Genomic DNA, 60,948 nt, shown 5'->3' on the forward strand with positions numbered 1-60,948 from the left:
AAGAAGAATTTTGTTAGGGTGAAGAACGGACGTGAGCAGCCTCGGGGGAGAGGAGCTCGGGGCTCCAGAGTGATGCTGGGGTCTAGGGAGCCTGTGCCGGGGAGGAGGGAGACAGGAGGGAGTTGAGTGGAGCAGCTGGACAAAGGGCTGAGGGATGTGGGCTGGAGCAGCGGAAGAGGATCCCAGATACCGAGAGACAGGGGGTCCCTGATTCGGGGAGTGCCCGGGGCTGCCTGATTCACAGCTGGGGCAGTGATAGGGACCAGGAGGCTAGGGTGTCTCCCTGATTTGTAGCTGGGACAAATTCTGGGATGCTGAGGCTCCCCAGGTGCACTGCACCTCTGTTTTCATTTTCCTGTCCCCAGGAAAGAACGGGGAGGGGGATGATTCTGACCAAGTGGATTCGGGACTCTCAGAACACAGCGGCCTGTGTGGGACTGAGCGATGCAGATTTGTGCAGGCCCCGACTTTGTCCTCAGAGCCCCGCTCACCTTGAGCACGTGGGCAGCAGGCACAGTGTGAGGAGGGGAGCCTGGCCCGCCCTGCCCGTGTGGGCGTCTCCGTCCTGTCTCAGGTCCCGTGCACTGCGCTGCAGCTCCTTCCCCATTCATCTGAACAACGATTTATTTTTCCAATTCTTGTCATGAAGGGTTGGTTAATTAATTAAATGAGGAGGTCCCTAAAATTTGAGAGAGGAAATAAATAGCAATGAATAGAGGTGCTAGAACCTTCCAGAACCCGTGTGCTTGCTGTGCTGAGTGTGCTGCAGGTGGGGCTGGGAGGGGCCGGGAGGCACTGAGTGAGGACAGTGCTGTGTCCTGGGTGCTGAGTCCATCCGGGCGCTGTGGTCGCTCCTCACCCGGGTCCCTGCCCCGTCCTTGTCTCCAGTGGAAGCTTGTGCACCAGGCCTGTGCTCACAGGGACTCAGCCACGGCCCCAGGAGGTCCTGTCCCTGGGACCCACAGCAGGGACGGCTTCCTGCACCCAGGCAGCCTGAGCTCAGGCTTGGGCCCAGCCACGGCCCCCATCTTTCCTGCGTTCATTTATTTTCATTTCTTTGGCTGCTCGCACTGCCCTTGTTCCTGTGAGGGCCCTGGTGACAGCAGGGTGAGGCTGTGGCTGCCTCAGGCTGCAGCTGACCTGGGCTCCATTGATAAAGCAGCAGCAGGAAGGGGGCGGAGCTCCACTGCAGGTGCTGTGTGCTGGGGGCCACGCCCATGACACCCGAGCTGCAGCCCTGAGGGAGGCAGAAGCTGCTGGCCCTGTGGAGCCTGCATTCCTGCAGGAGGAGGCAGCTGATGGGCTCTGGACAGAGCAATGGGAGAGCGCTCAGGGTAGGAGGTTAGTGTGGAGGGGAAGGAGTGCAGAGAGGGTGTGAGGGAGAGAGAAAGTGGCTGCCTTGCAGGGGTTGGGGGCAGGGAGAACCCCACTGAGACAGTGGCCTTGAAGACATTTGAGGGACATGAGGAGTCATCTGCAAAGCCAATAGGGCAAGTCCTTTACAGGCAGGGAACCTCCAGTGCAAATGTCCTGGGGCAGGAGTGTGTGTGTGTGTGTGTGCACGCGCGTGCATGTGTCTACACTACAAGAGCAAGGAGCAGGGGGTCGTGAAGGCTGGGTCAGGGGCACGACTGGCACGGAGGCCGTGTGCACACTGGCAGGGTGTTGTCCTTGCTCTAAGAGAGCTGGGAGCTGGGAGAGCTCTGAGCAGGAAGGGGTGTGGCTCAGCTGCTCCCTTACAGGACCCCGTGGCTGCTGGGGGAGGGTGGGGCCCAGAGGCCAGCAGGGCTGCAGGAGGACTTCAGGGCACCCGGCAGAGCCCAGACTGGGGAGGCGGCTACTGCGCTGGGGCGGGGTGGGAGGAGTGGGAGAGGAGCTTCCGGCTCCCTCTGAAGATGGACTCACGGCGCTGCCTCGTGGACTGCACCAGGGTCTGAGAGAGGGCGGTCAAGGAGCCGTGACCGCAGGAGGTGGGGGTTTCTCTGGAGGAGAGGGGGCGACAGTGGGCGGGGCATCTGAGGAGGGGGCGGCCCAGGCGTCTATGCAGGTGCCCGGAGCCCAGGTGTCTGCTGGGAGTGTGGCTGACACTGTGGGGCCGGCAGTTGGGCCGCGGGATGAAGTTAGGAGAAACGTCTGGGCTGGAGAAGTAGACGGGGAGGGGCACCGTGTGAATGGGGTTCGCAGCCCTGAGCAGAGAGGCAGTCACCGAGGGAGGGGGCTGCTGGGAAGAGGAAGGGCCCAGACCCGAGCCCTGGCCCTCAGCGTCGGTGATGGGAGCGAGCGCATGGCAGAGCCGGCCGCGGGTCTGGGGCCAAGTCCTGCACTGGGGGCCGGGACTTGCTGGGCAGGAGCTCCCGGGACACCACGAGGATCAGACAGTCTGGGGCGAGCAGGTTTGCCTGTGTGCAGGGTGTCCTGCCGCTGTGGTCCCCAGGCCACACTTTCAGCAAGACCTAGACCAGGCCCCTCAGGCCCTGCCTTGGGCTCCCGTTGGGGCTTAGTAACTCAGCAGTTTGGGGGGGCGGGGCACAGTGGGAGGCGGAGCCTCTGGCAGGCACTGTGTAGCTGTCCCTGTCCACAGTGTAGTTGTCCCCGCCCACAGTGCTCTCCCTGATTCTCCTGTTTCCGAAGTGGGAAGCAGCGCACACTCAACTCAGCCTCTCTCAGCTGTGACTGTTGCCTTTTAGCATTGTACCGACAGTGCTGTCAATCAAGTTGTCAGTGAGGTTCAGGTTGTAAAGCAGCAGGTGCAGGTCCCATGTGATTCTCATTCCATGAATAGTTTGGAGCAGAGAAGAATCTTCCCCTCCCCTTTGCCTCTCACCAGGACACACCCAGGTCTGTAAGATCCAGGGGATGCTTGTGTGCCCTGGCATTTGGTGTACATGGATATTTTGTGTTTCCTTGTTTGTTGAAACATGTGTAGGGGATGTAAACCCATCTGCTGGTTTCTATGTGGCCCCCACAAAGGATTTGACAAAAATCCCACCCTAATTTTTAGTTTAGAGGCGCCGCCCACAGTGTGGGGGGACCAGGAGTAGCTGGCAGCAAACTGATTTTAGGGGCTCAGGAGGGGAGAGGAGGCTTCTGTTGCTCAACTTTGCTCTTGGGCCATCTTCCACTGCTTCCTCAGGTGCATTAGCAGGGAGCAGGATTGGAAGTGAAGCAGCTAGGATTCAAACCAGCACCCAAATGGGATGCCGGCGCTGCAGGCTGGGGCTTTAACCCACAGCGCCACAGTGCCAGCCCCTCAATAAGCTTTTTAAAAAAATTTTAAAATTTTTTTTATTTGAAAGTCAGAGTTACACACAGAGAAAAGGAGAAGTACAGGCAGAAAGAGAGGTCTTTCATCCACTGGTTCACTCCCCAATTGGCCGCAATGGCCAGAGCTGGGCTGATCTGAAGCCAGAATCCGGGAGCCTCTTCTGGGTCTCCCACGTGGGTGCAGGGGCCCAAGGACTTAGACCATCTTCTACTGCTTTCTCAGGCCATAGCAGAGAGCTGGATCAGAAGTGGAGCAGCCGGGACTCGAACCAGCGCCCATATGAGATACCGGCACTGAAGGTGGCGGCTTTACCTGCTACACCACAGTGCTGGCCCCCTTCAGTAAGTTTTTAAGACTGCTCGATCCACTGAAAACTCAAAATGATGGATACAATATGAAACAGTTAAGAATCATGAATAAACAATGGCCGGCGCCATGGCTCACTAAGCTAATCCTCTGCCTTGCGGCGCTGGCACACCGGGTTCTAGTCCCGGTCGGGGCGCCGGATTCTGTCCCGGTTGCCCCTCTTCCAGGCCAGCTCTCTGCTGTGGCCCAGGAGTGCAGTGGAGGATGGCCCAGGTGCTTGGGCCCTGCACCCTATGGGAGACCAGAAGTACCTGGCTCCTGCCATCGGATCAGCGCGGTGCGCCAGCCGTGGCGGCCATTGGAGGGTGAACCAATGGCAAAGGAAGACCTTTCTCTCTGTCTCTCTCTCTCACTGTCCACTCTGCCTGTCAAAAACAAAAAAGGAATGATGAATAAACAAGAGAATAATCATTTAGGACAAACTATAATGGGTACAGGGATTAACACAGAAAAGTTGTTTTGAAGGTATTTGCCAAATTCAGAAAATCATAGCTCTGATTTTCTCAGGCTTTTAAAGTGTAGTAGATAAGATACGATGCCCAGAACTTATTCATGTGGTGCATCTAATAGGAGACACTCCTCCTGCTCCCTCAAAAACTGGGAAATTTTAAGAGTAAGTTTGGGGCTGGCGCTGTGGCGTAGTGGGTAAGGCTGCTGCCTGCAGTGCCGGAATCCCTTATGTGCGTTGGTTCTATTCCTTGCTATTCCATTTCTGATCCAGCTCTCTGCTATGGCCTGGGAAGGCAACAGAAGATGGCCCAAATCCTTGGACCCCTGCACCCGAGTGGGAGACCTGGAAGAAGTTCCTGGCTCCTGGCTTTGGATCTGCACAATTCTGGCCATTGTGCCCATTTGGGGAGTGAACCAACGAATGGAAGACTTCTCTCTATATCTCTCTCTCTCCTTTCATTCTCTCTCTGTTTAACTCTGACTTTCAAATAAATGAATAAGTCTTTAAAAAAAAATTAAGGGCCAGCGCTGTGGTGTAGTAGGTTAAGCCTCTACCTGCAGCACCAGCATCCCGTATGGGTGCTGGTTCCAGTCCCGGATGCCCCACTTCCAATCCAGCTCCCTCCCTGCTGATGCACCTGGGGAAGCAACATTAGATGACCCAAGAACTTGGGCCCCTGCACCCATGTGGGAAACCTGGAAGACGCTCCTGGCTCCTGGCTTTGGATCAGCTCAGCTCTGGCTCTTGTGGCTATTTGGGAAGTGAACCAGAAGATGGAAGACCTCTCTCTTTCTCTCTAACTCTGATTCTTAAATAAATAAATCTTTAAAATTCATTCATCTATACACTTAGGTGCATTTCTTGGTATGTATACTCCATTTTAATAAAATGTCTTCTTCAGGGATTTCGGCAGATCAGCATGGCTCTGTGTGTGTGTGTGTGTGTGTGTGCATTAGAGAGAGACTTATTTTAAAGAATTGTCTTCTGCAGTTATGGCCTAAAGTTGGCAAAAATGGGTTAGCAGATTCAAGACCAAGTAGAGAGGCAGGCACTGTGGTATTAAGCTGTCAGTGTGCTAAGCTACCCCTTGGATATGTGCACCCTGCATCAGAGAGCTGGTGGGAGTCCCAGCTCCCCTCTTCCAATGCATCATCCTGCCAATGCACCCGAGAAGGCAGCAGATGATGGCCAAGGACTTGGGTCCCTGCCAAACGAGTAGGAGAACTGGGTGGAGTTCCTGGCCTGGCTTCGGCCTGGCCTACCCCTGGTTGTTATGGCGTGTGAGGAGTGAACCAACAGATGGAAATTCTCTCTCTTCTGTCTCCTTCTCCCCTTTCTGCTGCCTCCCTGCCTCTTCCCCTCCCTCCCTGCCTCTTTCCCACCTCGCTCTGACACTCTTTCAAATAAATAAATGTTAAAGAAAAATAAAGACCCAAGGATAGCCACCACTGTAGCTCAAGTCTGAAGCCGGCTGGAGGCCAGGAACAGCCGAATCTCCACTTGAGGCCTGAGGGCCAGCCGCAGAATTCCCTCTCACTAGGGGTGTCAGTGTTTTCTTCTGTCAGCCCTTTCATCATGTAGAAGCGTGCCCACGCTGGGGAGGGCAGTCTGTTTTACTCAGTGTCAACACCCTCATGGAAATGTCTGCCCTAGCACCAAATGTCCGAACATACACTTCCCACCTTCCCAACACAGGGCTATTCAAAGGAGGTTTGCCTTTGACCCATTAAAACAAGGAACAACAATTTCTGTGAATTTGTACCAAATTGCCAGTTAGCCCTTCGATAGATGCTACCCAAATTTGCTTTTCTATTGTGTGCCAAAATAGCAAGTATTTGACCAACTGGAGAAGAGAGAGCCTGAAAAACAGCAAGAGAAAAAACAGTGTGCCTGGAAGGAATAATGATAGGATGAGAGCAGGTTTTGCGTTGCAGACAATGCAAAGAAGAGAGACAAGCAACACGTTTACACTCCTGAAAAGAAAACCCTGCCAAGGAGAACTCTACCCCAGAAACAACCTTTCCAAAATGAGGCGGCTTCAGAAGCAGCGCCTGGCCAGGTGGGGAAGACGTTCCCAGCCCCTGCTGAAAGGGGCGGTTCCGGCTCAGCTTCAGCTCCAGCCACCTGCTCCTGCACAGCCTGGGAGGCAGCAGGGCTGGCTCAGGACTTGGATCCCTGCCCCCACACCAGCCACCTGCATGGAGCTCCCAGCTCTCAGCCTTTGAGGAGCAACAAAATCAGAGCCAGCGCCAGATTCTGCTTGTGACTTCCGGCCAGCAGCAGGTGCTGCACGCTCCCCATCCCCACGTGCGCAGGGCTCCAGACCTGCAGCATCAGGCCAGCCCCTCCCTCCTAGCCCCAGCCTGTTCCTCTTCATGTCTCCCTCCTCATCCTTCTCTCCCCCGGACCGGCTCCTGAGGCTCTGTCATGCTCTTCAAAGGCCTTCTCCTCCCGCAGGGCAGCTGCTCCGAACCCATGGGGGACCAGGAAAGAAAAGGCCCAGCAGAGCAGCCCTGAAGGACCCCTGTGGCTCCCACCCTGGGTGGCAGCCCCTCCTCCACCCTGTGCCATGAAGTTCTTCACACAGGAACCAGCACTGTGGTGTAGCGGGCTTAGCCTTGCCTGCAGCACCGGCATCCCACGTGAGTGCCGATTTGTATCCCAGCTGCTCCTCTTCCAGTCCAGCTCTCTGCTGTGGCCTGAGAAAGCAGTAGAAGATGGCCCAAGTGCTTGGGACCCTGAACCCAAGTGGGAGACCCGGAAGAAGCTCCTGGCTCCTGGCTTCAGATTGGCCCAGCTCTGGCCGTTGTGGCCATTTGGAGAGTGAACCAGCAGATGGAAGACCTTTTTCTCTGTCTCTTATTCTCTGTCTAACTCTGCCTCTCAAATAAATAAATAAATCTTTTAAAAAATATCCTTCACACAGCATGTAAGCTATCTCCCAATTTGGCACCACATGCAAGAGTTGGTGGTAGGTGCACCTGTGCCTGCAGCCCACCACATGCACAGGGGCAAACGCTCCTCCACAAGATGAATTAGGAGGAGGCTGGGGTCCCCCTGAGACAGGGTCCACTGCCCTCTCCCACTCACAGGGAGGCTGAAAAGGTGTTCAGGACGGTCCCTCCCCTCCAGGGACCAGGTGAGCAAGTCAGAACCATTGTAGGAGTCAAATGCCATCAAAGGAATACCGCTATAGAAAAGCTCCATGGGGCTGGCACTGTGGCACAGTGGGTTATAGCCCTGGCCTGAAGCGCCAGCATCCCATATGGGTGCCGGTTCTAGTCCCGGCTGCTCCTCTTCCAATCCAGCTCTCTGCAATGGCCTGGGATAGCAATAGAGGATGGCCAAAGTCCTCGGGCCCCGACCCACGTGGGAGACCTAGAAGAAGCTCCTGGCTCCTAATCAGTGCAGCTCCAGCCATTGAGGCCATCTGGCGAGTAAACCAGCGATGGAAGACTTCTCTCTCTGTCTCTACCTCTCTCTGTAACTCTGTCTTTCAAATAAATAAAATAAATCTTTAAAGAAAAAAAAAAAGGAAAGCTCCATGTCATACGGGTAAGTCCGTGCTATGGTTCAAACAGAACCAACATCCAAGGGAAAACAAAAACAAAAAGCAAAGCCGTAGCTCAGGAGAGAGCATTGATGTTGCCGGGAGGCTGGGAGCGGGGAGGGTAGAGAGGACGTCTCTATTAGGGGCTGGCGCCCCCGGGTGGGTCCCTACATCTTGCAAAGACCCCCCCACCTTCAGCAGTGCCCAGTGAGGCTATTTTGGGGACAAACGTATGATCTCCGGGGACTCCAGAGATGGTCACCCTTCCTTGCTGACTATGTACGTGTTGCCTTTGTCTTTGAACTTCCGACAATGCCTTTGTTTTGACTCCAAGTGCAGGATGGGAAACTATTTCTGAAGCAGGAGACCAGGGCCTGGCCTGTGAGCCCTGGCTCCGCCTGGTGACTTCTCCCACAGGAGCAAAAGCCACCGGGAGCCAGCAACACCCAGGCCTGGAGGAACACTCGCTATCCCTGTCAGCCAGGGATTCAGGTGCTCCTGCTTGCCTGGCAAGGGGTCTGGCTTTTCCTGGGTCTTAACATTTAAAATTTGGATCTTCCTTGGTGTTGACTTCCCAGTAGTTACTGTGTATTTGTTACATTCAGCTTGCTGCAGTGAGCCTCCTGGGAAGGCAGCTAAGTAAACAGTGAGTGGCTGTGTGTAGCAGACCCAGAAGAAACTCTAGGCTCCTGGCTTTGGAAAGGACCACTTGGGGAGGGAACCAGTGGATGGAAGACCTTCCTCTCTCTCTCCCTCTGCCTCTGCCTCGGAAGCTCTGCCTTTCAAACAAATTTTTAAAAATCTTTAAAAAAAATAATAAAATTGGGGGCGGCATTGTGGCATAGCAGGTAAAGCCACCATGTGCAGTGCCAGTATCCCATATGGACGCTGGTTTGAGTCCCAGCTGCTCTACTTCTGATCCAACTTTCTGCTATGGCCTTGGAAAGCCATAGAAGATGGCCCAAGTCCTTGAGCCCCTGCACTCATGTGAGAGACCTGGAAGAAGCCCTGGTTCCTGGCTTTGGATTGGCTCAGCTCCAGCCATTGTGGCCATCTGGGGAGTGAACCATCGGATGGAAGATGTGTCTCTCTCTCTCTCTCTGCCTCTCTATAACTCTGCCCTTCAAATAAATAAATAAGCCTTCAAAAAAAATTGTTCGTGCTGGGGAAGTAAGTGCTTGGCTCCGCAGCTGAAGTCCCACTCTCCCGGTCACACCCATAGCCCTGGCCTTGGCTCCTCCACTTCTGACCAGCTGCCTGCCGAGGCACATCCTGGGAGGCAGCAGATGACAACTGCAGTACTTGGTCCCTGTTACCTATGGGAGAACCTGATGGAGTTCCTAGCTCCCGCTTCCGCCCCTCCCCAGCTCAGGCTCGCAGGCATTTGGGGAGTGAACAGGGAGTAGGAGGCGAGTCTGCAACACCATCGAAAGCTGCTCATTGATGGTGATAAGGCTTTCAAAATCAAGGTTTGAAATCGCTCACCGAGCATGACTAGCTCTGTAGTGCGGCACGGAAGCGCACGTGGAAAAACCAACTGCGGGGCCTCCGGGCAGCAGCGGAGCACAGCTCCAGGGGCGCCGCAGCGAGCTGTGGGATCTGCCGGTCACTGTCACTGTCAGCCATCATCTTTCCAGGGAGGCGACTGGGGGTCTCCATCCTTCTGCTTCTCTGCACTTTATCCTCTCTGTGCCTGGGCAGCCTCGACTTCCTTCCTTCCTTCCTTCCTTCCTTCCTTCCTTCCTTCCTTCCTTCCTTCCTTCCTTCCTTCCTCTTTTTAAAGATATTTTTAAATTTATTTGAAAGGCAGAGAGACAGAGAGAAAGGAGAGACAGAGGCAGAGACAGATAGAAGGAAAGGTCTTCCATCCGCGGATTGACTCTCCAAATGGCCACAATGGCTGGAGCTGCGCCGATCCAAAGCCAGGAGCTTCTTCCAGGTCTCCTACACGGTGAGGGGCCCAAGGACTTGGGCCATCTTCTACTGCTTTCCCAGGCCGTAGCAGAGAGCTGGATCAGAAGAGCAGCTGGGACTCGAACCGGCGCCCATGAGGGATGCCAGCACAGCAAGCAGCAGTGTTACCCGCTAAGCCACAGCGCCTGCCCTAGGCTTTGCTTTCTAATCGGGTAAAATTTCAATTATGAAGTTGTAAATATGAAGTTACATTTTCTGGAAAACAGGCTCACATCTCCTCTCCCAGCTGTGCAGGGCAGAGGCGCCTGTTGGTGGCTCCTTCCACAGGAAGACGAGGGCACCGCCTCCATCAGGCGGAGTGACAGGCGCCAGCCAGGCAGTGTGCCAGCAGCCAGCAAGGAGGACACCATCAGCCCGCACGCTGCCGGCTGTCGCACGACGCTGATGCCCGCGCACTGGACGGAGCAGGGCGAGCCCGCTGCCTTCCTCAGTCTGAGAGTCTGAGTGGCGGAGGTTCTGAGCGCCTGGGCTGGCTTCTCCGAAGACGCTGGCCTTGTACTGAAGGACGCTCAGCCTGCTGTGGAGCCCACCTGGGCCTGAGGCCGCGGCCCACCCTGGGAGGAGCACCCCGGTCAGCACCCCGGGACGCCAACACACCGTCCGGCTCCTGCTCACAGCCACGGCCGGGTAATCCTGGAGCCATCGGTAGCTTTTCTCCCGAAGCCCTGCCCCTGCACACACCCTGCCTTCCATTGCTCGTGAGCAGGCTCCTCTTCGCAAATGGAAACAGGACGTCGCTAGGCCTAAAGCCAGCCCTGCAGTCCCGACGGACGCCCCACGTGGATAATTCCTGCCTCCCACTGACGTTAGCTTGGGGGCTGCTCCTGAGCAGGTGAATCCCATGCATGGAGCGCTCTTGGGGTTTGGGCCTGGTGACCCAGAAGGCGGCCCTGAAACTCAGCGCTTCACCACGTGGGCATGGAAGGGCAGGGGCCGGAAGCTTCCCCAAGGGACGCCAGGGGGCCCTGAGGCCCAGCAAAGGGGGGTGCAAAATCTCTCCAACCCCTTGTGGCTTCAGCTTCTTTCTCCTCCTTCCCTGTCTGCTAGGTCATCCCGGGCAATCCTTTCATTTGGTGAACATGAGTCAAACATGGGGCTGAGATAAGAGGAACCAAAAGTTAAAAAAAAAAATTTGCTTATTTATTTGGAAGTCAGAGTTACCCTAAAAGAGAGGTCTTCCATCCACTGGTTCATTCCCCAAATGACCACAATGGCCAAGGCTGGAGCTAGGAGCTTCCTCCAGGTCTCCCAAATACTTGGACCATCTTCTACTGCTTTCCCAGGCTCGTTAGCAGGGAGCTGGACCAGAAGTGGAGCAGCCGGGTCTGGAACCACTGTCCATATGGGATGCCAGCATCTCAGGCAGTGGCTTTACCCACTACACCACAGCACTGGCCCCCAAACGAAACCTTTTATGCTCAAGGTTGATCAGTCCTGCTCAGGGCGAGCTCAATAAGGAAATTAAAACACAAGGGGCCAGCGCAATATACACACTAATTTGTGGATACATATGTTGCCTATCAGCTCAGAACAAGGAGTCACAGACACTTCCTAAAAGAGGCAGTGTTTGAGGTTGGAGCCCACAAGGCACCCAGGGTAAGAGGACCTTTCTCAGACTCCAGGACGTGGAGTCTGTCCCGGGGCCAGAATTCAGACCAAGAAGTCAATTTCTTACCGGTGAGAAAATGCATCTCGGCTCTGACTAATCAGAAACCACAGAAGCTCATTGTTGAGGTTTGAGAGAGTGAGAAGCTGGATTTGGAAAGCGAAATCGACTGGAGGGCTTGTTAAAATGCAGAGTTCCAGGGCGGTGTTGCGGGGCAGCCGGTAAAGCTGCCACTTGTGACGCTGGCATCCCATGGCCCAGCTCTGGAGTCCCGGCTGCTCCGCCTCCACCCCAGCTCCCTGCTGATGCACCAGGGAAATCCACAGAAGATGGCCCAAGTGCTTGGGGCCCTGCCACCTACGTGGGAGAGCAGGATGAAGTTCTGGGCTCCAGGCTTCAGCACAAACCAGCCAGGGCTGGTGTGGCTACTTGGGGGTTGAATTACGAGATGGAAGTTCTGTGTCTCCCTCACTCATGCCATTCAGCCTTTCAAATAAATCATTTTTTAGGGGCTGGTGCTGTGACGTAGCTGGTAAAGCCACTGCCTGAAGTGCCGGCATCCCATATGGGTGCTAGTTCGAGTCCGGCTGCTCCACGTCCACACTTCCAATCCAGCTCTCTGCTATGGCCTGGGAAAGCAGTAGAAGATGGCCCAAGTCTGTGGGCCCAGCGCCCATGTGGGAGACCCGGAAGAGGCTCCTGGCTTTGGATTGGTGCAGCTCCAGCCATAACGGCCAATTGGAGAGTGAACCAACAAATGGAAAACATCTCTCTCTCTCTCTTTCTCTCTCTCTCTTTCCCTCTCCTCTCTCTGTGTAACTCTGACTTTCAAATAAATAAATAAATTTTTAAAAACAGAACTAAATAATTTTGTTTAAAATATGTATTTATTTATTTGAAAGAGAGGCAGAGAAAGAGAGAGAGAGAGAGAGAGAGGTCTTCCATCCACTGGTTCACTCCCCAGATGACCACAACAGCCAGAGCTGAGCCAATCCAAAGCCAGGAGCCAGGAGCTTCTCCGGGTCTCCCACACGGGTGCAGGGGCCCAAGGACTTGAGCCATCTCCTACTGCTTTCCCAGCCATAGCAGAGAGCTGAATGGGAAGTGGAGCAGCTGGGACCCAAACCAGTGTCCATATGGGATGGGATGCTGGCACTGTAGGTGGAGGCTTTACCCACTACGTCACAGTGCTGGCCCCTCAGATAAATCATTTAAGAAAATTCAGGGTTGCTGATTAGGCAAGTCTAGGTTGGGCCTGAAAAATGCATTTCTAACAGGTTCCCAGGTGACACCAGTGCTGGTTGTCCTGGGACCACCCTTGGAAAACCAGTGCCCTAAGCCAATCTGTTTGGTTTCTAGTGTCAGAATCAGGCTGGGACAAAGGTGACCACACCCGGCCCCTCCTAGAGAGTTCTCCTCCCCAAGATTCCAGAGGCCCCATGAATGCAGAACATCTAGGGACGGCCCGGGGTGTGGGGTCAGAGGGTGACCCAGAGGTGAGGTACACAGCTCCTGGGGCTCCTGCAGCTCTCGTAAACCTCCAGGCCTTGCTCTGCTGACCCAGGCTGCCTGGGACTGTGGTTTGACCAGAAGGGATCTGAGCGTCCTTTATATCCAAACATGGGGTGACATGGCTTGACAGGTACAAGGTGACAGAGGGGCTGATCCTGAGGACAATGAAAAGTTGGCAACTAGAGCTTTCTAAATGTCAGCTCCTTGAGCCCACACAGCACTAGAGGGCGTGCTGAGCCTGCTGAAGCCACAGACGTCGCCTGGCCTCCTAGAATCTTGCAAGGTGGACTTTCCCACTTCCACCAAGATGTGCTCAAAATTTCCTTTGCCATGTAAATTGCACGTATCAATAAGTCATACCTTTATTTTACTTTTTTTAAAAGATGGATTTATTTATTTATTTGAAAGGCAGTGTTACAGAGAGAGAGACTCTTCCATCAGCTGGTTCACTCTCCAATGGCCATCAACGGCCAATGCTGGGCCAGACCCGGGCCAGACCCAAGCCAGGGGCCAGGAGCTTCACCTGGATCTCCCATGTGGGTGCAGGGCCCCAGACACTTGGGCCATCCTCCAGTGCTTTCCCAGTCGCATTAGCAGGGAGCTGGATCAGAAGTGGAGCAGTGCCCAGAGGAGATGCTGGCAGTGGCTTTACCCACTATGCAACAGCCAGCCCTGGCTCCCTTACTTTTTTTTTCATTCTTTTTCTTTTTTTTTTTTTTAAAGCAAAGTAACAGAGATCTTCTATCCACTGGTTCACTCTCCAAATGGCCTCAGTGTGTGTGGGTGTTTGTATGTGGGTGTAAATGGGGCTGTTCCAGGCCAAAGTCAAGGGCCCAGAGCTCCATCCGGGTCTCCCATGTGGGTGGCAGGGACAGGAGCACTGGACCATCCTCTGCTGCCTTCCCGGGTGCATTAGCAGGGAGCTGGATTAGAAGTGGAGCAGCTGGGACTTGAGCTGGTGCTCCAACACGGGATGCTGGAGTCACAGCAGTGGCTTACCCCACTCACCACAGCACCAGCCCCCACTTTACCTGTTAAACATAAAAACACACATGGAAACAAATCATACAGTTAAAAAGAAAATAGCATACTCACAATGGTAGCAAACATCCTTATTTATGGAGCAATATAATTTTTAGAAAATGCTGTTTTTCTTAATGAAGGTAAAACAATGATTTCCATCAGCCTTTCCTAGAGCTTTTTTTTTTTTTTTTTTTTTTTTTTTTTTGGCCAGGCAGAGTGGACAGTGAGAGAGAGAGACAGAGAGAAAGGTCTTCCTTTGCCGTTGGTTCACCCTCCAATGGCCGCCGCGGCCGGCGCACTGGGGCCAGCGCACCGCACTGATCCGAAGGCAGGAGCCAGGTACTTATCCTGGTCTCCCATGGGGTGCAGGGCCCAAGCACCTGGGCCATCCTCCACTACTCTCCCGGGGCACAGCAGAGAGCTGGCCTGGAAGAGGGGCAACCGGGACAGAATCCGGCGCCCTGACCGGGACTAGAACCCAGTGTGCCGGCGCCGCAAGGTGGAGGATTAGCCTAGTGAGCCAGGGTGCCGGCTCCTAGAGCTTTTTATTTTGAGTTTTTTGCATGTTTTTGTTGTGTCTCTCATGGAATTATTTTTTGTTTTGTGTTTTAATGGTTCAGAATTCAAAATTTCCTCTCTTCTTCCTATCCCATTCCTGATAGGCATCAATCACTGACATCAGTTTCCTGCTTATTCTTCCAAGGACACCTTTTTTCTAAAAAATTTTTAAAAAAGATTTATTTATGTTTTTGAGAATCTGAGTTACACAGAGAGAGGAGGGGGGAGAGAGAGAGAGAGAGAGAGAGAGAGAGAGAGAGAGAGGTCTTCCATCCACTGAGTCACTCCCTGGATGGCCACAACAACCGGAGCTGCGCCAATCCAAAGCCAGGAGACAGGAGCTTCTTCTGGGTCTCCCACACAAGTGCAGGGGTCCAAGGACTTGGGCCATCTTCTATTGCTTTCCCAGGCCATAGCAGAGAGCTGGATTGGAAGTGGAGCAGCTGGGTCTTGAACCAGTGCCCATATGGGATGCCGGTGCTTCAGGCCAGAGTGTTAACCCGCTGTGCCACAGCACCGGCCCCCCAAAGACATGTTATGCACAGGCAGGCAAGCAGAAAAGTCCAGGTGTACGTTCTTTCTTTCCCCCTTTCGCAGGTGCCTTCCTACACCTTGCTTTTCCCTTTAAGATTGTTTCACACAGACCATCCCAGGGAGCAACATCAAGAGCTTCCTACAGGAGCCAGTGCTGTGGTGTAGTGAGTTAAGTGTGTGGGTGTCAGTTGGAGTCCCGGCTGCTCCACTTCCAATGCAGCTCCCTGCTAATTCGCCTGGGAAAGCAGCAGGAGTGGCCCAAGTGCTTGGACCCCTGTACCCATGTGGGATACCTGGAACAGGCTCCTGGCTCCTGGCTTCCTGAATGAATTAATGATCCGATGGAAGACCTCTCTCTCTGTCTGTAACTCTGCCTCTCAAATACATAAATAAATTTTTAAAGAGACAGCTTCTTAAATCTCCCTTTCCTTTTGAATTTTCATGATACCCCACTGTATACATAAGCAACGCTTGTCCATCAATCAGTTCCCCATTAACAGACATTTCTCTTGGTTGCTTTTACAAACAATGCCACAACATACAGTTTTGAATACAGTCACCTCACAGGTATTGCAGGTGTGCAGGGATATTTTTGGACACATCCCTTGAAATCAGTGCTGCCCGCATGCATTTTTAATTTGAACAGAAATTGCCAAATTCCCCTTCCTGAAAACCCTACTAGTTTTCAACCCCCTCTGTAAGTTGAGAGAGAACCTGTTTTGGTAAAGTTGTTTCTGCAGCCATGGGAATTGCTGGGAGCCCTCGATACGGCAATGACATTTAAATCCTGGGAGTGGATGAGAGAAGAGTGAGGAGACAGGCAGAGCAGGCAGAGGTCGCCAGCATCCCAGTTTGCAACCTCAAGAGCCAGCAGCAGAGACCAAGAGGCAGCCTGTGTGGTAGGAAGAAGACTGGACATGTAGAAAGTTGGGGGATTATTAACGGCAGGAAGTGGGCAGCGACCCTGTCACCACTTCAGAGAACCACTGGCAGCATGCGGAAAAATACCATAAGCCCACTCTCACTGCACGTGCCAGGAACTCACAGGGGAACAAGGAAAGCAGTCCCCGGATGCTCGCTGCAGCAATGTCTGAACAGGAAGAACCTGAAGATCAGTGAAGAGGGAAGAGAGAAATTTCAGCGTGTTCACACCATGGGACACTATCCTGCAATGCACAAATCAACCACTTGCATCATATCCAATGCTAACCAAAAAGCAAGCAAGGGAATGATGCATTCAGCAAGAAAAAAATTATACAAAGTATAAAAACATGTGGAAAGAGTGAAAAAAAATACTTAGTAAAAGTGAAAGGCATTCACCAAATTCAAGACACACACCCAGGGACCTGTGCTGTGGCGAAGCAGGTAAAACCACTGCCTGCGATGCTGGCATCCCATATGGGTGCCAATCAAGTCCTGGCTGCTCCACTTCTGACCCAGCTCTCTGCTATGGCCTGGGAAAGCAGAGGAAGATGGCCCAAGTCCTTGGCCCCTGCACCCAGGTGGGAGACCCAGAAGAAACTTCTGGCTCCTGGCTTCGGATCAACCCAGCTCTGGTCATTGCAACCATTTGGGGAGTGAAACAGCGAATGGAAGACACTCTCTCTCTCTCTCTCTCTCTCTCTCTCTCTCTCTCTGTCTCTCTCTCTCTCTGTCTCTCTCTCTCTCTCTCTCTCTGTCACTCTGTCTTTCAAATAAATTAGAAAAGGAAAGAAGAGAGAGGAAGAAGGAAAGAAAGAAAGGAGGGAAGGATGGAGAGAGGAAGGGGGAAAGAGGAGGGAGGTAAAAAGGAGGGGAGGGAGGAGAAGAGAGGAGGGAGGGAGGAAGGAGGAGGGAGAAGGGAGAAAGGGAGGGAGGGAGGAGGGAGAGAGGAAGGGGGGAAAGAAAGATGAAGGGGGGCTCCGAGCCCGCGGGGTCATGCTGACAGGAAGGATGCTGACTCCCTGAGACGAGGATGACAGAAACTCCGAGAGACGACCAGGAGCAGTTCGTGTGCCAGGAACTGCTCGAATGCCAAGTGCAGGAGGAGACCCCAGAGGAGGAGGAGGAGGAGGAGGAGGAGGAGGAGGAGGAGGAGGACGCAGGCCTGGTGGCTGAGGCTGAGACAGTGGCTGCCGGCTGGATGCTGGATTTCCTATGCCTGTCTCTTTGCCGGGCCTTCCATGATGGCGGCTCCAAGGCCTTCCATCGGACCCGCGACAGCGCCGAGGCTATTATTCATGGACTATCCAATCTAACAGCATATCAGTTGAAAACAATATACATATGTCAGTTTTTGACTAGAATTGCAGTGGGAAAATCCCTGGATGCACAATTTGAAAATGATGAACGAATTACACCCTTAGAATCAGCCCTTATTATTTGGGCTTCAATTGAAAAGGAACATGACAAACTTCATGAAGAAATACAGAATTTAATTAAAATTCAGGCTATAGCTGTTTGTATGGAAAATGGCAATTTTAAGGAAGCAGAGGAAGTCTTTGAAAGAATATTTGGTGATCCAAACTCTTATACGTCTTTAGAAAGAAAGTTGCTTATGATAATATCTCAGAAAGACACATTCCATTCCTTTTTCAACACTTCAGCTACAACCACATGCTGAAGAAAATTAAGAGCCACGTGAATTGTGTGCTAAATGAAGAATCATCAGCCTTTCTAATGAAGGCAGCAGCAAAAATAGTGGTAAGTAAAAGCAAAAACAATGACTTCTCAAGATAAATCTGATGGTAATGATGTTGAAATGGAAACTGAAACTAATTCGGATATAGGAAAAAGTGTTAATGACAAACAGTCTGTGGTAACTGAATCCTCAGAGGGTACAGTATCCTTATTGAGGTCTCACAAGAATCTCTTATCTAAGCTGAAATATAGAAGCTGGAGAGAAGACTTTGATGAGGAAGAGGAAAGAGGAAACTCTTCAAAGAGAGAGAGAGAAAACAAAAAACAGAAGAACCACTGAAACAAAGAGAACACATGTTCCAGAAACTCAACCAGTAACTTATAAAAAACGACGACCTAGGAAAAAACAGGCATGGCTTTGGGAAAAAGACAAGAATTTGAGATCTGGTGTGAGGAAATATGGAGAGGGAAGCTGGTCTAAAATACTGTTGCATTATAAATTCAACAACCAAACAAGTGTCATGCTGAAAGACAGATGGAGAACTATGAAGAAACTAAAAATGATTTGCTCAGACTGCGAAGACTGAATGAGTTTGTGAAGGCTGATAAAAGGACAATTAAGTATTTTGAATGCTACATTTTTTTTGAAACTCACCAGTCTTAAAATTCTTGTTTAAAGCATTATTTTTCTGTGAGTCAATTAATAGGAGGTTTTGCACCATAAGAGTGAAAGTATATCCTATCATTGTATTCTTTAAGAATCTTTTTTTTTTTTTTTTTTTTTTTTTGACAGGCAGAGTGGACAGTGAGAGAGAGAGACAGAGAGAAAGGTCTTCCTTTGCCGTTGGTTCACCCTCCAATGGCCGCCGCGGCCGGCGCGCTGCGGCCGGCGCACCGCGCTGATCCGATGGCAGGAGCCAGGAGCCAGGTGCTTTTCCTGGTCTCCCATGGGGTGCAGGGTCCAAGCACCTGGGCCATCCTCCACTGCACTCCCGGGCCACAGCAGAGGGCTGGCCTGGAAGAGGGGCAACCGGGACAGAATCCGGCGCCCCGACTGGGACTAGAACCCGGTGTGCCGGCGCCGCTAGGCGGAGGATTAGCCTATTGAGCCACGGCACCGGCCCAAGAATCTTTTTATTTTAATAAGATGTAAATTTGTTGACCCTTGCCACTTTCAAGATTCATACCCCTAAATTTTGTTCCAATAAAAAATTAAAGCCTGGTAAGAGAGAAAAGAAAGAAAGAAAGAAAGAGAGAGAGAGAAAGAAAGAGAGGAAGGGAGGGAAGAAGGGAGATGAGGATGCGGCGCCAGCATCCCATATGGGCACCAGTTCGTATCCTGTCTGCTCCTCTTCCAATCCAGCTCTCTGCTTGTGGCCTAGGAAAGCAGTAGAAGATGGCCCAAATCCTTGGGCCCCTGCACCCATGTGAGAGACCTGGAAGAAGCTCCTGGCTCCAGATGTTGCAGCCAATTGCAGAGTGAACCAGTGGAAGGAAGCCCTTTCTCTCTGTCTCTTCCTCTCTCTGTCTGTAACTCTACCTCTCAAATAATTAAATATAATATTTCTAAAATAGATAATTTAATAAATTAAAAATACATCTACCATATGACTCAGCTATCCCACTTCCAGGTTTATATACAAGGGAAATGAAATCAGCATCTGATGGGGCTGGTGCTGTGGTGCAGCGGGTTAATGCCCTGACCTGAAGCACCGACATCCCATATGGGCACTGGTTTTAGTCCCGGTTGCTCCTCTTCTGATCCAGTTCTCTGCTATGGCCTGGGAAAGCAGTAGAAGATGGCCCAAGTCCTTGGACCCCTGCACCCACGTGGAAGACCTGGAAGAAGCTCCTGGCTCCTGGCTTCGGATCGGCGCAGCTCCAGCCATTGCGGCTAATTGGGGAGTGAACCAGCAGATGGAAGACTCTCTCTTTCTCTGCCTTTCCTCTCTGTGTAACTCTGGCTTTCAAATAAATAAATAAATCTTAAAAAAAAATAAGAAAGAAATCAGCATCTGAAAGAGATACCTGCCCTGTATGTTTATTGCGGGAACTATTCACAATAGCCAAGATATGCAATCAACCTAGATGTCTGGTGGTGGATGAAATCAAAAAGAAATGTGAAGGTGAGAGGACAGACACTGTGGTCCAGCAGCGTAAGCTGTCTCTTGGGCTGCATGCATCCCATATGTGAGTGCACAGGAGCAAACTCCACCTCTGCTTCCCATCCAGTTTCCTTCTAATGTGCCTGGGAGGCAACAGATGATGGTCCTACAAGTAGTTAGGACTCGGGTGCAGTAGCAGGCTCCTGGCTTTGGCCTGGCCAGCCCAGCTGTTTTGGGCATTTGGGGAGTGAGCCAGCAGATGAAATATTGTGCACCTGATCTCTCTTTCTCCCTTCCTCTCTCTCTTCCTCAAATAAATAAATAAATATTGGAAAAAAAGGCCAGAGCACAATGGAATATTATTCACCCATAAAGAAGCTTACGTTTACTTTCACCCCCACCCAGTCTCAGAGTTAGGGGCCTATGAGGGAATGATCAGTAGATGGAAGCTCTCTCTGTCCCTCAAATAAATAAGTTTGTGCAGGGCCTGTGCTGTGGTGTAGGCTAAAGCCTCTGTCTGCACTTCTGGCATCCCACGTGGTCACTGGTTTATACCCCAGCTGCTCCTCTTCCAATCCAGTTCTCTGCTATGGCCTGGGAAAGCAACAGAAGATGGCTCAAGTGCTTGGGCTCCTGCACTCATGTGGGAGACCTGGAAGAAGCTCCTGGCTTTGGATCGGCTCAGCTCTGGCCATTGTAGCCATTTGGGGAGTGAACCAGCAAATGGAAGACCTTTCTCTTTGTCTCTCCCTCTCTCTGTAACTCTACCTCTCAAATAAATAAATCTCTTAAAAAAAAAAAAAACTCATTTGTGCATTGTAAAAAAATTTGTAAGGGCTTTTCCAATCTGAAATTTTAAAGAGTTGGCATTTAACCTGCACCAGTATGTATGCAGGGGTAGCTGTATCAGGATACTATGAATATCTTATTTTTGTGAGAGCAAAAAATAAACCCCTCAGGTGGGTACCCATTTGTGCAGTCATTGGAGAAACGTGGGGTGGTACAGGCCAACTGTTAACGCAGTTACTTCCTGGAGGTGCAAACGCGGCATGTTCTGTGTTAACTTTTCTTCAACATATTTCTGCATTATTCACCAGTAACAATAAGCACAAATTGTTTTTATCATTTACATCTTATAGCCATCAAAATCTTCTCAGTGATGGGTTCACATTGAGAATGTTCTTTAAAAAAAAAAATTTATGTATTCGAAAAGCAGCGTTACAGAGGCAGAGGGAGAGACAGAGATCTTGCATTCCCTGGCGCACTACCGATAGCGCCAAGAGGCGGAGCTCGGCAGACCGGAAGCCAGGAGCTAGGAGCTTCTTCCGGGTCGCCCACAGGGGCGCCGGGGTGCAGGGGCCCAGGGACTTGGGCCATCTTCCACTGCTTTCCCATGTTAGCAGGACGCTGGATGGAAGTGGCCTCCAAATGGGCCACCAGCGCCACAAATAGCGGCTGACCCGGCTATGGCACAGTTCCAGTCCCATTAAAAATCAGGTTTTGTAAAAATATATAATATTCAGTTAGTGGGGAGGAGTCTGCCACAGAACCACGGCCCTCCCCACAGAGGCAGAGCAAGAACTAAAGCCCAGCCGCCAACGCAAGATGGCGCGAACCTTTTCAGCGACCAGAGGTAGTCCAATGGAGTTCAAGGAAAAGCTAAAGCCCCGCCTCTCAAAAAGCGACGGCCCAATGGGAGCCTCCCGGATCCTGCCGCACGCGGCTGGCGGAAGCCGGCCCAGACTGGACAGGCAGGGGGCTCGGGCTGTGTAGGCCCCGGGGAGGACTTCCGCCGGATGCTCGCCTCTGGGCGGGCCTTCCTGCAACCCTGAATCCCGCCACTGTGCTTAGGGATGGCTCCATCCGGAAGCCATGACGGTGAGCGCGGGAGTCTGGGAGCGTGGAGCTCCACGTGGCCCTCCAAGACCAGCCAAGGCCAGAGGCCTGCCCGCCAGGGAAACTGAGGCCTGACGACCCTGCACCGCCACCACCACCACCTGAGGCCTGCCGATGCCTCAGGGGCGTGGAATTGTGCGTGGGCTCCGTTGTGTAGAGTCCTGCCCTTTCTGGAAAGCGTACCCTACTGGAAAGTCATTTTTATGGGCGCTTTAGGGGTGCTTCCTGGCTAGGGGCAAGACCAGGCTAGTGGGGTGGCTAGGGGGTTTCATCCGAGACTGGCCGTCCGAGTCCTCTCCCCACACTTGAACCTGAAATTCACCCCTACCTAGAGTTAGCTCTACTTCCTGCCAGGACCTGGGACACGTAAACAGTGAACTGCGTGTGAAGTTGAGTTTTACAGCATCCACTCACTGATAATCACTTCCTCCTTGGCCAGGTGGACCCAAGGATGAGTAAGAGCTGGTCCTAGGGGATACGCAGTGTGGTGATGGAGAACCGCGGGGCAGGCCCTGAAGTGAGGCCTACCCCAGGGAGGGGTGCTCGAGAGGGAAAGGCTTGAGCAGGGGTGGCTGGCGGGCCTTCTTGGAAGATAAGGGCAGGGGGTGGCACTTCTGGGACCCGCAGGTAGAGCTGCAGAACTGGGGATCGGTGGCACCAGGTGAATCCGAGTGTTGCGGTTCCCACAGCGTCACTACGTTCAGGGTATTTAGTAACAGTAAACTGCTGAGTGTCAGCCATATTCCTCCATGGCAGGTCCTACTTTCCTGAGTTATGGCTAACAGGAGGCTTAGAAATTTATACATGGGGTCGGCGCTGGGACATAGCCAGTAAAGCCACTGCCTGCAGGGCAGACATCCCATATGGACGCTGGTTCGAGACCCAGCTGCTTCATTTCCTATCCAACTCTCTACTATGGCCTGGGAAAGCAGTAGAAGGTGGCCCAAGCACCTGGGCCCCTGCACCTGCACGGGAGACCTGGAAGAAGCTCCTGGCTCCAGATCGGCTCAGCTGTAGCGGTTGCAGCCATTTGGGGAGTGAACCAGCGGATAGAAGATCTTTCTCTTTCTCTGTAACTCTGCCTTTCAAATTAACAAATAGTCTTAAAAAATAAATAAACAAATAAATCTTAAAAAAGAAATCATACATGCCCTACATTCACACAGCTGGTATGTTGTTGAGTGAGAGATGTCAATTTGGGGCCTTTTTTTCTTCCTCCTTTTCTAAAATTATTTTCTTTTTTTAGTTTGTTTATTTGAAAGAGTGACTGAGAGCAACAACAGGTTGGAAGGGGGAGACAACCATGTCTTCCATCTACTGACTCAGTCCCCAAATGGTCACAATAGCTGGGGCTGGACCAAGAGGGAGAACTCAGTCTGGGTGTCCCAGGTGGGTGGCAGGAACCCAAGTCCCTGGGCCGTCATCTGCAGCCTCCCAGGTGCATTAGTAGGAAGCTGGATCTGAAACAGGTGCAATTCTATCCCAGGCACTCCCAGGCACTACGAGATCCCAAGCAGCAGTTTAATCTGCTGTACCACAATGTCCACTCCCTTTTTAAGAAATTTTAATTGATACATTAAAATTTTATATACCTATGGAATACCATATACACATAGTGTAATGTCCAAATCAGGGTAAAAATATCTGTCTCCTCAAACATTTTTCATTCTCAGACATACATCGTGGTGAAATATTAAGCATCCCGGGCTGGTGTTGTGGCTCAGCAAGTTAAGCCACCGCTGGCAACGCTGACGTGAGTGCTGCTTCAGGTCGCAACTGTTCCACTTCTGATCCAGCAGTTGGAGATGGCCTGAGTTCTTGGGCCTCTGCCGCTACATGGGAGTTCTGGGCTCCTGGCTTCAGCCTTGCTTAGCCCCAGCCGTTGCAGTCATTTGAGAAGTGAACCAGCAGATGGAGGCGTGCTCTCTCTCTCTCTTTCAAGTAAAGAAGTCAATCTTAAAAAAAAAAAAAAAAAAAAAAAGATTTATTTATTTGAAAGGCAGAGTTAATAGACAGGCAGAGAGAATGAGAGAGAAATCCCTTCCATCTGCTGGTTCACTCCCCAGATGACCATAATGGCCAGAGCTGGGCCTATCCAAAATCAGGAGCTAGGAGCTTCTTCTGGGTCTCCCATGTGGGTGCAGGGGCCCAAGCACTTGGGCCGTCTTCCACTGCTTTCCCAGGCCATAACAGAGAGCTGGATGGGAAGTGGAGCAGCCAGGTCTTGAAACAGGTGCCCATATGGGATGCTGGTACTGCAGGTGGCTTCACCTGCTACACCACAGCACCGACCCGGAAATCAATCTTTAAATAAAAAAAAATTTCAACATTAATTCTTCTAGCTTATATATATGGTGTATTATCATTTCCTATAGTCACCCTACTATGCAGTCAAACACCAGAACTCCTTTCTCTGATTATAACTTAGTATGTACCCATTAGCTAACCTTTCCCAGCCCACTCTCTCTGATTCCAGATCGTAGGCAGGTGCCAGTTTCTGACATGAGCTAGGCCAGGAACGGGACTGCTCCTGGAGGCAGTGGGGAGGGTCTCAGGCAGGGAGTGAAGTGATGGGACTTGAGTTGGGAAAGGGCCACGAGCAGCCCTGTGGTGGCAGCTGGCGGGTGCTGCCTGGGAAAGAGCAGGATGCTGACATCAGAAGTGAGTTGGCCCCTCCAGGCAGGTCTTGCAAGTTAGCAGAGGTGGGGCCGAGACAGGGACTCAGGGAAGCTGATCTTGTCCCTGCTGGGTCCCTGAAGCCACTGGAGGAGGGTGAGGACTCAGCTCCCAGGGGAGGAGAGAAGTCAGGGTTCACAGGCTGCCAGGAGGCCACAGCAGACCAAGGCTGCGCAGAGTTCCTGGCTCGGGGGTGGGGAGGGTCTGCAAGTGGGGTGACCTCAGCGTCATGTGGGGTGGGGGTGGGTGCACAAAAGCAAGGTTTGGTGAGACGTGTATTTACCAAGTGAGGGCCTAAAGAAGTTACCCAACAATACAATCTCCTTTTTTGTTTAACACAGGTTACAAACGTCATGAAAAAATAACCCAGAAGAATATCAAGAGTGTTTATCTGGGGATGGGGGTGTGGGAGGGACTATGGCTTTTTTTATGATAATATTCTAAGATAATAGATGTTGCTTTAAAAAAACCAATTGAAATATTCAAAGGGAGGGCTGGGGAAGTAGAGGAGGACCACTGACCTGGCAGCTTGCTCGAAAAAAGGAGTGCATCTAATAGGAGGTGTTTCTGAAAAGAAACAAAGAATGTCAGCTATGGTTGTTTAAAGCACATTTTAAAATTTCTGCTGGGGCAGGTGCTGGCCATGCAGTATGGTGTGCTAAGCCACTGCCTGTCACACTCCCATCCCATAATGCAGTGCTGGTTCAAGTCCTGGGTACTCTGCCCGTCTCATCCAGCTTCCTGATGATGAGATCTTGGAAGCTGAGGCTCGTGGCTCAAGTCCTCGGGCCCCTGCTGCTCACATGGGAGACCTGGACGGAGTTCTGAGCTCCTGGCTTCAGCTGATGTGGGTGTTTGGGAAGTGATTCAGTGGGTGGAAGACCAGTCTCTCCCCCCAGCCCAACTCTGCCTGGTCACTTTGCCTTCAATTAGATGAAAATAGATTTTAAGAAACATAGGCCAGCTGATTCACTCTCTGCCTCAAATATAAATAAATAAATAAAAACAGGGTGCACGTTTAAGATTCCGCTTGGGGCCGTCAATAGGCTAATCCTCCGCCTTGAGGCGCTGGCACACCAGGTTCTAGTCCCGGTCGGGGCACCGGATTCTGTCCCGGTTGCCCCTCTTCCAGGCCAGCTCTCTGCTGTGGCCAGGGAGTGCAGTGGAGGACAGCCCAAGTCCTTGGGCCCTGCACCCCATGGGAGACCAGGAGAAGCACCTGGCTCCCGGCTTCGGATCTGCGCGGTGCGCCAGCCGCAGCTCGTCGGCCATGGTGGCCATTGGAGGGTGAACCAATGGTAAAGGAAGACCTTTCTCTCTGTCTCTCTCTCTCACTGTTCACTCTGCCTGTCAAAAAAAAAAATTAAAAAAAAAAAAAGAAGAAAGATTTTGCTTGGAACACCTGCATTCCCCATCAGGTTGCCTGAGTTCAAGTCGAAGCTCTGATTCTGATTCTAGCTTCCTGCTACTGTGTGTCATGTTGTTGCTCAAGAGTAGGATGCCTGGATTGAGTTCCAGGTTCCTGGCTTTGGCCTGGCCCTGCCCCGACTCTTGCAGACATGGGAGTGAATAAAATGTGAAAATAAAATAATATAAAAATTAATAAAAATGTAAAAAGAAAAACATATATTATATGGCCAGGGCTGGTGTTGTGATGTAGCAGGGAAAACTGCCACCTGTGATACCCACATCCTATTTGGGTGCCAATTCAAATTTCAGCTGCTCCAATCCAGCTCCCTGCTAACATACCCGGGGAAGCAGTGGAGGGTGGCTCAAGTGTTTGGGTCCCTGCTGCCATGTGAGAGACTGGAGGAAGCTGTGGCTCCCGGCTTCGGCCTGGCCCAACCCTGGCTATTGCCACCATTTGGGGAGTGCACCAGCAGATGCAAGATATCTCTCTCTCTCTCCCCGCCACTCCTTCCCTCCCTCCCTCCTTTGCTCCCTCTGTGTGTCTTCTTTTCTCTCTGTAACTCTTTTAAATAAATAATAAATGTTCAAAATAATGAGCAATGTGTGGTTGAACATACAGATGTGAAGTGTGTGGATTTAGAGATTTGGCGTCAGCACCAGGTAATACCGTGAGCCTGCATGAGACCCTGCGGGGACACGCTTTCCCCTTCCATTTTCACTCCCCTTCCCTCTGCCCACCCTTTGTGCCCTGAAAAATAGCCATACAGCCTCACCTCACAGGAGCCTTGTGGGCCTTGCCTTTCTCCCAGGCTATACGTCTTCCCACCATTTATTTTACCCTCAGCAACACATTTCCTGCCCTGAACGTCACTGCTCTGTCCCAGCCCAGCCCTGGGCAAGCCCCTACGATGTCACAGGCTGCTTGGATGCCCTGCCTTCCTTACGGTGCCACCAGGAAAGCAGAAGGGCAGGGCCACAGGCATCCTTGTCCCAGGCTGGGGTCCGAGGCCCGGGTAGGGGCAAGATCTCCCATGGAAGTGGAGCCTGGTACTTGTCCTCATCTTCAGGAACAATCAATGCAGAGGTGGCTGGAGTCGGGGGCTCAGGAGGAGCGAGGGACAGAGAGGAGGAACTCACTGAGGCCTAGAGATTGGGAAGTGAATTCATTATTGTTCAACCAAGATTTTTTTATTATTCAGCTCTGTGCGGGACACTGTGCTAGGCATCGGGATACAAAACCCCTCCACTGAGATCCGCGTGCTGTCTCCTCCTCTCTGGGGGATTTCTGCCCTGGGCCAAATAGGGTTACTTAGCCGGTGCAGCCAAGAGGACCAGACACTGCTGTGGGAAAGATCCCCACCCTTTCCCCGGTCTAGGAGTAGGTCTTTAAGCAATTAGCCATAGACTCTAAGCCATATATATATATGTATATGTATATATATATATATTTCCAGTATCCATATAACATATAAATTATTCATGTTTTCCAAGTCCAGGAGCTAGCTGGGAAATAACTAAATAACTGGCCTTTTTCTGACATTTCCCCCCCCGCCCACCATCCCCACCAGTAGCTATAGGACCCCTGGCGACCTGATCAGGGTCCTGAGAAATGCGTGTTGCTAGCTTACATCCTTTTTTTTTTTTTTTTTTTTTTTTTTTTTTTTTTATCTAGAAAATACCTGGGAGTAGGGCTGGTGCTATGGCGTAGTGGGTAAAGCTGTGGCCTGCAGTGCCAGCATCCCATATGGGAGCCAGTTTGAGTCCCGGCTGCTCCATTTCCAATCCAGCTCTCTGCTATGACCTGGGAAAGCAGTGGAAGATGGCCCAAGTGCTTGGGCCCTTGCACCCACGTGGGAGACTCAGAAGAAGCTCCTGGCTTCGGATTGGCGTAGCTCCAGCCGTTGCAGTCAATTGGGAAGTGAACCAGTGGATGGAAGACCACCCCACCTCTCCTCTGTCCGTGTAACTCTGACTTTCAAATAAACAAATCTTTAAAATAAGTAAGTAAGTAAGTAAGTAAGTAAATAAATAAATAAATAAAATACCTGGGGGCCTACTAAGTGCTGCTCATTGCGCTATTCTCAGTAATACACATTACAGTAGCAGCCCTCAGATCTTGAATTCTAATGAACAGATTTTGCATCCACAGTTGCATGCATTATCTCATTAGATCTTTCCTTGTGTGGCAAGGACTGTTATTATCTCCAGTGCCCAGATGAGGAATGGAGGCCTGGGGCCATTCAGTTGCATTTGGCACAGGCATATAGCCAGCGGATGACACTGAGATCTGAGACTTAAACATGACAGCAGGCTGGGCGCAGGCGATAAGTCCCGGATGGCGGGAGGTCTCATCAAGCTGTGGGTGTATAGCTGATGAGACTGAGCAGGAGCAATGCAAACTGGGAACACAGGAGGGAGCCGCTTGCTTGTGGGGGGGGGGGAATGGAGGGCGGAGTGAGTGTGACTTTGCTGGGGCTGTGCTCAGAGAGAAGCTATGTCCCTGTGAATGAGGGTTTATCAGGCACAGAAGGGAATTCCAGGCATTTTGGGAGGTGTTGGGGTGGAGGTAGAGAGAGCTTCTATTTTGCTTTCTTGCAACTTTGGAGTTCTGGGGCTTTGGCACTTCAGAGTCACACATCCTCCAGACCAAGGTGGTCTGTGAGTTGGTGGGGAACCACAGCTCCTGAGGCACTAGTCATGCAACTCTGAAGGCCAGGATTTCCTTCCAGCGCACCTCAGTCTTTCACTTCCAGCGAATGCAAGCCAGAAGCAAGCAGGACTACAGAGGAGAGAAGGAGAGGGACATGCCTTCCCAACCCCGAACTGTGTCCACCCCCTGGAAACACCTGGAAGCCAGGGCGGGGCCCAGGCAGGATAGATGTGACAAATGCAGGCGGAGGAGTGAGGACATGCGGGGTGGGAGGGGGTGACCGGCCGCTCAGCCAGCCTCGGACCCCATCTCCTTACCTGTGTGCACAGTTCCATCTCCTACCTGCCTAGCCTTGCTGCTTTCCTTCTCTTACTTGCGCCTGGTGGACGCTTTCTCCAGAAGTTCAAGGTCTGACCCAGAGTGGGGCGTCACCAACAGTCACCACGGGGTGCAGTGGGAATGGTGCCAGGGTGGCCACCCAGCCCTGCTATGGAGGACACACAGCAGTTTGGCAAGACGAGAGGCAGTGAGTTTCTCCTGGTCTAGGGGAGCTTGAGGTCTCCTTTGTCACTCCCTGCTCCCTGCCCCTCCCGACCCTCAGCCCCAGGAAGGGAGCCCCAACCCACATGTGGGCCTTCGGCTTCTAGCCTCCAGTAGGAGGGAATCTAACTGAGAGATGGGCTGCCCTGGGGGAATGGCACTGCTCAGAGCCAGCTGTACTCAGAGATCCCAGGCCAATGCTGGTCTCAGCAAGACCTCAGGTGCATAGCCAGCTGGCCACTGGTCTGTTGGCAGCCAGAGCCTCTTGTCCTACAGAGGCTCCCCTTGGTGGGTGCCCCAGTCTGTATCTTCCCTGGGCTTGTGGCCTCTGCAGGGAGAGAGAGAGAGAGAGAGAGAGAGAGAGAAAGTTCCATCACTAATTCACTCCTCAAATGGCTGCAATAGCCAGGGCTGGCCCAGGCCCAAACCAGGATTTAGGAACTCCATCCAGGACTCCCATGTGGATGGCAGGAGCCCAAGCTCTTGAATCACTTCTGCTGCTTTCCCAGGCACATTAGCAGGAAGCCAGATCAGAAGTGGAGCAGCTGTGACTGGAACCAGTGCTCTGATTTGGGATGCTGGCATCTTAACCCACTGTGCCCCAAAGCCAGTCCCCCCCCACCCCTGCTTTCTTCTTCATGAGAAGTTGGAGGGCTACTTGGATATCGGAGGTAGGTTCAGGGGCTTGTACCAACATCTCACTGCATCTCCTCTCTCCCACCTCTCCTACCCCAGTCTCTTTGCAGGTGTAGAGAGAAGAATCTGTGTTCCCATGCTAGTGAGAGATAAAGGTTGATAGGATGATGCATGGGGACAATTTAGTTGGAAAGGAAATTTAGGGCTCATTTATTCCAATTTCTCTTTGTAAAAAAATTATTTTCATTTTTATTGAAAGAGAAACAAAGAGAGACAGAGATCTTTCATCTGCTGATTCACTCCCCAAATGCTGGACTGCTCCGGGCTAAAACCAGGACCCAGGAACTCAATCCAGGCCTCCCTGGATTGTATGGCAGGGACCCAACCACTTCAGCCAACACCTGCTGCCTCCCAGGATGTCCGAGAGTAGAAAACTGGATCAGAAGTGGACCTCGAACCAGCACTCTCATATGCGATACAGGTGCCCCAGACGCTGCCTCTGCCGCTACACCAAATGCCCACACTCCAATTCTTCTTGGCAGATGAGGAACAGGCACAGAATGGGTGGTGCTGTTAGCTGGGAGTCAGAGCCAGGGCCTAGAACCCTGGCTGGGGACTCTTGGTTTACTCTTGACCATTCTCCTGGCTGCCCTACCCCTCTTACTCTCACTTCCCCTGCAGACTCTTCTGTGTGGGGGCAGTGCCTGGACGTGGAGAGAAAAGACCTCAGTTGGCAGGCCCCATGTGGGAGGTCAGAGAAGCGGAGGGCGGGTGTGAGGTGAGCAGGGGAAGCTGTGTACAATGAGATCAAGGGAGAACATCTCCCAAGGGGGCCAAGCCTGACCCTTCACTCCCTCTCTTTGACCTTCAGACTGGCAGAACCCAGAACTCAAAATAAGTGGTTTCCTAGCCTAGCCTTGCTCAGACCCCACCGGGGCCTTTCAGCTGGTCTTCCAGCCAGGCAATGGCTGGGCCCACTCGCCACACCTTTCTGCAGTGTAGTGAATGACAGCCCTCACCTGCCCTTCCTGGGCCTCCCAGCAATGCTCTGTGAAGGGCCTTGACATTGAACTACAGTAAAGGTGGGTGTGGAGTGTTTATAAGCACATATTGTTTTTGTTTTTGTTTTTTAAAGATTTATTTATTTGAAAGTCAGAGTTATAGAGAGGCAGAGGTAGAGGTACAGAGAGAGGTCTTCCATCCACTGGTTCACTCCCCAAATGGTTACAATGACCAGACCTGGCCTGGGCCGATCCGAAGCCTGGAGCCTAGATCTTCCTCTGGGTCTTTCATGTGGGTGCAGGGGCCCAAGCACTCAGGCCATCTTCCATTTCTTTCCCAGACACTTTACCAGGGAGCTGGATCGGAAGTGGAGCAGCTGGGACTCGAACCCGCGCCTATATGGGATGCCAGTGTTACAGGCAGTGAGCGGCTTTACCCATTATGCCACAGTGCTGGGCCTCCCCCATTTTTTTAAAAAATATTTTATTTACTCGAAAGGTCAGATTGGCAGAGGAGAGAAAAAGAAAGATATCTTCTGTCTGCTGATTCACTCCCCAAATGGCCACGATGGTCAAGCCAAAGCCAGGAAGCAGGAATTCCACCTGGGCCTCCCACGTGGCTGGCAGGGACCCAGGGACCTGAGTCATCACCTGCTGCCTCCCAGGGTGCGCATTCGCTGGAGGCTGGATCTGAAGCAGCTGAGGGACTCAACCCTCATCAGCTCTGCAATATGGGACGTGGGTGTTCCAAGGATTGGCTGCACCTGCTGTGCCACAGCGCCCACCCCCTCATCAGTTCCGGGAGGGTTTTTGGTGTCTCTTTAAGACCCAGGAGACTCAAAGAGCCAGGTCTGCCGCCTCAGCCCAGCTTCCCTTCTCCTCCAGGGCCCACAGGGCCAAGGCTACTGGGCCAGGCCTGGGGAGAGCTGGCTTTGGCAGAAGTGAAGCCTCCCGCCCTTCAGGCCTAAAGAGGGTGGGGAGGGGAGGGAGCGGGTCTCAGCTGCCTGTGGGCCCTGGGCAATCCAGGATGGGATCAGCTAGGACTTCACATATATTTCACTTGATGTTCCGTTTCCAGGACCAAAGGGCCTGGATGTACTGGTCTGACCTGGCTCAGATGTCCAGTCACAGGCAGCCAGAGGCCCAGCCACCAACCCTGCACTGGGTCCCTCTGGGAGTGTGTCTCTTGTGCAGGGCAGAAACTACTACCTAGAGCAGCTATAAATTATTATCTAAGAAGCAAGAGGTGCACCAGCATGTTTATAGCAGCTGTGTTCACAACAGCCCAAAATATGGAATCAACCGAGGTGTCCATCATCAGTTGTATGGATAAAGAAAATGTGATAAATACACACACACACACACACACACACACACACGAATATTATTCAGCTATAAAAAAAGAATGAAATTCTACCACCTGCATTGAAATGGTTGCAATTGGAGGATATCCTATTGAGTGAAATAAACATCCCATGTTCTCCCTTATATGTGGGAGCTAAAATTTTAAAACAATAAACAAAAACAAAAAAAGAAAGAAATGCCTGTTGTGTATCAGTTTTGTTGCAAACAGAGCATTTTGTCAATTTTGTTTTAAACCTTCATGGAATTGCTGACAATTCTCTAGTACTACAGTTTTACCGTATGCAAGTGAAATTGAACATCTTTTCATTCAATTATTGTTTATAACCCTCGCCTGTTTTCCTGGTGAACTATGGTCTTTTCTACTTTTTATTTGTGGAACTCTTTATTTAGCAGAGAATTAAGCCTTTGGTTATAATGCAAATTGAAACTGCGTTATCTCAAAAATGAGAAAAAAAATACTATGTTTAAAAAAAAGAGAGAGAGAAGCAAGAGGGTAGTGAGGAGTGGGGAAATTGTGGAGGAGGACCCCAGGGCTCTGGGCTGGCTGGGCAGGAGCCTATGAGGGGGGGGACAAGCTAAAGAGCTCTGCCCTTGGGGCGGTCAGCCTACCCCTCCCCCTCCTCCGGGAGGCCGTCTTGTACGCAGACAGCAGATAAATGCATGACAAAGGTGCTGGGAGGGCCGTGTCCCGGGGTTTTCGGAGATGGCTGGGGAGGGGCCCCTCCAGTTCCAAAACCTGTCCCTCCACCCCCACCTTAAGCTACCTGCCTCTGGGGCAGTTCCCGGCTGCAGGTGGGCACAGCTCCAGCGGCACTGCCCTGTAGAACTTCAAGTACACCTATGGGACTGAAGTGCTTGAGACTGGCCGGTTGTCCCCACAGATGGTGCACGTGGGAGGTGGGCCGCGTGACACACACACTCGGAGAGGGAGAAGGGAACGGGCGTCGAAGACTCACAGACACCACCAAGCAGACAGAGCCAGGCCACCCAGCCCCTCAGAAGCCTGACAGGGCCATTGACCCCGGCCAGCAGCCCAGACGGGGCCAGTCTAGAGCCCAACAGGAGGAGGTGCCTTCGGGTGGGGGTTGGCAGGGGACAGAGGCCCTCTTCCCCAGGGTCTGGGTTCTGGCCTTTCAAGCTGTGGGGAGCTGTGGCCCGGAGCCTGTTGTGGGGTAGACAGACAAACACCATTCCCAGCAGACAGGCGATCTGAGGACTATTCTCTTGCAAACAGGATCAAGCCCTAAGCCAGTCAGCCTGAGCTCTCTGGAAAGCCCAGGCCCCGAAAAGTCCACACCAAAGGAAAGCTCTGGGCTGGCTTCCTGCACCCCCTCCCCCAAATCGCTCTCGGCCTCCTCAGTGACTTTCCGCCAGCCAGCCACCCCCCCCCATCCCAGACAAAGCGCATCCCACGGCCTGAGGGCCTGGGGGCGGGGTGGGTGTTGGGCGAGGCTGGACACCTGACTCCCCCCAGAGGAAGAGGGAGTTGGATACCTAGCTCCCCATGGGGGGCCCCTGGTGCCCGTCTGAGGCTGAGTCTCAGAGAGGCTGGGGCAGGGGGTCTGCTGGAGCTCCTTTTAGGCGCTTGGACTAGGGATTCCGTGAGAGGGGATTGGGGCCGAGGGGGTGGGGGGGCAGGAAGCTGTCCCCAGGGGAGCCATCCAAGGCCCATTCAAGGGTTGAGCACTTGTTTAGGGTTAGCGCTGCCCCCTCTGGGGACCGGGATTGTCCAGCCAAGGCCATTGTCCTGCCCCTTCCCCCAGTCCCTCCCAGGCCTCTTTGAACCTGAAGTCAGATTTTTTTTTTCTCGACACGCACCCTCTCCCTTGATTTTCCCCACCCAGGCCTAGGGCTGGAGGCCTGGGCTGTAGAAGTGGGGGAGGGAGAACTGGGAGCCCCTGGAGAGCTAGGGAGCCGGGGGCCTGGGTGCAGGACTTGCAGTGAGCGTCCCCTGAGACTGGGTCAGCTCCTTCTGTCTGGACAAAGGTTGGGAAACACAGGCCTGGTAGGTCCATTGCCTAGTGCTCCATGTTGAAGTGGGGCTCAACCCCGGAGCCAAGAGGGGAGCCCCAAGGCTGGTGGCATAAAACACCCTGGCCTGGCCATCTGCCTCCGAGAAGGGAGTTGGCAGGTGGGCCACCGGCACTGGGGGCTGCGGGGTGGTGGCAAGATTTGGTCAAGATCTCCAAAGGATTGCGGGGTTTCTGGAAGGGGTTCAGAAGCCAGCTGGCCAGTGAGCCTGGTGCTCTTAGTGACTTGCGAGGGGCCGTGTTTCAGAAGTGAAGAGCTCCCCCAGGGAGGGGGCAGAGCCGGGGTATCCGGGATGGGGTGGAAGGGACCCCAGACGGCTGGGCCCCGCCGACGGCCGGGCAGCTTGTTGTGAGTTGAAAGTGAAAATCTCCAAGGGCTCAGAGGGGCGCCCAGCTCTGGCTCAGACGTCGCCGCCAACCAGGCAAATATCCCTCGCCTCAGTTTCTCCCACCCCCAACACCTTCTCCTCCACCCATCCAGGGGGCGGGGCCAGAGGTCAAGGCTAGTGGGTGGGATTGCGGAGGGAGAGAGGTGTGGGGCAGTCTCCTGGCCAGCCCTTATTTCACCAGGCCCCCGGTGCGGGGCGCCCTCCTTCCCCCATGGCGGGACACCTGGCCTCAGACTTCGCCTTCTCGCCCCCGCCGGGCGGCGGCGGCGATGGGCCTGGAGGGCCGGAGCCAGGCTGGGTGGACCCCCGGACCTGGCTGAGCTTCCAAGGCCCTCCCGGTGGGCCCGCCATCGGGCCCGGGGTTGCACCGGGCGCCGAGGTGTGGGGGATTCCCCCGTGCCCGCCGCCGTATGACTTCTGCGGAGCGATGGCGCACTGCGCCCCGCAGCTCGCCGTGGGCCTCGTGCCTCAGGGCGGCCTGGAGACCTCTCAGCCGGAGGGCGAGGCAGGGGCCGGCGCGGGGAGCCTGTCGGAGGGGCCCTCCCCTGAGCCCTGCGCTGCGCCTCTTGGTGCCGTGAAGCTGGAGAAGGAGAAGCTGGAGCAAACCCCCGAGGAGGCGAGTGAGCTGCAGACGGAATGGGGAGCGGGAAGGTGGCCAGGGGGGCTGTGAGAGCGGGAGGTGGTCACCTGCAGCTGTCCGGCCTGGGACCCAAGACGGGGAGCAGGGAGGGGTCGGCCCTGGGCAGGGGGAGTGCACGGTGGCAGCAGGCAGGCCTGGGGCGGTTGAGGCAATCTGGGGAGGCCAGTGCAGCCGAGGAGTTGCAGAAGTTGGTCCAGGCTGGCCCCCTGCTCCGGCCTGGCCCTTGTGAGGCCTGCCCAAGGTCAGGCCACTCACCCAGCTTGGGGGTTGCTCGAACCCCTTCTTCTTGGCACTCTTAGACCTTCTGGAAGACGTAATCCTTGTCAGGCCCCGGCATCTTGGCCTGAGGGTTGAGGATTGCCTGAGGGTGAAAACAGTGCTTAACCCTCCCAGAACGGTTGTTCCTCAAAGTGTAGGGTGTGACTGGCTTCTGATAGCAGCTCCTTTTCGGGCTCTGTGGACTTGGTTTTACTTCCATCAAGTTTGAGGCTGTGCCGCCTGGGGCCCCGGAGTCACCGTTTACTTGAATGCACAGCCTGGCAGCCTCCTGGGAGAGTTCTGGATGTGTACCGATTCTGATTGACTTCAGACTCTGTTCCACTAAGTCGTAAACAAGAAAAATGAGCAGTTGTCTCCGGGCCATTCCGCAGTGGAGAGGGATGTGGCTTCCAGTGCTCCCGAGGGGCAGGTGTGAGCCAGCTGAGATCAAGGCCAAGGCCTGTGGGCCTCGCAGAAGGTGTGAGGGGTCCTAGCGCAACCGGGCACTGCAGACTGTCTGCAGGGGTGGCTGGTAACAACAATGGCCGCCGGGCGCGGACCCTTTGCCGTGCGCCTGGCTGTGCGCTAGCTGCACACCCTTATCCTTACATCTCAGAGGGCGTGCTATTGGCCTGTTTCACGGGTCTTCGGTGCTAAGTGGTGAGGCTGGGATTGATTCCACATGCTCACAATAGGATTTGGAAAAGCTGAGAAGACAGGGGAGAGGGCATTCCCAGGCTTCAGTCGTGGGCTGAGCAAGAGCTGGAAATAAAAATGAGTGCTTGGATGTGCTAACTATCCATGTCCATTGAAACATTTTCCTAAAGGCTTTCAGGATTGGAGCAGCCCTTGATTTTTCTCCCTGGCTGCTACCTTGGCTGGCTCAGCTACCAAGGCAGTGGCCCCAGGCTTAGTCTTTCAACCTCAGGTGCTCTCTCTCCCCTTCCTTCCTGTCACCCACCCCCACCCCACCCCACCCCATCCCTGAGGCTTAAATACTTAACATTTAGACCTCTGGTGACTGCCGCATTTTCTACCTCCTGCATGGACGGCTCCCTGAACTGCCCCACCCCACCGTGCTGTAGCTCAAGGCCAAAACCTATCCTTTTCAGTTTCTTTCACCTCCTGCCCTGACCCTTAGGAAACTACTATCTTACCTTTCCTTGCACTTCCTAAATCAGTTGCATCTACCCTCCTGGTCCCAGTCACCATTATGCTGAAGCCTCCCAAATTACACCTTGTGGATTCCTTACAGTGTGCTGCCAACACATCAGCTAGACCCCACTGCTTTAAAATGCGAGTTACCATTGCACTGAGTAACCCAGAGTTGCAGGATTCCCAGGACTTGTGCAGGTCCCCTGCCCCACCACCTTTGCTCAGCCATTCCCCTGTCCTACCCTTCCTGGGGCTGCAAGGGACACTCAGGGCTTTGTCACTTGAGGTGCCTTATAGCACCCCTGGATATCTTTGAAGATTGTCAACCTCATACTTCCCTGCTCTTGCCCTTATCGACTCCCCGTGCCCTCCTTCCCCACAGCACTTCTGTCGTGTGGGATAATAATTGTTTGTGTCCACCTTAAACGGAAGCTCCCGGAGATATCAGGCTATTTGTCTGCTTTGTGTAGTCGCTGGCTTAAAGAAGGTGCTCAATAAATCTTGCATTGACCAATGAGGATGCCTTGCTATTTGCAGAAAGAGAGTAAAAATAAGAGCAATCGGGTTTTTTGTTGAAATCGAGTACCAAGTATGTCATTCGGTGTTTCCATGAACATTGTATACAAAGTATTTTCAGTCATGCCTCTTGGGACACCCAGGACTTTTGGTGGTATGTTTGCTTGTGTATGCACATGCCATGCCATGGTTTGTGGGACCTTGGGACAAGCTGAGGAAAGTGTATTAAGTCTAGAATCAGACATGGTACTCTTTCACTAGTCTCAAAACTTTCTCAGAGTAGGAGTCACTTGAGTCAAAGAGACTTCTGTGAGCATTAAATGAGGTGTCAGGAGGGAGCCCGACAGGTGCTCTCAGGGAGACTGGAACCTGCCTTGCACCTTGCATGGTGCCCTGCGTATACTGGAGGTGCCAGTTTCTGAGGGACGAGTCCTCATCATATGCAGAGGCCTTGAGCAGCAAGTGGAGGAATTACTTGGTAAATATCTTCTTTCTAGATGTTTGAGGGGCAGAGATACTTCATTGGGTCACAGATTCTTTTAAGATTTTGTTTATGGGCTCAGCACTGTGGCTCTGTAGGTTAAGCCATGGCCTGCAGCACCAGCAACCCATATGGGCGCTGGTTTGAGTCCTGGCTGCCCTACTTCCAATCTAGCTCCCTGCTAATGTGCCTGGGAAAACAGAATAGGATGGCCCAAGTCCTTGGGCCCCTGCACCCACGTGGAAGACCCAGAAGAAGCTCCTGGCTCCTGGCTTTAGCCTGGCTCAGCCCTGGTCATTGCGGCTATTTGGGGAGTAAACTAGCAAATGGAAGATCTCTCTCTCTCTCTCACTCTCGGTGTCTCTGTCTCTGTCTCCCTCTCTGTAACTCTGCTTTTCAAATAAAATAAAAACATTTGTTCATCTTATTAGAAAGACAGAGTTATACAGAGATCTTCCATTGCTGGTTCACTCCACAAATGGCAGCAATGGCCTGGCAGGAGCTTCATCCTGGTCTCTCCCACGAGGACTTGGGCCAACCTATCTTCCAATTCTGTCTTCCCAGGCGCATCAGCAGGGAGCTGGCCCGGAAGTGGAGTAGCTCAGACACAAACTCCCGCTCATGGGACACCAGTATCACAGGCAGTGGCTTTACCTGCTGCACCACAATGTTGACCCCTACAGTCAAATTCTTGAACCCTGAATGGAAAGAGAAGGTTGGGGGTATATGGTGTGTGTGTGTGTGTGTGTCTGCGTCTGCTCTCACGAGTCCCCTTTCTTTCTTTCTTTTTTTTTTTTTGAATGCAGTCCCAGGACATGAAAGCTCTACAGAAAGAACTCGAGCAGTTTGCCAAGCTCCTGAAGCAGAAGAGGATCACTCTGGGCTACACTCAGGCTGACGTGGGGCTCACCCTGGGGGTTCTCTTTGGTGGGTGTTCACCCTACAGGGGCCACATCTTCCCTGGGAGGAACATTCTTGAACTCAGGAGGAGCCAGGGGAGGGTATTTGTTTCTGCTGCAAACTCCACATTCCCCAGAGAAGGTCTGGAAGCAGGTCTGGAAGGCGGGCCCTGGGGTAGGATCTGGAGGGCGGAGAGAGGCGGCAAGGCCTGGGTCTTGGGTCATGAGGGCCTGCCCGCCACCTCACATTGCTTTCTCCTTTACCCGGCCTCTCCCAGGAAAGGTGTTCAGCCAAACCACCATCTGCCGATTTGAGGCCCTACAACTCAGTTTCAAGAACATGTGTAAGCTGCGGCCCCTGCTGCAGAAATGGGTGGAGGAGGCCGACAACAACGAGAACCTTCAGGAGGTGAGGCTGCTTACGGGGGCTGTAGGAGTGCGAGGCCTCGGTTCACCCTGCAGAGGGACCAGGGCCAGGCCCTTGCTGTCTCAACTGCTCTGGCTCTGGTGACATCCAGTCGATGCCATTTGCTCCTGCGGCCCTGACTTCCTTGGTGCGCTATTTATTGCTCAGCAGGTGCAAAACCTGCCCTTGTGGCTCTCTTCCCACCCACCCAGATTTGCAAAGCGGAGACCCTCGTGCAGGCCCGGAAGAGAAAGCGAACGAGTATTGAGAACCGAGTGAGAGGCAACTTGGAGAACATGTTCCTGCAGTGCCCGAAACCCACGCTGCAGCAGATCAGCCACATCGCCCAGCAGCTGGGGCTCGAGAAAGACGTGAGTGCCCTGCCCCCGTGCTCATCTCTCCCCCTGCCCTGTCCCTACCTTCCCTTCCCAGGCTTGTCTCCTGCCCTGTGACCACTTGAGGTCCATTGGGCTTTGGGTGAGATAACCCAGCAAAGCCAGACCGCACCCCTGCCCGGAGCTCAGGCTAACAGCACTCTTCCCTGTCATCCACTCCCAGGTGGTCCGTGTGTGGTTCTGTAACCGGCGCCAGAAGGGCAAACGATCAAGCAGTGACTGTTCCCAACGAGAGGATTTTGAGGCCACCGGCTCTCCCTTCGCAGGGGGGCCTATGTCTTTTCCTCTGGCACCAGGGCCCCATTTCGGTACCCCAGGCTATGGCAGCCCTCACTTCGCTACCCTGTACTCGCCAATGCCCTTCCCTGAGGGGGAAGCCTTCCCCTCTGTGCCTGTCCCTGCTCTGGGCTCCCCCATGCATTCAAACTGAGCTGCCTGCCCTTCCCAGGAACCCGGGGTGGAGGCAGAGGTCAGGGGAGACACTAGGGAGAGAGAACCTGGAGTCAGGGCTTTGGGGATTCAGTTATTTCACTATGGAAGGCATTGGAAACACAAAGGGTGGGGCAAGGAGTTTTGGGAACTGGTTGGTGGGAAGGTGAAGTTCAATGATGCTCTTGATTTTAATCCCCACATCACTTTGTTTTTAAATAAAGAAGCCTGAGACACAACGGATAAGACAGTTTTGTCTTTGATTTGTCCTCTGGGAATACAAGCGCTGGGTGGGAGTGGGGACGATCAGTGAGAGGGATCCACTGCTCTCATCCCTAAGTGGCCCTGGGCTCTTGTGTGTTTTTGTTTTTCAATTTTGGTTGGTTGAAAAGGCAGAGTAGATTTTCCATATGCTAGCTTATCCCCCCCTCCCCCACATGGCTGCAACTGCTGGGGCTGCCAGGAGCTTGGAACTCCATCGGGATTGCCCATGTGGGTGGCAGGGGCTCAAATATTAGGGCCATCATCTACTTCTTTCTTAGGTGCATTAATTAGTAGGGAGCTGGATCTGAAGCAAAGCAGCCAAGGACTCAAACCAGCAGGATGCCAGCAAGCTACCGCTTATAGCTCGCTGCACCATAGCCCCAGTCCCCACCTTTGCCTTTTTTGGATGCCAGGGTTCATTTGGTTTTCATTTAAGGATCTGGCACACCCTGTCCACAAATGACTCACTAAATGCCCACATCTCTGGCTCCGCCACTAGCTAAGGAGGGGCCTTTGCTGTGGGAAAATCCCAGGTTGGTTAGGTCTAGCGGGGAGGAGACAGGACAGGACAGGACAGGTTGTAATAGAACAGAAATGATGCTTTGACAATCTTTGCTTGATGTAAGGCCCCAGAAGGCCCTGTGTACCAGTTGGTGGGTTAGGAGGTTGTCCCACATTGGACCAGGTTGATATCTGTTTAATCTGTCTTCCTTTTTGGGAGAGAGGGCTCCTCCCATAATCTCTCAACTTTGTAGCAAGCAGGCTCCTTCTCAGCTCATCTCCTGCCCTTAAGGCTCCTCATTCTCCCCAGCAGGGGGCAGCACAGAGTAGGAGACCCACAAGAGAGTAACTGCCAGAATGGAGCTGCTCTTTATTTGCAAATAGAAGCAAAGCTTTGCAAAGCCAGGTGGCTATGAGGGTGCTGGCAGCAGGACCAGCCACAGTGCAAGGTGGCTGCCCTAGGTTGTCCCAGGATGCTCTTGGCAACAGCATTCAAGAACCTTCCCTGCCCCCTCACATCTTCCCAGGCCTGGCTTCTGCAGTTGGTGGTACTCTGATGATACTCTGGTGTCCATAGCAGTGGGGCTGTACTCCTTGTCATGGTAGGAACTTCCAGGTCACTGGCAACTTCCTGGAGGCAGCTCTAGCAGGAAGCCATGTCTTCTGTGGCCTTGGCCATGAGGCCCTGTTCTAGGCACTGCGTCAGCACCCACAGCAATGGACCTCTCTAGTTACCCCATGCTGAGGGGCAAAGAGAAGCTATCTGCACTCTACTGTGTCCACCCCTGGCCTGGGGGTGTCAGCACTGTGTCCTCTAGTGCCTTGGTCCTCAGGTCTGGATGCCAACACAGCACCTTGGGCACCGGAAGTCTGCCTCCATGGCAGCTTGGATGCTGCAGCCGACACAGGCCACGTGGAACCAGACATCACAACCATCACACTGAACCCAGGCCACTGTGTCTTCTTGGGGCAGGCTGCAACAAGGGGCTGCACAGGGCTCCCTGCTCCCGCCAGCAGGGGGCGCCGTGGAGGCAGCCATGGGGTGCTTCCGGGGACGGCCGCGCCGATTTCTGAAGGAAGTGACAAACACCAGGGTTATCGGAGTTTAGGATGAATCTAGGTGGGCTCACTAGACCAGGGCAGACCTGGAAACCTAGTGGGGAGCCTGCAAATTCATCTCCCCCCCCTCAAGCACTAGAATGGGGTTAAAGCTATCTGAATATAAGAAGGCAGAAACGCCTAGTCTGCCACCTGCCAACGCCCCCAGCCCCAACCAGCGCTCTGCTCTGGTCACTCCAGCTCTCGTCTTTCTCTGCCCACCTCCCATCCTCACTCCCGTGCCTCGGAAAGGAATCCAGAGCCATCCAAGAGAAGGCAGTGCACAGAGAACCCCCCCACAGCCGCCACTTACCCACTGGGTGTCAGCAGGGCTTTCTCCACGCGGAGTTTCTTCTTGGGCTCCAGGAGCACCGGTAGGGGCCCCTGAGGAGCCTCCTCGTCGTCCAGTTCTGCCAACACCCGGTGAGCCGATTTCCTCCGGTTTCTTGGGGGTGGTGCGGAAGGGGTGGTCCCCACTCCCCCAGGTGGGGTGGGAAGGGGCCGGCTCTGTGGCCCACTCCCGCTCCGGGAGAAGGTGAGGGGCTGCGGCCGGAGCTTGCTCAGGCTCCCGATGGAGTTGAGGATGAGCGTGGCCTTGGGGGCGGGGGAGAGGGTGCTGAGGGGCCGCTGCGGGGCCCCCTGCGAGGGCAGCATGGGCCGGAAGCCAGCCCCAGCCCCGGCTTCACCCCTAGACCTGGGGGTGGTGATGGCAGCAAAGTCCTGAGGTTTGACCCGGACTTGTTGGAACATGAAGTAGAACTCCGAAGGGCTGGTTCCAGGGGCCCCTTCAGGGCCAAAGGTCAGGAGGTCACCATCATTCAACTCCAGCCTGTGACCTCTGGGGAGGCGGACATTATTGACCAAAGTCCCTGTGCGTGGAGGGCAGCAGACAAACACAAAGGCGGACATGAGTGCTCGGGAGGACAGCAACCCGGCCCGGTTTGCTTTTCAGGGGAACGTGGAGAACGGGGCTCCTGACGTCAGAGTACCCTTCATCCTCTGCCCCTCTTCAGTGTCAGCATGTCTAAGCCTGGGAGCTGGGAACGAGCTTCTTTTCCTTGTGTGTTCCCACGGATGGGCTCCTTCCTTCCCTCTGCTGCTGGGGTCCGGTTCTCTCAATGCTCGCTCTCGCCCAGCCCAGACTCCTCTAACTCCTGGCCCTACCGCTTAGCAGCTGTGAGACCCAGAGCCCTTATAACCTCCTGGGTTGTAAACTGGGGCTCCTGTTAGTGCCGCCTGCATTCAATCCACTTAAAACAGTGCCTGGCTCATTAACAGTGCATGCTAAATGTCTCGTAATGCCCCCAAGGCAGATTTCACCAAGCCTTATGTTTTACCCAACACAGGATTTGCCAGGGCCTGGGGGCAAAGCTCAAACGTGAACCTAGGCCTTCTGAGACTCAACTGCTGAGTAGGAGAAAGACACATGCCCAGGGGATTAAAATACAACTCAGGAACAGTTGCTGTGGCACAGCAGATAAAGCCAGAGGCGTCCCATATGGGCGCCGGTTTGAGTCCTGGCTGCTCCACTTCTGATCCAGCTCCCTAGCTGATGGCCTGGGAAAAGCAGCAGAGGATGGCCAAGTGTTTGGGCCCCTGCCATCCATGTAGGAGACCTGGCTGAAGCTCCTGGCCACAGCCTGACTCAGCTCTGGTTGTTGCAGCCATCTGGGGAGTGAATCAGCGGATGGAAGACCTCTCTACCTCTCTCTCTCCTTCTCTGAAACTCAAGTAAAATAAGTAAATCTTCAAGACTGGAAAGTGAAGTCTGTGCGTGGTCCCAGCCCACCGACTTCCCTGATGATGCCGCCCAGAGCCCCCGCTCTCCAGGTGGTCCTGTATGAACCAAACAGAGCCCACCGTGGGGCCCCTCACTCCTTCCATCACGGAACAGCCCGGGCAGGGCAAGGCTGCCCTGTCCGCTGCTCACCATGGCTGCTGTGGTCCTCCAAGCTGACTCTCCAGTCTTCCCCCCGGCGCTCAGCGTGCAGCTCCGCGTGCACCCCAGAGATGAGGCCAGGCTCCTGCTGGGGCCACAGGGCCACATCACAGAGGTCAGCCCTGCGGCCCAGGCGGTAGGTGCAGCCAGCCCCAGTGGGGGGGTGGAAGGTGTAGAGATCGCCGCCTCTGCCGCCCCCTATGCGCAGCAGCTGGAAGCAGGGCAGCATGGGCGGGCGCCCCTCTGCACCACCTGCTGCACTTCAGGAATCCATCGGCTCTTCCATTGCCTGAGCCGGGGCTCGATCTCACTTCTCAGTCTGGTGTGCAGACGTGAGCTGGGCTGTGTGCAGTTTCAACCTGGAGCGCTACTTGGGCAGTGCAAACCCGGAGGAGTGCAGGCAGCTGAGGCAGGCGATGCAAAACTGGCTGCGAAGCAGATGTGCAAGGGAAAAAAAAAAACAGGGAGGACAGGGTGCAAGGGGCAAACTGGAACGCGTCCTCCCGCCACTCAGTGGAGCTGGATCCTCGGGCCGCCAGACATCCCGGGAGCCTCCGACCTGCGCAAGGCAAAGGTCACGTTAGGCAGCTTCTGGGGAAATGCAAATCGGAGGCGTGTGTGGGTGCTGCTACACGAACGGGCTGCCCCGGTGCAATTTGAAGACAAGCTTCTTCCTGTCAGACCTGCTTATCCAAAACAACACCCCCCTCCCCGTTCGCCCGCGCCCTCGCTCTTTTTGGCCAATCCCTCATTCAGAACTAGCTTGAACCCCGGGGCGGGGGGAGTGAATTCACTGTCACCCCCCAACACACACACACATACACGCAAAGAGCAGTGCAAACAGGTCCCTAGGTACTCCCAACAAAGCGGATCTAAACCTCGCTTCCCGGCTTCCTTCGGGTGGGGTAAATCAGAAGAAGGAGCTCCTGGCGAACTCGCGAGCGCTCGCCCTCCCGGCCCCAGCTCCGTTTCGGACCTACCTGCGCGGCGCAGTCTTGGAGCGGGCTCCTCTCCAGGCGACGCCAGCCCGAGCGGCGGCCGCAGGTCCTCTCGGCCTCCTCAGCTGGGCTAAGCGCTCGCACTGCAGTTTGACAGCCAGGAAGCCGGGGCCGGGAGGGGCGCGGTCTCGGCGCGCGGGCAGCGCAGACCCCTCCTTCGGAATTCCCGGGTCCGAACTTCGCGCCCAGAGAGCCCGCCCCCAGGACCGCGCCTGATTGGCTAGTTCTGTGACCCTCTTCCGCTCCATTGGGCGGCGCGCTGGGCGGGTCCCGCGAGCTCCCGCCTTCCGCTTTTTCTGATTAGCTCAGAGGTTTTCCCGGGTCCCCGGAGTGGGGCGGAGCGGCCAAGGCGCGCAGTTGCTTAGACGCAGTAATTGGGCCCAGCTTTAGGCGCCACTGCGCCTGCGTGCACCTTTGCTCCTTTTCCTTCCTGGACAAAACGGAGTTTCAGAGCGGCCCGCCACGCCGCCCGCCTGGCGCAGGCGTAGTCAAGGGCGGAGGCCGGGCGGGGAGCGAGGTGTGGTGGGTGTGACCAAGGGGCGGAGGGGGCGTTCTCGCGCTGAGTAAGGGGCGTTCGGGAAGAGTCGGTTGGGGGCGGGAAGGGGCTGAGACGGGGTGCTGGGGGGTGCAGGGGGTCACAGGGGAAGAAGGGTACAGGGGCTGGGTAAAGGAGCGGATGAGGTGGTCAGGACGGCCTTAGAATTCAGGGTCCTGCAGGGTGTGCAGGGTGAAGGTTGAGGATATCAGGGCACGGAGGAGAGAGAGCAGAAATCAGACTAGGGTGCTGGGAGACGCGAGCAGGCTGCTTGTTAGCTGGGAGATGAGGGTGAGGGTGATGGACCAGAATAATTCCTTCAGGAAAAAAGCAGACTAGAATGCAGGAAGGGAATCCCAGGTGGGGGTGAATTCGGGTGGGAGTGTGTGAGAAAGATCTTGAAGGGCCCACTGTGCTCTAGGACCCTAGAGAGAGCAGGTCCGCAGGGATGGACGCCGAGGGCATGGGCAAGAGGGTAGTTGCAAGAAAGATCTGGCTCTTGTGCGGGGGCATCTAGGCCATCTGGACTCCCAGGCGGTCCTGGGGAGGTGTCCAGCCCTACATGTGGCCACATTCATCAGGGGCCAGGCCTTGGGCCAGCGCTCTGCTGGGAAAGGACCCGGGAGTCATGGCCTGGTGGTGTCTGGGTGGGCTTCCCCAAGGCCTTGCCGAGCCGTGGCGAGAACTCTGGAGGCTGGGCTCGGGGCCTCTGCACGGTGTGCCTCCTTCGTCCTCTCAGGCCAGGAGCAGCAGGGACAGTAGAAACCTCAGGAGAAGGGTAAAGACACTGCCTGAGTCCTAGCAGGATGATCAAAGCCCAAAAGCTCCCCCTTGGCTCGTCCACCTCCTTGAGTTTTCTCCGCCTCCCTCCTGGTTTCTGCCTGAGTTTTGTTTGTTTGTTTGTTTTGTTTTTGTTTTTTAAAGATTTATTTATTTGAAAGAGTACACAGAGGAGAAGCAGAGAGAGAGAGAGAGAGAGAGAGGTCTTCCATCCACTGGTCCACTCCCCAATTGGCCACAATGGCCGGAGCTGCGCCGATCCAAAGCCAGGAGTGAGGAGCTTCCTCCAGGTCTCCCAGGCGGGTGCAGGGACCCAATGACCTGGGCCATCTTCTGCTGCTTTCCCAGGCCATAGCAGAGAGCTGGATTGGAAGTGGAGTACCTAGGACTCGAACCTGTGCTCGTAAGGGATGCCGGCACTGCAGGTGGTGGCTTTACCCGTTAGGCCACAGCGCAGGCCCCCTGCCTGAGTTTTGCATTAGGACAAGCAGGCAGTGGGGTGGGGTCTCATACTTCTTCCACAAGAGTGGGAAGAGGAGCTGAGAGACAGGGGAGCTGGCTGTAATTTAGCATTGTGACTTTGTTATTGTAGGGGCTTTCTCTTTGGAAGGTGACCTGAAAATTGAACTGGAGTGTCCTTGTTTCTCCTCTTGTCCAGGGGAGCATAGAAGGCTGGAGGCAGCACCTAGCGTCTTCAAGTCACATGGAGATGTTTCAGCCCTCAGGTCAGTGGGGCGGCGCAGGCGAGGGGCTGGCGGTCGCCCCCGCTGCCTGGGAAGCTGACTGTGCTCTTGTGGTTCCGCAGGTGTCTCTGGCTTGATCCCCCCCTCCCACTTCCAAGCCCGGCCCCTTTCAACCGTGCCAAGGATGGCTCCCACCTGGGCTTCAGACATTCCCCTCGTCCAGCCCCAGGCCCGTCAGGATGTGTCACAGAGGCGGCTGGACACCCACAGACGCCAAGTGACCCTCTGGGAGCAGGACGTGTCCGGTGACGGGCAGGAGCCGGGGCGGAGAGGCAGGTAGGGGACTGTTGCCACCTTGTTCTCAGACTCGCTTTCTCGTGGCCTTTCTTCACTGAAACAGATTCCATGGCCTGTTACAAACCCTGACTCAGTAACTTGTTCATTTTTACATGAGCAATTATTGGTACCCACATTGCGTAAGTAATAAGACCTGGGGATGGGGCAGAGAAAAATGAAGAGAGATCTGACCTAAACTTTGTCTTTAAAAAATATGTTTATCTATGAGCAAGGCAGAGTTACAGAGAGAGAGGCAGAGACAGATCTTCCATCCACTGATTCACTCCCCTAATGTCTGCAGTACAGCTAGGGCTGGGCCAGGCCGAAGCCAGGAGCCCAAAACTAAATCTGGGTCTCTCACATGGGTGGCAGGGGCCCACGAACTCGGGCCATCTTCCACTGCCTCCCAGATGCATTAGCAGGGAGCTGGATTGAAAGTGGAGCAGCCAGGACTTGAACCAGAGCTCGGTGCTCGCAGCAATGGACATGGTGGCCAGCCTTCTCCCACCCCTAACTTAAACTTGACATTGCTTAGGAATTTAAACTCCTAGAGGAGACAGACTGACCACGCGTAGTTCAGAGCTCGAGGAAGAAGTACTAGAAATAGGCCTGGTGCCGTGGGGTGTGGGTTTATTCTGATGGAGCGGGTACAGAAAGCCTTTTCAGAGGGCAGGCGGTTGAGGGGCTGGCTCGGCCGTCTGTGAAGGTGTCGTCTGCAAATGTCCTTGTTGTCTCCTGTGTGTTTTCCACAGTTGTACCGGTTTCATTCTGCCACTTCTGTCTACCATGAGTGGGAGCACATCAAAGAGGAGTGGGTACGAGGAAGAGGGAGCAGAGACAGACCTGCTGTTTCTGTTTGACTGTCTGCTAGGGGTCTTGTGCACCTCTTAATTTCCCTAGGCTGCTCCAGAGCGCTACTCTCTATTTATTTGACAGGCAGCGTGACAGGGAGGGAGGAAGGGAGGGAGGGGCACCGAACACCTGCTGCTTCACCTCCATAGTGGCCACAGCACTCAGAGGTTGGCCAGGCAGAAGCCAGGAGCCAGGAGCTCCATCCAGGTCTCCCTCACGAGTGGCAGGGGCTGCACGCTCGTGGACGACTTCTGTTGCCTTTCCAGGCGCATTAGCAGGGAGCTGAGTTGGAAGCAGAACTTAAGGACTCAAACCAGTGCTTTGATGTGGGATGCCGTTGTTGCAAGTGGTCGCTTACCGCCCTGTGCCAGTTCTGTGGTCCCGGCCTTCTGGAGGGAGCTGCCTCAGGAGCCCTGTTGGAAGCTTTTTTTTTTTTTAATTTATTTGACAGGTAGAGTTATAGACACAGAGAGAGACAGAGAGAAAGGTCTTCCTTCCATTGGTTCACTCCCCAAATGGCTGCTACGGCCAGTGCTGTGCTGATCCGAAGCCAGGAGCCAGGTGCTTCCTCCTGGTCTCCCATGTGGGTGCAGGGCCCAAGCACTTGGGCCATTCTCCATGCCCTCCCGGGTCACATCAGAGAGCTGAACTGGAAGAGGAGCAACTGGGACTAGAACCAGCACCCATATGGGATGCCGGTGCCACAGGCGGAGGATTAACCAAGTGAGCCATGCGCCAGCCCCCTGGAAGCTGGTTTAAGTTTTCGTGACTCCTGTAGGCCATGCAAACTTTTTTGCAACAAAATGAACTTACCTTTTAATACCCCCCCTTTTTTTTTCATGAACTGCTTGAGCTGTTCTCATATTACGAAAAGATCTGGACCGTGTTGTTCACTAATGTGCTAACCCCTCAGGCCCTCAAACAGCAGAGCGTACCTGACCCTCAATGCCTGTAGTGCGGCCTTGCCTTGTCGGGACTGGAAGCTTCCCATCTTTCTCCCCCTGTGCTTGTCTCCCACTCTTCCTTCTCAGGTCAGAATTCAGCAGTCTCTGTGTGTGTTTTCCAGCCTCTGTGCAGAGCGAGTGACCTCATGCTATGCACACTTGCTGGTGAATACTCCTGCCTGCGATACCTCTCACTGGCGTTTAGGTCCCATGAGCCCAGGCTGAACCTTTTGTGCTTCGCAGGGCCGGGATGACTGTCAATGATGATGGGAACCTGGAGAGCTCGATGCCCCAAGCCTCATCCCCCTCTTCCCTCGCAGGAGCAGATTGGTCCTCTTCCTCCTCCTGTCTCTGTGTGTGCCCTCGCTACCCTCCCAGCACCAGGGACGCATCTCACCTGCGCCAACTTATCTTTGAAGGTCCCTGGAACTGGCAGGGTCGCAGGCCCTGAGCCAGCAGGCCGAGCTCATCTCTCGGCAGCTGCAGGATCTGCGGCGGCTGGAGGAGGAGGTGCGGACGTTGCGGGAGACCTCGCTGCAGCAGAAGATGAGGCTGGAAGCCCAGGCCATGGAGCTGGAGGCGCTGGCTCGGGCAGAGAAGGCCGGCCGGGCTGAGGCCGAGGGCCTGCGGGCCGCCTTGGCCGGGGCTGAGGTCGTCCGGAAGAACCTGGAAGAGGGAAGCCAGCGGGAACTGGAGGAGGTTCAGAGGCTGCACCAAGAACAGGTGAATCCTGGGGCGGGAAGGGTTCGGTCTCACAGCAGGGTCGCAGTAGCTCCCTGGCAGAGGGCAGATGTCAAAGAGACCTCCATGAACCATGAACAGTGAGGTCTTGGGTGCTGGAGAAAGACACGGGTGGCGTGGAAAGAAAACTTGGGTGTCTCCCCCGGGACTCAGATGACACCCCCCCGCCCAGTGCAGGAAGCCCCCCTTCCTCTTCGGAAGCAAGTAACCCACCTCCTTCCTTAACTGCAGGTGCCCAGTTCACGTGGGAGCATTGGGGGGGGGGACAGTGAGGAGGGTTACTCAGTCATTTCTCAGTGCTTGGTCATCACCATCCTAGTGAGCAAATCTGAGTCCTGGCCCTCGTGGATGGAACCTACGGCCAAGTGGGGGACACGCAGGGTCCACATTCAATGTGGTCATTATTTATTAATTACAGATGGAAGAAGTGCCTTGGAGGGGAGCCCTGACTTAGTCTAGGGGTGAGGGCGGGCCACCGTGATGAGCCACAGATGTCACGAATGAAACCACAGAGGCACTGGAAGAGAAGTTGGTGGGTTCCCTTACAGCCGTGGAGTGGGTAGAGCCCCCCTGCCTGTGCGTGACTCGAGCTGCAGGCAACTGGTGCGGGGGTCGAGTTGTCCGTGAGGACGCTGTGCCCCATACCCGGGTGCCTGGCTGCCTCGCCCTCGGACCCCTGACTTCAGCTTCTTGCTCATGCAGATGGGAGGCAGCAGGTGACGATGGCTCAAGTGGCTGCTTCCAGCCCCTCCGGTGGGGGACTTGGATCGAGTCTCCGGCTACTGGCTTTGATCCCCCAGCTGTTGTGGGCATTTGGGGAGTGAAGTAGCAGATGGTAGCTCTGGCTCACTTGCTCGCTCTCGCTCGCTCTCTCTCTCTCTGCCTCTCAAAGAAATAAAAATAAAGTAAAAATAACTATATTTTCTAAAAAATCTGGAAGCCATGAAAGCAGATGTTGATAATTGAGTTTGTGGTGTTGGTGCCAGGAGTGACGCAGAGTTAGAGTGAGTGAGAAACCAGGGAAGCGCACTTCCAGCGCACATCCCAGGAGGAGACCAACACCCTGAGATACAGTGTGTGCCCAGGAATCAACAGAGAAGGCCACGGCCCCGGCAGAAAACAAAGGACATAGGCAGGTCGTAGGAGTGTGAGAACAGCCTTTTGCTTCGTGAGAGGCGCAGTAAGAAGCAGCTGATGTTTGCTTAGCACGAGTTGGCTGGTGAAGGGGCGCGTGGGCTGGCGAGGGGAGCTGGGGCACTCCGGAGGGCAGCTGTGGGGCCCGGGATGCTGGAGGCCGAGGGGCTTGAGTACAGGAGATGAGGGACCCTGGGTGGCACCGCAGAGCTCCCGGCGTTCAGACCAGTTCAGAACTTTATGGGTTTTTTTTTGTTTATTTGTTTTGACAGGCAGAGTTAGATAGTGAGAGAGACAGAAAGAAAGGTCTTCCTTCCGTTGGTGCACCCCCAAATGGCCGCTACGGCTGGCGCGCTGCTCCAATCCGAAGCCAGGAGCCAGGTGCTTCCTCCTGGTCTCCCATGAGGGTGCAGGGCCCAAGCACTTGGGCCATCCTCCAATGCCCTCCCGGGCCACAGCAGAGAGCTGGACTGGAAGAGGAGCAGCCAGGACTAGAACCTGGCACCCATATGGGATGTCGGCACCACAGGCGGAGGATTAACCAAGTGAGCCATGGCACCGGCCCCAGAAATTTATGTTTTTAAAGATTTATTTATTTATAGGTTTGAAAAGCAGAGTGATAAAGAGAGGGAGAGACACACAGAGAGATTGTCCATCTGTCGGTTCACTCCTTAAATGATTATAACAGCCAGGACTGGGACTAGCTGAAACCAGGAGCCCAGAACTATATCTGGGTCTCCCACGTGGGTGGCAGGGGCCCGAGTACTTGGATCATCATCTACTGCCTGCCCAGGTGCCTTTGCGGGAAGCTAGATTAGAAGCAGAGCATCTGGGGCTTGAACCAACGCTCTGGTATGGGTTGCCAGTGTCACAAGCAGCTGCTTAACCACGCTGCCCCGTAATGCTGGCCCAGAACTCTGTGGCACAGCAGGTTACACCGCCACCTGATATGCAAGCACCCCATACAGGCTGGTTTGTGTCCTGGCTGCTCCACTTCCAACCCAGCTCCCTGCTAATGACCTGGGTAAGCAGTGGAAGATGGCCCAAGTATTTGGGTCTCTGCCATCCACAGGGAGACCCAGAGGAAGCTCTCAGCTCCTGGCTTTGGCCTGGCCCAGCCTCGGCCATTGCTGCCATCTGGGGAGTGAACCAGCTGATGAAGATTTCTCTCTCTGTAACTCTGACTTTCAAAATAAATAAATCTTAAAGGATCAATGAGCAACTATCAAAAGGTTTTAAGCAGGGAAATAATATGATCAGATTTGTGTTTTAGATGGAAAAGATCAGTTTTCTGACTTTTGCCTGAGAGAATGACCTTGCTATGTGGAGACAGCTGGAGGGGCAGCCCGGGCGTGGGGTGGCCACTTTTTCCTCCTCCTTGCTCCATCCCGTGACGCACTCAGGGGCTCTGGCGCCCCTACTAGGCTTGCAGAGCAGTGAGAAGGTAGATGAGTCCTCCCTCCCCGTGCTCCCCTACTCCGGCGGTGTGATGAAAGTAAGCGCATCAGTGAGATGCTGTCCTGTGAGCAATGCTGGGAAGGCCGGGGACAGAGCTAGGACCGAGTGTGGTGGTGGGGAGGGGTCTGCGGGCCTGCCTGAGGGGGCGATGTCAGCCGCTGACCACAGAGCAAGGAGGACCCACGTCCAGCCCCAGGCAGACCCTTGCAGCTGACACAGCGTGAACAGTGGGAGGGCCATGGTGAGGGGCTCCGAGGAGTGGGCCCAGCCTGGCCACAGCCGATGACGTGGGGGGTTTGGAAGTGTGCCCACATGTCCTCTGCCTTCGCCCACTCGAGCACAAGTTCTGTTCCGAATGCCACTAAAGACGCTCAAGGACTTAGTTGGGAGGTGGGTTCTGTTGTCCAGGTGGGAGGTGGTGGGCTACCTGCTGATCAGAGGCGGGGAGATATAAGTGAGGACGTGATGGGGCACTGACCGGACCTGCTGATGGATTTGGGGGTGACCCACGAAAGCCAGGTGCCAAGCACGGCCTCCATTTGCTATGTGTATCTGGGAGCGTGGCTGAGTTGGTCTCTGGGGTTGCACAAAGTGGGAGTGAAGGGAGGAGGCCAAGGGCGGGGGAGGAGTGGGAGGCCCTGATGCCTGCGGTGAGTGGCCCCCGCTGAGTCTCTGCCTCTCGCCACAGCTGTCCTCCCTGACCCAGGCTCACCAGGAGGCCCTTTCCAGCTTGACCAAGAAGGCCGAGGGCTTGGAGAAGTCTCTGTGTAGTCTGGAGGCCAGGAGGGTAGGGGAGGCCAAGGAGCTGGCTGAGACGCAGCGGGAAGCCAAGCTGCTTCGGGAACAGCTGAGGTCAGTGGCAGCCGGGGGGTGGGGGACGGGTGGCAGTGGTGGTGGCCCGAGTGGGCCCACAGTCCGGGACGGGGGTGGTTTATCTTCAGGGCGCCCCGCTGATGGCTGCCCTGTCCCCACCCCAAACCCTAGCAAGACCCAGAAAGATCTGGAGGCTCACGTGACTCTGGTTGAGAATCTACGGAAATACGTGGGAGAGCAAGTCCCTCCCGAGACCTGCAGCCAGGCCTGGGAGCCCGAGCGGCAGGAGCTTCTGGAAACCATGCAGGTGAGAGAGCGTGGGGGGTGGGGGGGAGGGGGGACAGCCCCTGGAGGAGGGGCCGTCCCCAGGAGAGGAGGCCGTGCGGGGTCCTCGGGCAGGCACGGAGGCCCTGTAGGGGCAGCCGCTCTCCCTCTGCCCACAGCACTTGCAGCAGGACCGGGACGGGCTGCACTCGACCGCCGAGCTGCTGCAGGTGCGCGTGCAAAGCCTCATGCACATCCTCACCCTGCAGGAGGCGGAGCTCACCAGGAAGGTAGGGCCCTCCCCCCACTCCTCCCCCACCCCCACCCCAACCCCCGCCACGCCTGGCCTGCCTTCCCTGTGGGAATCTTCCTTTCTGTGAGTCCTCTGGCTGCAAAGAAGCCTCCTCCTCCCCCGCCCCCGCCCCGGTGCCCACGTGTCCTCCACCTTCACCCACTCGTGCACAGGTTCAACCGTCGGATTCTCTGGAGCCCGAGTTTGCTAAGAAGTGCCAGTCCCTGCTGAACCGCTGGCGGGAGAAGGTGTTTGACCTCATGGTGCAGCTCAAGGCCCAGGAGCTGGAGCACAGGGACTCTGTGACACAGCTGAAGGGACAGGTCACCGGGCTCTCTGGGGAGGGGTGGCCGTTCTTTCACCACCGCACCTGCCCCCCCCCCCCCCCCCCGAGTTTGCTAAGAAGTGCCAGTCCCTGCTGAACCGCTGGCGGGAGAAGGTGTTTGACCTCATGGTGCAGCTCAAGGCCCAGGAGCTGGAGCACAGGGACTCTGTGACACAGCTGAAGGGACAGGTCACCGGGCTCTCTGGGGAGGGGTGGCCGTTCTTTCACCACCGCACCTGCCCCCCCCCCCCCCCCCCCCCCGCAGCTCACATTCCAAGCAAGCGAGTCATTAGGAAGTGTCAAGTAGTGATGTGGGCTATAAAGAAGACAATTTAAAGAATGTGGCAGAGAACCTGGGGTGGCTCAGCCACAGGGAGGGTGGTCAGGCAGCCCAAGGGCATCTGAGGGTGGATGGCCTGATCAGGTGAGGTGGGTCCTGGGTGGTGGGCCATGGGCGCTGTCTCAAGGGGTGGGCAACGTGGAACGTGCACCTGGAAGGAAAGCTGGACTCAGATTTTATTCCCGGGAACCCAAGCTGTTTGTCCCCAAACATGCCTGCGTGTGCCGCTTCCGCCCCAGTGCCCCCACTGGGGATGGCTTGGCATGCGGGGCACGGCTGGCCCTTGATGTGCCCTGTCCAGCTTCCCTCTCCTCCCCCAGGTGGCTGAACTCCAGGAACAAGTGACAGCCCAGTGCCAGGAGCAGGCCATCCTGCAACGCACCCTGCAGGACAGAGCCGCGGAGGTGGAGGTGGAGCGGTTGAGTGCCAAGGTCGGTGTCTGAGAGGCTAAGGTGTCGCAGAGGCTAAGATGGGGGGGGGGGCAGGAGGCGGTGGATAAGGAAGCCCCCTGCTGTGGGGCTGTAGGCTGGGCCCCAGGAGGAACCCTTCCCTTTCCTGCATCCTCCCTAGAGCCTGCAGATGGAGCTGAGCCGGGCTCAGGAGGCCAAGCATCGGCGGCGGCAGCAGACAGCCTCGGCCGAGGAGCAGCTGAAGCTGGTGGTCGATGCTATCAGCAGGTGCCTGGGGTGGCGGGGTCGGGGAGGAGTAGTTGGGTCTCCCTGGCTTCCTGGTCACCTGGCGCTTAAAGAGCCTCAGGCCGGAGGGGCTGGAAACGTGGCAGCTGGAGGACACAGGGCTGGAGGCATGGAGGCGCTTGGCCCTGCAGAAGTTGCTGTGCTGGTTGTTTCCTGGGGCACCCCCGGGCATCCACACAGGATGGCTTGTTAGGAGCTTGTGCTGCGCGTTCAGCTGGAGGAGAGGCAGCGCTCCCTCCCGCAGTTCAGTCTGGTAACGGCTCGCGCGCAGTACAGCACCCGGCAGGGTCTCCGTCTCCAGAACTGCTCAAGGACGGCGAGTGGACGCCTCGTCTTTCTCTCTTTATGTATCAGCTTGCCCAGGCCTGCCCTGTTTAGTTAGGGGAAGACATAATCCATGTAATGCTACATGCCTGCTGCTAGATCTCGCATCTGCAATGCCGTGCCCGGTCCCTTCTTTTTTTTATTCTTAAAGAGTTATTTACCCATTTGAAGGTCAAAGCTACACAGAGAGAGGAGAGGCAGAGAGAGAGAGAGAGGGAGGAAGGGAGAGAGAGAGGTCTTCCATCCTCTGGTTCATTCCCCCAATTGGCTGTAACAGTCGGAGCTGTGCCGATCTGAAGCCAGGAGTCAAGAGCTTCTTCTGGGTTTCCCACGTGGGTGTAGGGGCCCAAGGACTTGGGCCATCTTCTACTGCTTTCCCAGGCCACAGCAGAGAGCTGGATTGGAAGTGGAGCAGCTGGACTTGAACCGGCGCCCATATGGGATGCTGGCACTGCAGGCAGTGGCCTCACTTGCTGTGCCACAGCGCCAGCCCCGGCCCGGTACCTTCTAAGGCAGTTGCAGCCCGTGTCCCTCATGCCGACTTGGTAGTCATGGCCTTGCTGAGGCTGTCATAGAGCCTTGGGAAAGAGCTGCTTCGTGCTAGTAGCGGCCTCCCCAGGCACCGGGGTCCTTGGGATGGGCGGTAGGCGGTCCGTGTGGAGCCCTTGGTGCGGTGCTGGTGTGTAGTTTGTGCTCTGACTGTCCACGGTCCTCACAGGGCTGTCCTGGATGCATCAGGGGAGTTCTGGGGGTCAGCAGGATGGGCCTTTGCAGCCACGGCCTTCTCTTGGATTCACTCCTTGGGAACCCATTGGCTTGAACAAACTGGGAGCCATTTGCAACCTGCTCCGCACCGGCCTGGGTATGCGAGCCAGCACCCAGATTCCGCCCGTTGCAGCTGCGCCTGCCTCCAGGAGAGCAGAAAGACAGGCCGGGGGCAGGGTTTCCTGTGGTGCCCAGGGGTCAGGCAGGGTTCTCGCTGAGTTCTTGCCAGAAAGCACCAACTTTGGGATGTTACCAGGTTGGCGACACAGTCCCTAGGTGACTCAATGGCTGTGTCAGAAGATGGATCTTAAAGTTTTTCTTAAATTTATTTTTTATTTGAAAACCAGAGAAACTGAAAGAGAGAGAGAAAGATAGCTCTTCTGTCTACCAGTTCACTTTCCAAATGCCCACAGCAGCTGGGGCTTAGCCTGGCCTAAGCCAGGAACCCAGAACTTGATGTGGGACTCCCACGTGGGTGGCAGGGACCCAAGTACCAGAGTTGTCACCTGCTGCGGCCTCCCATGGGGTGCACTGGCAGGAAGCAGAAGTTGGAAGTGAAGCTGGGACCTGAACTCATGTGCGATGCAGACGTCCCGAGAGGCGGCCGTGTTGTTGACCTCTGCTCCTCACACCCACCCCTGGAAGTGGCTTTAGAGCCACGGCCTGTGCTGGGCGCTCCCACCGAAAGGGTTCCTCGCTGTACTTGCTGTGGTCACCGCTTGTTTTTCCGTCTCCGAGGAAGCTCCAGGCCTGCCCCCGTTTTCCCCTTGGGCCTCCTCCCAGGGCTCCCAGCTGAAGCCCCTCAGTTTTCATGGGCCGTGCTGGTTCTGCTTCTGGGCCAGCAGCTGATGCCACTCACAGACCTGCCCTTCACGTGTCAGGGAAACCACACTCCTGGGCTTGTTCGAGAGCTGCGCAGCAGTGATCCAAGACCAGGTGGTGAGAAATCAGCTTTAGGGCCGGCGCTGTGGCGTAGCGGGTAAAGCCACGGCCCAGGAAAGCAGTAGACGATGGCCCAAGTGCTTAGGCCCCTTCACCCATGTGGGAACCCTAGAAGAGGCTCCTGGCTTCGGATCAGCCCTGTGGATGGAACCAGTGGATGGAAGAGTTCTCCCTGTATGTCTCTCCCTCTATTTCTGTAACTCTGCCTTTCAAATAAATAAGTAAATCTTAAAAAAAGAAAAAGAAAAGAAGCCCCGAGTTTGCCTGAAAAGATAAGGCAGTCGTCTGAGGCCTTCTTGAGGGGCAGGGGCTCCTTAGACATGGAAGCTTCGGGCCGTGTTCTTCCACCACAGACGTGGCGCGGCGTCCAGCGCCAGGAATCCCAGGCCCTGGAGACGGCCTCGTGGCCTGCAGGGGAGCGAGTGGCCATCAGGCAGAGACCAGGCCCTGCGGCGTTGTTGTCACTGAGCCCTTTACAGCCTGGGGCGCCCGGGGCCAGATGGGGCTCCTTGCACCTTGCTGTGTTGATTGCAGGGCTTTTATTGGGGACACTGGTTCTCAGGATCCAAATGAGAAGTTTACTCTGCATGGGTTGTGGGACCAGGAATAGCTGTGCTTTTTAAAATATTTTTATAAGCAACCAGATCGTATTTCTGTGACAGTCGCTAAAAGGCTAAAGCTCCTCCCAGGTTTTGTTTTAGCAGCTGCAGCATAGGGCATGAGGTTGGGGCACACGTGCCCCAGGTCCTACCCCTAGCCTCTCTTGTTTCCCTTCCCTGCTTCCCCCCACCCCCACCTGTGCGACAGTGCAGGATGGGGGGAGGGGTCTGTGCAGGCCCCAGGCCCTGTGGGGGTGAGGTGCGGGTCAGCGGTCAGCGGCCTGTGCTCCTCCAGCTCCCAGGTCTGCCTCCAGAGCACCATGGCTAAGGTGGAGCAGGCGGTGGCCCGGCTGCCCAGCCTCAGTAACCGACTCAGCTATGCCGTCCGCAAGGTCCACACTGTCCGCAGTGAGTTGGGGGTGGTGGTGGGCTCTGAGCTGCATCCTGGCCCAGCCCTCTGATCCCTCGGCCACTTCCTCCTCCTGCTCACCAGCCCACACGTTTCTGCTTCCCGGACTCCCCTTGCAAACTCAACCTGTCGCTTTCCATCTTTTCTCTCCAGGTCTCATGGCTCGAAAACTGGCCCTTGCACAGCTGCACCTGGAGAGGTAAAGTGTGGGCAGTGTGTGTGTGCGTGTGTGTGTGTGGCAGTGTGAGTGTGTGTGTGTGTGTGTGGCAGTGTGGGCAGTGTGAGTGTGTGTGTGGCAGGGGGCTTCAGGGTGGGACCCAAGAGAGCAAGGACTGGAGAAGGGACGGGGAAGGGTGGGGGCGTAGGGGTGAGGCCGCTGCTGCTCTTTCCCGGCCCAGCTGCCCCCCGCCCCAGCCCCCGCCTCAGCTGATGGAAGATGCGAGCCTTGAGCTGCAGCAGCTTCGGGAGGAACGGAACCGCCTGGACGCGGAGCTGCAGCTGAGTGCCCGTCTCATCCAGCAGGAGGTGGGCCGCGCCCGGGAGCAAGGTACATCCAGTCTTGGAGGTACTGGGTGCCCGCGGGCATGGAGGGGGAGGAGGGAAGACTTCGGGGTGGGGGCTGGTGTGGGGTGCAGACGCAGAGAGCCCTCCCCCTCCCTCGCAGGGGAGGCCGAGCGGCAGCAGCTGAGCGAGGTGGCCCAGCAGCTGGAGCAGGAGCTGCAGCGCACCCAGGAGTCGCTGGCCAGCGTCGGGCTGCAGCTGGAGGCCGCGCGCCAGGGCCAGCAGGAGAGCACGGAGGAGGCGGCCAGCCTGCGGCAGGAGCTGACCCAGCAGCAGGAGATCTACGGGCAAGGTGTGGGGACGCGACAGGCAGTGGGCGCTGCCCGAGGTGGGGGTGGGCCAGGGCCTCCTCCCGACCCCCTTCATCCCAGCTCTGCAGGAGAAGGTGGCTGAGGTGGAGACCCGGCTGCGGGAACAGCTAACGGACACGGAGCGGAGGCTGAACGAGGCCCGGAGGGAGCACGCCAAGGCCGGTGAGGTTTGCGGGGGGGGGGGCGGGGGGGGGCGGGGGCGGGGCGAGGTGGGGGAGCGCGGGATGGGGGACACGTGGTCCTTCGGGGAAGAGGGGAGTGTTGAGACAGAAGCTCCTGCTTTAGCGTGCAAGCGGTGAGTGATGGGGAAGTGGCACGGACTGAGTCCCCTTAGATGCGCAGCCCTTGTGCCCTCCCAGCCCTACCCCTCAGGACGGCCACCTCCTGGCCCCACTTCCATAAATAGGAGGTTCTGCTTTATAACCTCGATACTGTCGCCACACTGGGAGAAAACCAACAGGAACTGTACAAAGTCCGACATTCAGATTTCCCCTAGGGGACTGGGGGTGGCTGGGGGCTGGGAAGGCCCGTGGGGTGGGGTGGGGTCGCAGAGTCACAGGGTCCTGGGGCCTCCGCCCAGCCGCCGCACTCTAGGGGGAGACGCTGAGAGCCACGCAGCCAGCTGACAGCTCCCGGAGCAGAGTCCCTGAGCTGCCCTGTCCTCACCATGCCTGCCCCTCTGTGTGCTGGCTGCCTGCATCCCCACTGACCCAGCCTGCCCTTCTGTGTCCCGTCTGCGTCCCCGCTGACCCACGCCTGCGCTTCTGTGTCCCGCCTGCGTCCCCGCTGACCCATGCCTGCCCCTCTGCCCCGGCTGTCTGCAGTGGTCTCCCTGCGCCAGATCCAGCGCAGAGCCACCCGGGAAAAGGAGCGGAACCAGGAGCTGCGGCGCCTGCAGGATGAGGCCCGCAAGGAGGAGGGGCAGCGGCTGACGCAGCGCGTGCAGGAGCTGGAGAGGGACAAGAACCTCATGCTGGTAGGGGACAGCAGGGCGCGAGGCCGGCCGGGCGGGAGAGCGGGGAGGCTGTGCCCCTGCCAGGCGGCCCCTAACCTCTCCTTCCCAGGCCACCTTGCGGCAGGAGGGTCTCCTCTCCCATTACAAGCAGCAGCGACTCTTGGCGGTCCTTCCTTCTCTACTGAACAAGCAGAAGTCAGGCGAGTGCCGGCTGCGGCCGTCGGGGTCCTCAGCGTCCACTCCTCCAGCCGCAACGTCGTCTTGCACCCGGCAATCCATAAAGGGTAAGGCGCGAAGCCAGCAGGCACCAGTAGGGGCGCTCCCGGGCCCCACTCCAGCTCTCCGCGCCTGGCGGGGGGTGGGGGGGGTGGGGGGGTGGGGGGGGAGGGTAGGGGTGGGGAGCGGCTCCCCTGGAGTGCAGCCTGCTGGCCGCGCTGCCGCCCCGCCCCGCCCCGCCGCCCTGAGAGCTTCTCCCTCGTGAATTTCCCAGGGTCCATCTCTGTGCTGCTGGATAACCTGCAGGGCCTGAGCGAGGCCATTACCAAAGAGGAAACCATCTGTCAAGGAGACGAGCCCGAGCCCTCCAGTTCCAGTCTGCGGTTGACCAGCTAAGCGGCCGGGGAGCGAGAGGAAGCCTGCTGAGGGGCCCGGATCCCTGGGAGGTGGTGGGGAGCCCAGCCCTCCTCCCCACCCAGCCGCCCAAGCCCACCGACACGAGCTGCCGCCAAGTGTGAACTCCCCCTGCACTGAATAAAGATGCCTACAGCAGAGCTACTGTGCGGAACTCGGGGTGTCGCCCTCCTCACACACCCCCACCCCCAGATGCTGCCTTTTCAAAGCCCCTGTCCTAGGCGCCTTTGCAAGGTTTTTGGGAAGCTCCTGTTTTTCTGTGTCTCCGTCATCTCAGCATTTGCTTAAATCTCTGGGAGATGGTAGAGGCCAGCCGTGGGCAGAGGAAGCCCTCGCTCAGTAGCCGAGTTCTGGGAGCCAGGGGCCCTGTGCCCACGGTGCTTGCAGGGGACAGATGAGGACAAATGAACATGTCAAACAGTTAGTGCTAGGAAGAGAACGCGAAAAACCAAGGTTTGCTAGAAACCGACTGTGGGGAGGAGGGGACGTGAGATGAGAGGATGGGGAGGCGCCAGGAGGGGACCCTGGACTGAGACCCCACTGAGGAGCAGCTGTGTCCCTGTGCGTGGAGGCCCCAGGCCAGGAGGGCGCGGCGGGGACAGTGGAAGGGTGCCGGGGTGAGCGGCCGAGCGTGGCTTGGATTCTGAGGTCACTCGGGAGCCCATGGAGCCCACGGAGTACTTTATAAACAGGAAAGCAGGGAAGTGACCTGACTGACTTGTTATTTACAGAGACGCTGTGGAGGGTGGGTCTTGGGGGTGGGGGAGCAATGAAGCGACCAATGGGAAGTTTGTGGGCCGGGGTGGGGCTGGCTCCACTTGCAGGTGGATGGGCTGGGGTGGGAGAGGAGAGAAACCCTTGTGAGTCCCCCAGAGGGGACAGCGGTGTCCCTTACTCTGGGGAGCAACTGTGGAGGACGCATTACTCCCGAGCCACTTACAGACCTTAGGCAGAGAGCAAAGGTGTTGGGAGGGTCTCAGGCTGACAGGTGAGCTGAAGCTGGGGCTGGCGGGGCGGGGCAGGGCCCAGGGGGCAGAGAGGAGGAAGAGGCCCCGGCCCAAGTGATGTAAGCAGCTGTGGGTGGGGAGGCCACCAGGATATCCTCGTGTCTCCTTCCTCTTCTGC

The 60,948-nt window shown here is 55.3% G+C and overlaps 3 protein-coding genes and 1 pseudogene across 3 annotated transcripts; 3 read left to right on the forward strand and 1 right to left on the reverse strand.

Moving 5' to 3' along the window:
* Positions 1-16,740: 16,740 nt before the first annotated feature.
* LOC100338571 (telomeric repeat-binding factor 1 pseudogene) lies at positions 16,741-17,929 on the forward strand (annotated as a pseudogene).
* Positions 17,930-34,318: 16,389 nt separating this feature from the next.
* Positions 34,319-39,577, forward strand: POU5F1 (POU class 5 homeobox 1). The gene is given in 5 exon segments (NM_001099957.1): positions 34,319-34,772; positions 38,013-38,133; positions 38,384-38,514; positions 38,724-38,882; positions 39,070-39,577. Coding segments are annotated over 5 exon segments (1,083 nt in total). The 5' UTR covers positions 34,319-34,367; the 3' UTR covers positions 39,337-39,577.
* Positions 39,578-40,446: 869 nt separating this feature from the next.
* TCF19 (transcription factor 19) lies at positions 40,447-44,316 on the reverse strand. The gene is made up of 4 exons (XM_002714266.4): positions 44,118-44,316; positions 43,129-43,696; positions 41,512-42,067; positions 40,447-41,170 (listed from the first exon to the last, which is right to left on the reverse strand). Exons 2-4 carry the CDS (start codon positions 43,364-43,366, stop codon positions 40,930-40,932), a joined length of 1,035 nt encoding a protein of 344 aa, XP_002714312.2. The 5' UTR covers positions 43,367-43,696; positions 44,118-44,316; the 3' UTR covers positions 40,447-40,929.
* A 402-nt stretch (positions 44,317-44,718) lies between these two features.
* Positions 44,719-59,963, forward strand: CCHCR1 (coiled-coil alpha-helical rod protein 1). The gene is made up of 18 exons (XM_070074814.1): positions 44,719-45,448; positions 46,109-46,175; positions 46,256-46,469; positions 48,685-48,988; positions 52,287-52,450; positions 52,583-52,718; positions 52,855-52,965; positions 53,141-53,290; positions 53,953-54,063; positions 54,203-54,309; positions 57,253-57,365; positions 57,520-57,565; positions 57,765-57,913; positions 58,031-58,219; positions 58,299-58,400; positions 59,063-59,214; positions 59,303-59,477; positions 59,684-59,963. Exons 1-18 carry the CDS (start codon positions 45,233-45,235, stop codon positions 59,803-59,805), a joined length of 2,628 nt encoding a protein of 875 aa, XP_069930915.1. The 5' UTR covers positions 44,719-45,232; the 3' UTR covers positions 59,806-59,963.
* The last annotated feature ends 985 nt before the right edge of the window (positions 59,964-60,948 follow it).

Source organism: Oryctolagus cuniculus, chromosome 5 (assembly GCF_964237555.1).
Source record: "Oryctolagus cuniculus chromosome 5, mOryCun1.1, whole genome shotgun sequence".
Taxonomy (NCBI): domain Eukaryota; kingdom Metazoa; phylum Chordata; class Mammalia; order Lagomorpha; family Leporidae; genus Oryctolagus; species Oryctolagus cuniculus.

Excerpts from the sequence above, each read along its gene's own strand:
- TCF19 (XM_002714266.4), bottom strand. The coding sequence starts at position 43,366 with ATGCTGCCCTGCTTCCAGCTGCTGCGCATAGGGGGCGGCAGAGGCGGC. Across the intron at positions 42,068-43,128 it reads GGAGGACCACAGCAGCCATG|GGACTTTGGTCAATAATGTC; the intron begins GTGAGCAGCGGA and ends CTCCACGCACAG. Across the intron at positions 41,171-41,511 it reads GCCCTGCTGACACCCAGTGG|AAATCGGCGCGGCCGTCCCC; the intron begins GTAAGTGGCGGC and ends CACTTCCTTCAG.
- CCHCR1 (XM_070074814.1), top strand. The coding sequence starts at position 45,233 with ATGTGGCCACATTCATCAGGGGCCAGGCCTTGGGCCAGCGCTCTGCTG. Across the intron at positions 46,176-46,255 it reads GGAGATGTTTCAGCCCTCAG|GTGTCTCTGGCTTGATCCCC; the intron begins GTCAGTGGGGCG and ends GTGGTTCCGCAG. Across the intron at positions 58,401-59,062 it reads GAGGGAGCACGCCAAGGCCG|TGGTCTCCCTGCGCCAGATC; the intron begins GTGAGGTTTGCG and ends GGCTGTCTGCAG.